Raw genomic sequence first — 62,973 nt, forward strand, 5'->3', positions numbered from 1 at the left:
TAGCTGCTGCCAGGCACATCAGATATCAAAAGGCTTGCTTTTCCAAGGAGCGGAGAAAGCTCAATTTTTCCTCCTTGCTCCAGAAGGAAAGTGGAAGAGATGGTGCTGCATTATACTCTTATCAGCTTTTCTCTCTTCTCTTCACCTCCCTGCCTCACCCATCAGAGTTCCACCCATTTGAAAGCAATCAAATGGGCTTTTTTTAGTTTAAATGTCAGTGTTCTATTGATTCAACAAAATGTCATGCAAATGAAGTATCCAAAGAGTGAGGCATTGATCATTAAACACACACATGTGCACTCACACATTTCCAGTGACAACATCCCGCAGCCAGCACTGGTGCCGCCAGCTGCCTACACTACAAGGTAACAGGAAGGTTTTAGAAAGCTATGGCAGAGACAGACGACTATGTATTTGAACCTTTTCTTTGTATTCCATTGTTATGCAGAGCATGTGTATGGATTTTTTTTCAGTAAACCCTTTTCTATTTTAAATGCTGGAAGTTGCTCTCTGCACCATATAAACCTCCACTGTTCAGCCATAATGTCTAAAATGGACACCAGGGGAAGAGAGGTAATTGGTTGTTCGACTGGTATTTCCTGAGTTATGTGCAAGTATGGTAAAAACACCCCTGTGGTGACTTGTCATTGAATAGCGGGAGACATGGACACTAGATGAAATCTTGTAATAGTAATGCAGAAAGATTTCTGGATGTCTTGGCAGGAATTTCTGCTACTGACAGACTGGTGGCAGTATACCAAAGTAGAAGTGCAAGATGACCCTTCTCTGTGTTAGGAAGTTGTCTAGACATGCAAAATAATATAGAGAAGAACTTTAAATGAATCAGTCAGTTATTTATAAGTTATCTCTTCTTGAAAATTGACAAGTTCTTTGGGATCAAATGTTTATATAGCCAGTACAGAGGAATGCTAGAATTTCATAAGTCAATATAAATCAGAAAAGTTTTCAAACAAGGCAGATTTGGGAAGAAGTGAATAATAAGTTCCACAAGTAGGTACGCAGCCAGTGAATTCCAACATATATTGGCGGGTGGGGGTGGGGGTGGTAGAATCTAATGCACCTAGTATAAGTTCTGAATAAAAATAAAATATTACTGAAATTAGTCCTACAGAGTTCTGCAGATTCATTAAATAGCCACATGATGGCAGTGCATTTCAGAAACTTGATTGCTGTAGTTAGATAAACTAGCCGAGATAACGTTTCATCAATTTAAAATAATTTTTATTCTACTCACTGGTGGATTATGCCAATAAGGGGTTTTGGTATAATGTGCCATAGTCCCAGCCAAATATTTAGATAGGTACAAAAGCAGGTAACACACTGATAAGCTTTTTCTGAAATGCAGAAATATTGTTCACAGTAGTTGTTTATTTGGGGTCTCTTTAAATGTAGTCATAGGGTGTTGCTGTCTTTTCTTCACTTTTGTTCCCATCTCTGCTCACCACACACAACCAAGCTTGCCTTCCTCCATCATTACTTCGACTGAGAATAAGCAAGAACCCAGGTGCAAAACTCAAACTTGCATTTTCACCTGGACTTTTACTTACTAATCCATTAAATTACTAATTTGGCAAAAAGGAAATCTGCTTCTCCATTTGATGCAAATATAAACTTGAAAAATGACTAGCTTTCCAGATACTTCCTTGGGCCTGTAACTGTTTTTCTCTCTTTTTCTGTCTGTCTTCTGTTTTGTGTCAATTATGCCTGGACGCAGGGCTGAACACCAACAATTCTGCTCGGTAAATTAAGGTGCTCAGGTAAATTCAGGTGCTCGGTAAATTCACGTGGATTTTTTAAATCCAGAATTTTTTAGATAAAGCTGAATAAAGCTGATACTCATCCACTTTATTTGGCTTTTTAGCAAAATTTGCACCTTTTCAGATTTTAAAAATTGAAGCCTGAAAATTTTTAGCTCTCCCCACCACTGCTTGTTTGCTCTCTGCAAGCAATCTGGCTAAAGTTCCCACCTCCCTCCCCAGTGGCAAAGCTGGCAGCTGGCTTTGCAATAATGGAGGGGGGTGCTTTTAGAGGGTGAAGAGCTCTATTCTCTGCAAGCAACCCAGATCAATTTGCCACCTCCCCCCCACCACCACAGAAAAGCCAGCAAATGGCTTTGCGATCAGGGAAGGGAGGTGGTTGCTTGCACAGAACGGAGGGAGCTACCTGAATGTCAATGTAAGTGAGCTGTGACATATCAAGGGAAAATATCTTTAATGACTGTTCGTTTTCTTCTATTCCACTTTTTTCCAAATTGACCCCCACACACCCCAAAAAAATAAAACCTTTGACTTGCTAGTTAAGATGATGGAAGGTCTGTTTACATTTTGCAACAGCATATAAAGAACTTGCAATAGCATAGTTTTCTTAATTCAACTTCCCTGAAGGAAAGAAATATTTCCCTGGATAGAAAATCGATGTGAAGCAAGCTGAGGACTGGGAACTGACTGAGAAGTAGTCTCGGAAGGGCAGGGTTCACAGAGACAGGGCAACTGAAAGAACAGTAAGAAATATAGAGCTTGAAATGCTTCCAAAATTATCCTCATATGGATTTCTCCCAGTTTTGGAATTCTGTGTTACAAAAGTTTGTTTCTAAAGTGGAGCTGATGTATCTTCCTTTGTGCCATTTTTAATTTTTGAATTTTGTACAGAGCACGGAGCTGGCACAGCTTGTGGTATATTTCAGTTCCTTCATTTCAATGGCATGAGAGAGCTAAATGACAGTTGTGAACAGCTAGGGGCTGAGTTTTATATACTGAGTTGGACTACCTAGCTAACTTATGGCTGTTAGTTTCAAGAATTATGTAATGTTTTAAAGTTCTGCCCATGAGTTATTCAGACTCACAGTTCATCAATTTTTATGAGCTTTGATATCTATTCTTCTTTTATACATAATATGATGACGATGTGGTAGTGTCTTGAATTCCACATTAATATTCACAAGGAAAAGGAACCTTTACATTTTACATTGTGTACTGACATCTAGTGCTTAGTCCTTGCTATTACAAGCCATACAGAGTTTGATAAACTGTTGTCTAATTCACAGATTTAACAAAACCCACTCCTAATTTCACAGTGAAACATTTCAATCGAATTATTCATTTCTGCTGCTTTATCTGCAGTTGCATTGTAGGGTTATGCCATTTTATCAATTCTATTTTATATATTTTAATTTTGCAAAAACTGTATGTTCATTGGTGTGGGCTCCGAGCAGTCCCATGTGGGAATGCGCTTGTACAAGCCAGTCATGGAACATTTTAGTAAGCATTTTTAAGGAGTTTAACATCATTAGTTGAGTTCTCCCCTTCCCCCAGTCACACGCCTAGGCTAACTGCTCTTCCTACCCAGGATCACATGACTAGAGGGAGGGGCACACACTCTCCCTCCAGATCTCTCTTCACCCCTGCATGGAGCTTGTGTTTTATAGAGTGTTTTACAGTGTTAGTGAGAGTTTTTCCTCAGGCCTGAAAAGTTGTTCTGGACGGCTTTTAAGCCAATTCTTTATTTTACAAATTATGTTAAGTTCCTATAGATAGTACTAGGCTTATATTATATTTTTCTTTATTTTCAGGCTTTGTGAAAGATTTTTCAGTAATTTTGTCACCTCAAAATGGTGTCTGCCAAGTCTTGCTGCTCATATGGTATTGGCCTCTCAGTCTCAGACAATTATTCTGAGAGCCTACTGTGCTTGTGAGACAGTCACATAGTGGCCTCTTGTAAGGCTTGCAGCCATTTTTCAGGCAAGGTACATAAGGATTGGGCAACTAAGCTGAAAGCTGCCTTAACTGAGAAGTTGCTTCAGCTTGAAGCTTCGGGGGAAGGCACGTCCAGTGACATAGATCTTCCCACCGCTTCTTCCAAACGTTCCCCAGGCCAAGTCTCTGTTCTGCCTAAGAAGGCTAAGTGGAAGGCAAGGCACCTTCCTGACCTACCCTCTCCTATTTCCCTCAGCAATGCTTTGTGATGAAGTTTCTTGCAGAAATTCCTGGGGGCCAGGAAATATTCCATGCTTTAGTCTGACTTTCCAACATGGCTGACAGCTGAGGGCCTGACTCAATATCGCCAATGTATGGTGCCTTCCAAAGGTAGGGCAAACACTCAGGACCAATCCTGTTTTAGCCCATCCCCTTTGAGGCCAATAGTGCCAATTGTTCCTTATGCATCAGAATCAGAGAGAGACTCTGGAAAGAACTCAGGCCCCTTCCGCACACGCAAAATAATGCATTTTCAAACCACTTTCACAACTGTTTGCAAGTGGGTTTTGCCATTCCGCACAGCTTCAAAGAGCACTGAAAGCAGTTTGAAAGTGCATTATTCTGCATGTGCGGAATGAGCCTCAGACTCTGAAGTCAGTACTGCTCCTGATGACTCCCTGGGAAGCTTGAGACAGTGTTCTGCCTCAATGGAGGCTCATATAAAAAACTATATTGGCCAACTCATCCAGATGGCAAAGGCGCTTGGTGTCCCCTATGTCCACAATGTTCTGAAAGCTATGGACCCAGGGCTGGGTCCCAAGTAAAGCTTCTAGTGGTCAACAGCTTTCTGCAGATATCCACAGACATTTGTGGAAAGCTGTCCTTGGGGTCGCAAAACGATCAAATCTTGTATAAGATCCATGACACGAACTCAGATTTTTAAAATTACTTCCTTCCCTAACTCTTTGGTGGTGAAGGCTGTGCCCACCAAATCCAAGTCCAAAACATTGCTGGCACCCTTGGACAAGGAGGGAAGGAAATGGAATGCCCTGGAGCATAGGATGTACTCAGCAGGGGCAATGGTGGCAAATTATGCAGCCATGATGGGGAGGTACTAATACTGCCTTTGGAAACAATTACTAAATAGTGCCCAAAGAGACGTCTTAGATTAATTGCACCCCCTACAGATGGAGGGTTCGAAACTGGTCAAGTCCCAGATGAACATGGCCAGGCATGTTGCTAATGGCTCCACCAAGATGGTTTCCTCCAGTATTGCTATGTGGTGACATGCATGGCTGTGGTCTTTTGCCTTACCACCAGATGTAAAGTTACAGCTGGAAGACTTGCCCTTTGATAGGAAGCAACCTTCTATGAGGGCACGGATCATGTCCTGCAGTTTTCGCAAGGAGAACTTATGGCCAAATCCATGGGGATTTTCCAAGGTGCAAAGGCAGCCAAATCCTCTTCTTATCCGAGGTACTGCTCTGGCTCTAGATATTACCCCAATGGAATCATTCATTCTGTTTCTTGCACAACTGGTTGTTGTTTGGCACTGGCACTTAGGTTTTGTCTGTTATTAAAGTTGGTTACTCGCAGGAGTTCCTTTCTCTGCCTCCTTTGTTCTCCCAGGTTCACTCTGTTTTTCCCCATTCTGATGCCTTAATGTCAGTGGTGTCTACTTTATTGACCAAAGACTCTATATAGAAAATACCCCACACATCTCTGGAGTTGAGGTTCTACTCACATTACTTTGTGATATGATAGAAGGATGGTGGACAACTCCCCATCCTAGACCTCAGAGGGTTAAATAAACATATTGCCCCTAAAAAATTCTGTATGTTATCCATGCCTAATATCATGCCTTTAACAGATAAGGGAAATTGATTTGCAATAATAGATCTGAAGGATGCATATTTTCATGAACATTTCAGTAAATACTCCAGTTTGTAATGGGTGACCTGGTCTATGACTTCTGCATCCTGCCCTTTGGCCTGTCCTCTTCCTCAAGAGTCTTCAACAAAGGTAATGGCAGTTATGGTAAAATATCTGTCCTTACAGGGTTGCATCATATTTCCTTATTGGCCCTTTGTCTCCCATTCAACAGAAGGTCTACAGAGCCAGCTGGTAATTGCCTTGCATATGTTTCAAGTCCTGGGGTTTGTTGTCAGTGATTCCAAAACAAAGTTACAGCTTACTCACAAGACTGAGTTTATTGGCACAGTGTTAGATTCAAAGGCTGGCCATGTCCTTCTCCCAGACAAATGGGTTTGTACCATTCAAAGCCCGGTGACTAGATTCCACTGGAACTGCTTCCAGAAAGCTGCCACTATTTAGCAGCTGTTAGACTCGATGGCACTGGCAACATCCACTGTGCTTTGCTAGGCTCCACATGAGGACCCTACAGATCTGGTTCATCAGGCCATTCAACATTAATGTAGACCTGCAATGGTGCAGATTGATTATTCCCAGGTATATCCTCAAATCTCTCAAATAGTGGCAGGAAGACAATAACTCTTAGAATTCATGCCCCTTGGGGGTTCTGCTCCTTTTGGTTCTAGGGATCACTGATGCCTACCTGGATGGCTGCAAGAGAGAGACAGGGAGAGAGGCTTGGTTTTGTTTTGTTTTTTGAAGTGTCTTGGGTTGATTCCGCATTGGCCAAAAACAACAGTGTGAAAACAGTGAAAATGGTGTAAAAGGGTTTAAAATGGTGTAAAAGGGTTTATACTGATTTCACACCACTGTTTTTGGCCTATGCGGAATCAGCCTTGGTTTAAATTAAGTTTTAAAAAGCTCTCCCAATCACTGGGGAGGGTTGAGGCAGAGCAAAGGAGTTGAACTGAGTCAGAAAGAGGCTGGCTTATATTAAAATCTCAGTGTAAGCATTTAGAGAAGCAGGAAGGAGCCAGCAACTTGGAACTGGGGTGAGAGGGAAAGTATGGACGGCATTGGGGAAGGGTGGAGCTAGGGGGTTGACTGTGGGCAAAGGGAAGAGATCCAGGACAAAGCTGTGCTCATTGGCACATCTGCCTGCTCTGGTAGAGAAGCAAAATTAAATCATGCTACAAGTACTCTCACTTGCCGTGGGGGAGGATAAAAAGTGAAAGCGGGGCTTGAAAAAATAGGTCCGTACAAGAAATCTTGCTGTGGCAGACATTTGCCCCCCTCATGCTGCGGACACATTGTGCGTAATTGGCCAGTCAATGCCTTTTCACAAGGTTCTATAAATACAGAACACTTAAAACAGATGAACAGACAGAACTTCATTTAGAAAATTCTCTTGGACACCTTTCCCATTGCAGTGCTAATTAAAAACAAAAAATATCTCCCCTCTCTCCCTTTAAAAGATACATCATAGTCAAACTGCTACATTACTTCACCTAGGACAAGTGGATTCAGCCCTCTAGACCAGGGGTAGGGAACCTGCGGCTCTCCAGATGTTCAGGAACTACAATTCCCATCAGCCCCTGTCAGCATGGCCAATTGGCCATGCTGGCAGGGGCTGATGGGAATTGTAGTTCCTGAACATCTGGAGAGCCGCAGGTTCCCTACCCCTGCTCTAGACTATCAGCCTTCCCAACCCTCATTATCTCTGTCTTATCTGGATTCAGCTTCAGCTAGCTCTGCCTTAGCAGCTTGATCACAGCCTTTAAGAGCCAAGACAGATGCATCTGTGGATTTGGTTAATGAAATATATATAATAAGAGCATCAGTGAGAGAATGGACGAATTCCACCCAGTTTTGGACCGCAACTGGGAGAAAAGCAGAGATAAAAAATAATACATAAAACTGAAGACAAAGATGGCAGATAAGAAGAGTTAGCGAGTGGGAAGGAGAGAATGAAACAGGGAAGTGGATATGGGGATTGCCAGTTGGGGGGGAAACAGTGTAAGGAAGGAGATACAAGAGAAAATGAACTGAAGATTCCCCACAAGTACATGTTCAGGATGTTATTACACATATACAAATATAGAAAAATACAAAATATGTCACTGGAAATTGGTTTCATCATATGTGATAAGCCTTCATAAAATACCTTACATTCAAGAGCTGTCCAACTGGAAATTTTGAGTTGTGTGATTTGGAAGAGTATCAGTGTTCTTGTTCTTACATGAGCACTCATTCCTTTAAAGTGTTGCTGGGAAAAAGTCTGAAGTAAATTTTGTCATTTGCTGGGCAAGATTCCCCATGCTATCTAGCTCCATAAATGTGATCCAACCCTGCCCTGAAGGAAAAGCTTTCAGAGTGTGAGAAACTGCTTTAAGTTCCATGTAGATCTTTCTCTCTTCCTTCTAATTCAGGCTTCCTGCCATGAATTGCATACACCCACAGTACATGTCTGCTGCAAAATCTCACGATTTTTAATTTGAAAATTCTGGGCTCAAGTATAAACCTCAGCAAGACATCTCAACTTTTTCTAGACTTCGTTACTATTTCAAGGGAATTTTATCTCCTCCTGCCATAACTTCAGGTTTCATAATTAGCTTCTTTTTTTCTACTTCAGACGTCATGTATATGGCAGATATGTTACAGTCTACATGCGCAGATGGTGATGTATTAGCTACCCATGCCACAAAAGACACAAGATCATACCCTTGTAATCACTTGGTGATCATTTCCAAAGAAACTGTAATAGCTTTGATTACCAAACCCAATACAAAAGGAAGGTAAAGTGTAGGAACTAGTAAAAAAACAAAGAAAACTGTTCCCAGCAGTTTCCCCATCTGCTGGTGCTAGGGGCAGTCACCCCCTAGATCCAACCCTATTTCCTTCCTGCATTTTTCAATAATATTTTTATGGGGTTTTTTTCCACAACTTCAACAAAACTAACATGGAGAGTGAAACACAAGTGAAACAACCACTCTATTCTTATAAAATGAAGGCAAATACTACATGTAACTAAGTTGACTTCCTGCCCATATCCTGCTGTTAATCTTATCCATATATTTAATGGTTTTTTTTACTGAACATCAAGCCCAACAAATTCAAGTTTTTTTTATTTTTTAAACATCTTTTTAAAAAAGAAAAATACTTGAATCAAAGAAATAGACATCCCTCTAACTTAGTTTTACAAATTCAAAAGTTTTTATCTCAGATTCCTCAGTGCATCACTTATCTCCCAACTCTTAACATTGTACCTGAACTTACTGTCCAAAGTATTGTTGAAGGCTTTCATGGCCAGATTCAATTGGTTGTTGTGGGTTTTGCGGGCTGGGTGACCGTGGTCTGGTAGACCTTGTTCCTAACGTTTTGCTTGCATCTGTGGCTGGCATCTTCAGAGGTGTATCACAGAGAGAAGACACAGTGTATAACAAACTTCTCTCTGTGATGCACCTCTGAAGATGCCAGCCACAGATGCAGATGAAAGTTTAGGAACAAGATCTACCAGACCATGGCCACACAGCCCAGAAAACCCACAACAACCAGTTACTGTCCGAATTTTATCTTTAATCTCTGAAAAACAAATTCACTTAACCATCTAAACAATTATGTAACTAAATATGCTTAAGTACATTTTTTTTAATTTTCTTGAAATTTTCTTTAGCACTTGCTATTGAAGTGATTATTTGCAATTGACCTTTGAAAGTGAAGAGAAGCCCTTTCCATTTAAGCCAATTGAAACTTATTTGGTTCTTTCTTAAAACATCCACCAAAAATGCATAGTCTTTCCTTTTCTGTAAGACTCCTAAAGGTATTTCATCACAATAATAGCTTTGTTTTTCAACTTTACCGGTGATTTTCTGTCAGCCTATAGAACTTGGTCTGCAATTTCTTTTTTCTACACAGAGATATTGTCACTCTTTCCACTCACCTGTTTCATGGCAGGAAAAGGCCTTGTTGTTTGTCGGCAGAGGAGGCATGGAAATGCCTGCTCAAGCTCAGTGTTCCCTCTGGGAAGAAAAAATAAGGCTCTGTGCTGCCATGAGGGTAAGTGAGCAGTGGGCTGTAATCGTCTTCTTGACCAAAGTGCAAGGCAAGAAATGAACTGGGTCAGGACTGATTCTAGCTGTTTTGATTACCAAAGCCCACTACAGAAAACAGCTGTGATACCTAAGTATGAAAAGACTAATATGGTTCTCTGTTAATAGATATAGCATAACTTCAGGGTATGTATATGTATGTATATATGTATATATGTGTATGTGTGTATATATATATGTGGGTGGGTGGGTGTATGTGTGTATATATGTGTGTATATGTATATGTGTGTATAAATGTATATATGTGTGTATAGATAGATAGATAGATAGATAGATAGATAGATAGATAGATAGATAGATAGATAGATAGATAGATAGATAGATAGATAGATAGATAGATAGATAGATAGATAGATAGATAGATAGATAGATAGATAGATAGATAGATAGATAGATAGATAGATAGATAGATAGATAGATAGATAGATAGATAGATAGATAGATAGATAGATAGATAGATAGATAGATAGATAGATAATGTATATGTATGTGTGTGTGTGTGTATATATATTTGACATTTGACAAAGTTGCTCTGATTTTGTTCTCTTTCTGAACACCCCTCTCCTCTCAGATTCTGCTGAAAGCTAGAAAAACTTGTTGAGTCTTATGTTCTATCCATGTGTTCCAGATTTTAGGCTATGAAGATCCACATGACTGGAACAGTTTTACAAGTAAAGCTTTGCTTTTTGACTTTTTTTAAAAAAAACACCCTTTCACATAGCGTGGGTTAGAATTAGTTGCTCAATGTATGTACTCTTTGTTCTCTTGAGTGTGTTTTAACTTGTCAGCAAGTGAGTAATGTTGAAATGCATTATGCAACTCCTAGCCCATCAGAATTTTAGGAGCACAGTAATTTGCCTTGATAAAACTTTTGAATAATCCCATGTGACTTCTTCTGGTAACAGAGTTGACTCATACTGAGCATGAAAAATCATGTTCTGATGCATGCATCTTACAACAGATTTTAAGTGGCATGTATAGCTCTTGAACAGAGTCAAAGCCCCTGGAAGACATACATTTTATTTTATTTTATTGCTATTTGTGGCATTCTACCTTTTTATAAATATTGCTGTCATTTCAGTATCTTTATCTCACTGTTGACAGTAGTGCTAGATACAAGAGACTTAAAACAAAAAGACTCTCAAAATATTTATCCTAGAATTTCATATTTAGTAACTCCGTTGCTTTTTTGATATTTGTTTCTGTGGCATTATATGAGGGATTTACTACATAGTTTGAATGTGAGTTGAGAGCCACTTTGAGTGTTGAAGAAAGGTTAACTATAAATATTTAAATAAAGAAATAAATGCAAAATACTGATAGGTGGCATGATAGATGAAGCGTCCTAGGAAAATTGCATTTAATTCACTTAAAAAAACTCTGTTTCTCCTTCCTCAGACCCTCCAGGTAACAAGCAGCAAAAACAATCTAAATAATAATGCAAATATCACAGAAATAGAATGTCAACAGTACTATAAACTACTATAAACAAAGTCATCAGGCAGCTTAGAATGATATGCACAAGCTGATGATCGTCCCAGTGGAATGAATACCAAGAAAATAGTGTCGAGCAGCCTAAATCAGAGGGGGTGTTGTGTTGTGGAGACACAATCTCTCAAAATAGTGGGGAATATTAGCTCAGAGCAGTCTGCTTATTAATGCTACGAAAGACTGGGTAAGGAATCTTTAGTACCAGTGTATACGAAGATCAGCTCTGAGAAGAAAATCCACAGAGAGGAATATAATGCAAATCTGACAATCTTTATTGTAGGGATTCAATTCAGCAAACATGCACACACAAAGTTCCTAAGATATAGATAGGTTGGAAAATAAATTTGAAATAGAACAAGGGTATGGAACATATGGGTAATACTGTTGTCACTTCCAGCAATCAGCAGCCGTCGCAGCATACCATAAACGAGCTGGGAATTTTCCACTGCCAATGTTATGGAAGCTTTGGGTTCGCATCTGCCCTCTTTTCTGCCAGGGTACCTGAGCTGGTGGGTTCTCCACGATATCCCAGAGGTCCTCTTTTATGAGGTAACATCTCATTTTCACGTACCATGCAGAGTAGTTCTCAATGTTTGGTCTCTCAAAAGGCAAACTTCCCATGGGGAGAGCCATAATGTTCTTCTGCCCTCCCACTCACTGATCAGACTTCTGGGCAGACACTGGCATCTGGGCCCATAACCAATATGTTGGCACCGTATGTGCAATGTAGCCAGCTACCCAAACACCTGGTATATCAGGAGGTAATATTAGGTACAAAAGAACCACACAGAAACAGCAGGTTTATCTTCAGTTTCCAAGAACAAGGCTTTATCTTCAGTTTCCAAGAACAAGGACAGTGCTATACAAAATAATTTCTCCCAGTAGAACAGTATTTACATGTAACTCACACTCCACCAAAATCACTAAGCAGAAGAAGCAGGAGTGATATGATTCTGTCCAGTGATATAGTTGTCTCCACCAATCATATTTGAGGTGATCTCATCTGCACCTTGACTGATGTAGGCTGACCTTTAAGTCTTTTTGCTGACATACACATTCCTCAACTCAGAATATGTCCCTTTGTTTTTAACATTTCCTAACAAACACAACCTGATCATGAAATGAAAAAGATCCAGGGTTCAGAGCCAAACAGCCAGCATCTGGTTCCAGGGGGGTGTAATGCACAGAGATGGAAAAATGTCAAAGGCACTGGGCAAATGGTATTTGTGTGTGTGTGTGTGGGGGGGGGGTTAAGATATTTATAGATTGAAGGACCACCTCTGGGGCTGTCAGGAATACCCTTGGGAGATGTCAGAACAACTTCTAGGAGGTGTCCGGATGGAGAAACAGTGGCGTGCACTGTAAGGTAGTCAAAATAAGTCAGTTACAGAAGGGAGTATCTGGGCTAAGATAATCAGGGGAGACAATGACATGAGCAGTCTTCTTGTGGCTCGAAATGAGTATTCATTTGGCAGGGCTACTTATCATATTGAGAACGCATTCTTCTTGGCTGTGGAGCTGAAAACATGCTGATATGGCAAACAAGCACGAAGTGTGAGAACAGACAAACAGTGCCGGGAAGCTTCTTGTAGGTAGACCTGACTATTGCCAGAGAATGGGCTCCCCATCTCTGCAATGCCAGCATCACTCTTTAGGCTGGCATGGAAGCAGGGTTACTTGTGAGGCACTACCTCCCCCCATGCTATGCCAGGGAAGTATAGTAACAAATGGGTTTCCACACTGGCACACTTTTCCCACCTTGCCAGCACATGTGGCACCCTGGAAAAGCCTGCATTCTGTAAAGCTGCTCTGATCTAAAGTTGTATGCCAGCACAATCGAGGGCAGGCTAGGGGCATTCCTGAGGGTGGGGCTGACTTTAGTTGCGTCCACAGGACTTTGGAGCTGGGAGCACAGGCCTTGGACTTATGCCACCAGAAAGGTTTAGCCCTATGGTGGGCTTTCAGATAGGCAGGGCAGGTAAGGCAGGTCTGCAGCTTGCTGCTTTAAAGTACCACCTGGAAGCAGTGTTGTACCTGGTGGTCAGAGCCCTATGGATTGGGCTGTTAATCTGGCATCTAAAACAAATAATAGAGAGTCCAATTACATCTCTTAAGGCACCACTATTAGAACAGCTCTAGTTGGTGCACATCAGGTGGCAGGTAGGTACAAATAAGGGACTTCATGGTTGTATAGACAAAATTCCCAAAGTATTTTGCTTTGAAGAGAAAATACACCTATGGTATATAGAGCACAGTGACTTCACCAGAGCACATCAGAACCCCAGGGATATCCACCTGTCGTGGTGTACCACCAATGCAACTGTGACAGGCCGATGAGGTTACAGCTTTTTGATGTCAGGCAACCCACACTCACACATGCAGAATACACCATTGGAGGGCAAAAAAAAATGCATAGCTTCTCTCTATTGGAAGAATCACTATGGGGTAACAAGCAGAAGCCCTGAAATTAATATACTTCAGTGAGCTCTGCAGAGATTGGTTTGAGTCCTGGTTGCAGTCAAGTTCCCTTTTTTCCAGGGGTTCCAGCAGGGTAGGGACTATGGCCACTCCAGCCACAGGATTGTAATTCTCTCATCACTCACTCTGCAAAGGTTACAACTAATGAATCAATCAAGATCTCCTTCACTTCCATAGGTGGAATGGAGAACAAAGATTTCTGAGGCAACTGGGAGGGTGGCGGGAACAAGTTCCCTAATTCAGTACATGCGCAATGCATGGGGGATTGCCAACCCAAATGATCTTAATGATTCAGACATTCAAGACTGCAGTCTTGAACACAGTAATATGAATTTTCAAGGCTACTTGACTTGGATAGAGTTATAAGAAAGTTGATCAGTACATTTAGCACACACATAAAAACATGCTGCTATTGTTTTCATCAAACATTAACACTCTTGTTTTAATGTATACCTACAAGTTTCCATTACATAGTTTATTTACCCTAAGAGTCAGCCTGTTGGTCCTCTGGTCTTGCAAGTAGTTGTTCAGTCTAAGATCGTTTCCACACGGTCACAATTGGGGGGTGCGTCGGAGTATACGCCGCCGACGCACCTCATCCCGGGACCGTTCACACGAACGGTCCTGGTAGGGGCGGGGAAGACGATGCAGCACTGCGCCATCGCCCAAACGCCTTACCTTCCCTCCGACCTTCCAGCATGTCGCCCAGGCCAGGGGACATGCCCCCCTGCCCTGTGCGACAGCTCTGGAGTCGCAGAGCAGGGGGCGTGTCCCCAGGCCTGGACAACGCCCCAAAACGTCGGAGGGAAGGTAAGGCGTTCGAGAAAGGGAGGGATGGCGCCTTCCAGCTGCTGCCGTTCGCACGGCAGCGGTTGGAAGCCACTGTTTCCGAAGTACAGACATTTCTGAAGTACAAATCAAAAGTACATTCAAAACACAGATAAACTGTATCTAGCATTGGACATTACTTAGAAAGTTCTGTCACTTGTAAAATAAATTTTGCTACTTTTTCCAAGAGCACGGCCTCAGTATTATTTAACAAAAGCTCCACAACAGAGTTGTCAGAGTCTCCTTTAGGTTTGTCTAAGACCAGCCCAGGAGAGAAATTCCTAATACCCACATATCTCGGACAGTCAAGTATAATGTGAGCAAGAGTCTTCACTTGGTTTTTAGTGTGGACATACCCGACCCTGGAGAGGGATAGATAGGTAACGACCCTTTGTAATGGCCGATGGAAAAGTATTGCATCTGGCCCTTGTAATAATCCATCTCTGTTGGGGTTCAGTTAATAGTTCAATATATTTGGCTATGTCCCCCTGTTCTGGCACTATTCCAACAGAAAGGGGTGAGCATGATTTATTTGCTTGCCCCAACAAGATATGGTATTCCTGTTCTAGAAGTCTGCTTTTTAAGGTTTGCAGAATCTCTCTGGGTGACAGCATACAGAGATCTTCAATTATTAAACCTAGAGAGTAGATTTTTGATTTAAGAAATTGATACCATTCGGAGGCAAATAAGTCTGGGCGCACAATATATGTTAAACTGCGCTCATCAGAGTAAAAACATAGTTTGATCCAATACTTGAATGTATTCAGCCATGCTCTTGTTTCAAGTAGGTTCTGACCAGTTTCTAAGCATAGTACAGCATATGGTACAGAGTGTGGTACCCCAAGTATTTTGTAGAGAAAGCCAGATTGTATTCTTTCAACTGGGTTGTTCCATGCAGTTATCCATAGGGGAACTCCATAGAGAAGTTGCTGAACTACCTTGGAGCTGAAAAACTTTAGAGCTACGGGGACATATCCCCTTCCCCTGGAATGAAAAAAACTTACCACCGCAGAAGCAGTGTGATAGCTTCCTTTTATAGTAGTGTCTCTGTGTCTGGCCCAAGTGGCTTTGTGATGAAAGGTTAGGCCTAAATATTTAAAGGACTTGGAGTGTTCAACCTTAATCCTATTGATAAGCCATTTGGAAGGCTTAAACACATTGGAAAAAAATGACAATTTTTAATTTTTCTGGGTTTAAGGATAGGAAGTTAGATGTACAGTACTCCATAGTTTTTCTAAAAAGCCTTTTAAGACCCACTTGAGACCTAGAGATCAGTATCACGTCATCAGCATAAAGTAGGAGTGGTATGGGTTTGTTTGAAAGAACTGGGCTATGTCAGTTAACATCTGACAATGCGTGTACCAGATCATTAATAAATAGCCTGGCATGTGAGTCTCTGTGACTCAATACCAGGCTACTCTATTCAGATGGCCTCATCTTTTCACCTCACAGTATATATACTCCACTTGCTTTCCATTCCTACCATCAGATCCTCTGAAGATATCAGCCACAGATGCATCTCGGGACTTCCTCTTTTTCTGCTGCCTTCAGCTTTTCCTAGCGTTACTATCTTTTCCAGTGAGTCTTCTCTTGTCATAATATTATCAAAGTACAATAGCCTCACCTTGGTCATTTTAGTTTCTAGGGAATGTTTAGACTTGATTGATCTAGACCACCATTCATGGTCCACAGTATCCATAAAACTTTCCTCCAACACCACATTTCAGATTAACTTTCTTCCTTTCTGCTTTCTTCATTGACCAACTTTCATATCAACACATAGTAATGGAGAACACTATAGTATGACAAATCTTGGTCACCAGCAACACACCCTCAGGGATATTTTCTAGCTCCTTTGTGTCTGCCCTTCCAGTCCCAATCCCCTTCTGATTTCTTCGTTGAAATCTCCCATTTGATTGATGATGGAGCCAAGGAATAAAAAATCATTAATAATTCCAGTCTTAATTGCCAACCTTAAATTTTTAATCAATTGCATACAGTATTTTTGTCAAAACCCATCTGGCATCCCTTACAACAGAACAAGACCGTTTGTTTTGCATTAAAGATGCAATTATTTATCATTCCCACTACTTTGACAACTTGCCCTCACATAGTGCCCATGCATGAATCTCAGACCGACAAAGCCAAGAACCAGCTGAATCAGCATATCCTGTGATGCAGCAGTCAAACAGTTGCTGAGGCTATTATTTGAACAACTGATTTGAACAACAGGAGCAGAAAGGAAAGAAGGCCTGAAAAATGAATAGGCCCAGCCCACAACCCTACTGAAGTTCCAACCATGCTTGCAACCGTACTTTCCAGCAAACATTAGACAGAATATAAGTAAATGAGCTAGTTCAGTAGTAGATCCCTTTATTTTCAAACCACTTTATTGCTAACTGTTGTACAAAATATCTCCAAAATGCAAAATTAAACAAGACGTTTACACAGTTAAGCAGTTCTTTAAAAGAATTTAGTTTGAAAGAGCAGATGGCAATTTAACTAAAAGCAGTTTCTATTGACAAGATAAAATGTACATCAGATATGATTGCATCTTGCAAAGTTTTATAAATATTTAATACAAAATTCTCAAACTTTACATATTAAAATTTAATCATAAATTATTTTCTATTATCTCTTTAAAGTTAGCAATTCAAAAGAACTGCCTGACACAGTGGTTTTAATGATGTACACTTACCAAGTGTATGCTTTAAAGATGTAAACTTACCAAAACTCTTTCTGGCCCTCTCTGCACAGCATAAATATAACGTCGAGGACATTATAAAAAGCGAAAAGTGCTCTTTCCCAATATGTTTTCATGTTGTTTTATTTTTCTCAACCTGGGTTTTTCAAAAATTGCTAAACTAGCGATCTTTTTTCTCCATGCTGGTTAAAGACATTTCATGCTTGGTCTGCGTGAACAAAGTGGGCAGGAAATATATTATTTTTCCTGCCCAACCCTCTTACTTTCATTTTCACTGCTCATGCCCACCATTTTGTGTGCTGCTGCAGAGATTCTCCATCCCACTGGCCATTTGGTAAAGGCTTCCCATGGAGGTTTCCTCTGCTAGCCCCTTGTCCATGTGCAATTTTACAGTAAAAAGTAAAGGAATACAGTTCCTTTTGCCTGGCACTCCTGTGCACATGTTGTTTTTTCTTTTTAATTTCAGGGAGGTATCTGCAAAGCTACGACATCAAGTGATTTTCATATCATGATGTCATAGCTTCGCACACAGCTCCCTAAAAAGAACAGAAAAAAATGACAAATGCTAAGGATCACCAGGCAAAATGTACTTTTTACTGTGAAACTGCATGCAGATGAACTGCTAGCAGAGGAAACCTCTGTGGGAAATCTTCACCACATGGCCAGCGTGACAGAATCTCTGCAGCAGCACACAAAACGGCAGGAACAACTGACAAGCTTCAGGCAGCTAGTGAAAGGGGAGGAGGCAGGGAAAAATCCCGCTTTCTCTGGCAACACTTTTTTTGTCTGTGCTGTGCATACAAAAAAAACAACAACCCAAAAGGGTTTTTTTTAAGAACAACTGCAAGATGTTTTATTTGTGCTGTGCAGAAAAAGCCTCTGTGTCAACTTATATGCTACAGAACCCTGGCACACTTTGCAGGGAGTTCCAGAGCATGTTCCAGTGTCACATATTTAAATGCAAGAACTCTGGACAGGCCAGTTGGGCTGCACCATGTCAGCTGCACACTGCAATAAAAGTGATGGTAGGGATGGACAAGCTAGCCTTATTCACTTTTTCACTGAGAAAGTTTCCAAGGAACCTAGAAAACAGCTTGTGAAAAGGCACCACATGTACACCATGTAATCAGAGAAGCCTAATATAATTAAATGAATATTTTGCTAAACCTATCTTTGTAATTTTAAGACTTTATACCCAAGTGCAGAACATACAATAAGGAAAAACTTTTATTAAAAAAAATATATATACACACTAAAAATCCTATCTAAGGCTGATTCCGCATGGGCCAAAAACAGAGGAGTGAAAATGGTGTGAAAACAGAGTAAACCCTTTTACACCATTTTGAACCCTTTTACACCATTTTCACACTGCTGTTTTTGGCCCATGCGGAATCAGCCTTTGTGACTAAAATACATTTGTCAAAAACATAGAGCTTCCTGCAATTCCTAGAGCTACCTGATATCACTTACATGTTTTCCCCAGAAGTAGCATTGTAGTGCATTCAGCACTGTGTTTTTTTTAATTTTAATTTTTAATTTTTTCCTACTCCCACTTGTAGCAGTTGGAAAGCTACCAGTGGAAGACCTCCCACCAGAGTGGGAGATCTGGCAGTTCTAGTGCCAATATCGTTGAAGTGATGCCTGTTTAGTACACACTGGTCTATATTGAGAGGAAGAAAAAAATGCATATGTCAAGTAGACAAACCAGTGGCTTTTATATGCCAGTCATAAGACTGCAGAAGGCAACCCTTAATATTGTCCTGAATTTAAAAGCTGTGATTTTGATGTCAACTCTGAATTCTTAAGACACAAAGAAGCATAAGGTATGAAAGACAAAGACTAAAATTAGATAAACTAGTAAAGTATCATAATTCAATGTGCACAAAGCGGTCTATACCAAAATATTTAGATTTAAGCAGATTCAGTACATGTACAGATTCAGGACATTAACAGTGCAATTCTAAGAATACTTTCCTGAGAGTAAACACCACTGAATAGACCTGAGCAGAATTCTGAGTGGATTTGCTTAAGATGGCTCTGTAACACTACTGTTATAAACAGGGTAACGCTCTTCTAAATCCATTGATTCCAACTGATTTAGAAGGGTAAATTCTGATTAGGACTGCACAGTAAGTCTGCAATCCTATGACACTTTCCTAGGATTAAGCACAATCGAATAAAACATGACTTATTTCTGAACAAATCTGCTTAGGGGTGCCCTATTACACAGAAGAGTAGTAGAGGTTGGATTTATACCCCTTCTTTCTCTCCTGTAAGGAGACTCAAAGGGGCTTACAAACTCATTTCCCTTCCTTTCCCGATGACAGACACCTTGTAAGGTAGGTCGAGCTGAGAGAACTATGATTAGCCCAAGGTCACCCAGCAGGAATGTGTAAATGTGCAGAAGCAAACCCGATAAGACTGTACTGCTTATGTGGAGGAGTGGGGAATGAAGTCTGGTCCTCTAGATTAAAGTCCACCTGCTCTTAACCAATACACCACGCTGGATCTCCCTTGACTGTGTAATAGGGAACACCAAAAAGCTACAGGCTATGTGCATCATCCCTTTTTTCATTATAATCACTTTCTATCATCACTCATGTTGGTCCTTTTCTTGCATTCCCTAACCAGTTAGGAAGGTATATTGATTAGGGTGGGGCTGCAGAACAAAACCCTGACAGCAAATTGCAAACCATAAATCACTACATATTCTCTTTTCTCACCAAAGCTCCCACTTTACCTGAGATGGAGGATGCAAACTAAGTGGTGACTGAAGCTAAATATTTTGCCCAAGTCATATCTGCAATTACTATATAATTAATATAATTTGGTAATATAACACTATATTTTCCAAACTTCTTCATATTGTGACCAAAAAATCACTGTTTTAGCTGGAATTAATTTAGGATGTAATACTGATTTTTTCTATTGTTCACAATACCATGATAATGTCATTTTTTAGTTCAATACTTAATGCTGGAATGGCTATACTGGCCAGTATATTAAACATAAATTCAGCTGTGTGTTTGTTTGTTTGTTTGTTTTAAAAAAAGTTTAGACACACTCCATCTATACATTAAGGATTTTTCCTCTCTCCCCCACAAGTCAATTTGCAAATTTAGGAATTTTTGCTCAAACATTTTAATTCCATTATTTAATTTTAAAATATAAAGGCTTTGGTTTTTCTATCTATAAATGTACAACTAGTTTAACATATAGCAAATTGTATTTATTCTCTAAAGCTAAAGGAAAACATCAGCTGACAAAAAAAGACTTCCCACCACCCAAATATCTTCAGAGAAAATATAAAAAATCTATGTTGTTTACAAAGCAGTTTGCCTATAACAGTGACTTAGTCAAAGACATTGAAAGCAAATTCCACATTAAAAGGTAAACCAAGTTTAGATAGTGTTGCAGGTAGATCAAATTAGATAGCATACTGAAGTTTAAGGTAGAGGAACAATGATACTAACAAAGATATCTTTGCAAACTGTTCCCACAAGAAATGAAAAAAGACAGAAAAATCCACTGAAATTTTACAACAGTCATCCCCATGAGAAAGACAATTATTTTTGCCGTCATCACCAAACTTATCTCTTCACACAGGTTTCTGCTAATGTCCTAAACTTGGGTTCCAGCTGATCTAAAAAGTCCAGTGCCTCCTCTTCCTGCTGATCAGTGCAGCAGCCTACAGAGCCAGCAGGTGATCCTCTTCCTTCATAGTTATATGAAAGGACATAATCTTCAGAATGCTTATGTTCTTCATCCTGTCCGCACAGATACACCTTCTGTATAGGGTGGGAAAAACACATGTTGTTTGTTTTGTTAAATGAACATACACATATGGCATAAAAATAATTTCGTTGATTTACCTTTCAATGTTTAATTTTTAATCAGAGTGTGTCCTCTAATGGGTTCCTATATATAAAAAATGCACATGATTGGTCTATATCTTTAATTCTAAGAATTTAACAAAAGTATCAAACTTCTACTGATCACATATGTAACAATAAAATGCAAATAATTTCCATCAATTTTAAAAATCAGATCATAAAGAAGATTAAAAATCATAACTCTATATTGTTATAGGCAGGTTAAGGGCCTGAGGTGCAATTCATATGACGTGCTATTTTTCAAGATGCACAACCTAAACAGTCTCTGCTAACTGTTACAGAACCTTCATTCGGAATCTGTTACAACATAGTCAGTTAGGACAAATATAAAAATCAGAAAGCACATTGATAAATGGTCATAAATTGAAATAAAATAGAAATAAAACTATTCATGACCATTCACAACCAATGGTCCTAGGCAATACTAGGAGAGTATGAGAAAAGTTAGCTAAGAGGAAGAAAATTACAAAAAATAATAATGGAACAACAAGCCTAAACAACCATGTAACTAGAAAACCCATTGTCAGATGCATTTCTTTTTTTAAAAAGTTACGATACTATAGGGTTGCCATAAATTGGAAGGATGTGATGGCATTTAACACACGCATGCACGCACACACACAGGCGACCGTGCCGTGAAAAGCAAAATTTTCTCTTTTCTCTAAATCGAAACACTAAATCAAAACACTAAACAACTTTTAAAAAATGGTAACATTGAAAGCCAATGAATTCACAGTAGATCCTAAATACATTCCCAAAATACATAATCCATGGTTGTTAGGTGATATTAACACTAATGAAGGGCATATAAGTTATTAATAACTTTAATACACACAGATCAGTATCCTTACCTCAGTTAGGCGAGGATGTGTGAAATTCTGCCATTCTGAATAGGAGTATCTATAGGCATCCATCATGGGATGTCCATATCCTCTTCCAGATTCCAACGTATGATGTCCTTTGACTGACTGTAAGGTATGAAGTCCTCCTCCTTCAAGTGAATCCATGGTCTGATGCCCTCCTCCTTTGACCATTTCAAAAGACTCCTGTCCTCCAGCTTTCATTCCAAAGCCGGCCCCTTGATCAGAAGTAACAACATTTCCTGTTTTCAGTGGAAGTATGTTTGGGTCCTTATGGAAAAAAATAACAGGGAAAAAAGACTTTAAACTGCTTGAGAAGGAGATAGAGATGGTTTGGATCAAGTTTAAAAGCTTCTTTGGATGCCATAAATATCAAGGAATCATGAGTATAACTTCTGCTTCTGTACATTCCAGTTGGCTCATACAGGTTGACTTACACAGACTTTTCAGTGGAAGCCAATCCAGTTCCTGATTTTATTCAGTTCCAAGTAACAGACCCTGGGTGACTCAACACACACACTAATTCCCTGTGTAGCACTCTTAACTTCTGCAAATACAGAGACATTTGCAGTAGCAACAAGGCATCTACACAGCAATTTTTCCTGCACTTTCCTGGCCTCAGCCCCCCAATTCCTCCCCACACTGTCACATCACTATATTTAAATGATTAGGAACTGCTACACTGCTATGGTGTTAAAATGCCATAACAATCTATTATAACGTGAACCTTTCCTCTTAACTTTGGAGCTGAAAAGCCTAGAAACTTTACTCCACAAGGGCAACACAAAGCAGCTTACATCACTCTTCTCTTTTCTATTTTATTCTCACAACAGCCCTGTGAAGTTAATTATCCAGAAAATGTGAAACCAGCATCCAGTAGGATGGTGATTCGAACTTGGATCCACCAAATCCTAACATGAAATTCTAATGACTACACAAGACTGATTTTTGTGGGACTGCTACTGTTCAGCAGCAGCAAGCAGCCACTCCTCAGTGAGTCATGCAGGTTGGGTGGTTTCACTCAGTAGCTGCTGCCAGGCTTGTCCTAATGAGCACTCCCTCACAAGCCAGGGCTCCGCAGCTGAAGATAAACTATGTATATGCAATAAATTATTGTTAAACAACATTTTAAACAATATTTTCAAATATTTTAAGCAATTTTAAAGGACAGATAGTTAAATAGACTTTAGTTCAAAATGTTGAAGACGTGCTATAAAAGTCATCCTTGATATTTTGTAATTGACTCTATCTCTTGTGGCAGCCATTTTGTGTCAGAATCCCAAAGATGCCTGCGTGCCAAAAGATCAACCTCTAGTGTAAGGCAACAAAACTGTCAGTGCAGTTACAAAAAAAGTATATAGCTTATTTTATTTATTTATGTATTTATTTCATTTATACCCTGCCCTACACTGAAGTCCCAGGGCAGCTTACATAATAGGGTTAAAAGCCCCGCTAAAACCATACAATCTTAAAAACATAAAACGCTGAAAACCACCATAAAAACATCCTTTAAAAACAATCCATTAAAAATCCCCACGCCACCCTTCAGCTGGCATCAAGATGGGAGACCCTGGAGGTCACTCATTGAAGGCCTGGGTAAAGAGGAAGGCTTGACACACACACTCATGTCCAAGACATACAGATAATTTTCAAAAGCACTGGGATGAAGCGAATTAGGAAATCCACCAATTCTACTTCCTATCACTCCATTTATTTTCTCATTCACATTTGAAGTAGATCACCTTATGTTATTAGTGGCAAATTACACCTGTGTTTTAAATATGAATGGTCCAGTGGGAGCTAAGTCAGAGTTTTCCGACCAGATTAGAGGTTGACTGCTTCAGGTACTTTGTCACTCCACTCTCCCACTATGTTCCCACAGAATCTTAATTACACCTTCTGTTTACTTACTGCCCTTTTTCTCTCTTGCTATTCTTGGTCACTGCAGTCAATTGGCCTGGACTAACTTCCCCCTCATCTGTTCTTCAGCAGTCATCGAGTGCTCACCTTTTCATTTTTTCAAACTAATTCCCTCCTCCACCTTGACTCTCCATTCCCCTCCCAATGGGTGTCCAAAACTCTTAAGCAGAACCCATTGATTAAGGTGTGTGCAATACTTAGTATTTGCAAGTGATTCAGAAATAATAAATTGTCCAAATAACCTACCATTACTTCTTCTCCAGGAGCTTCAGTGTTTGATATGATCAAGTTCTGGTTAGCTAAGTCATCACACACATGTTTGCTGCTCACAGGTGCAGCACCACAGCATCCACAAAGTGTTATCAGAATCACTGCAAGAAGGTGAAATTCAGACATGAAGCAACAAATGTGTCTAATAGTAAACTTGTTTATTTGAAAGTAAACTCCACTGGCATCAGTGGAACACACTTCTATATTCTGATTTTATATGTTGTGATCTGCCAGTACAGGCCTCTGGTAGCATATGAATGTTTTAAATAAATAAATGGCATGTGTGAGATAGAGCAAATCAAATTCCTGAGAAAAGAGAATTTGTTCTGTCACCACATAATATGCATTCATACCCTAGCTTTCATCCATGATCTTAATGTTTTAATCTAGCAATTCCCAAAGTGAATAGTACTGCCCCCCTGGGGGCTGTGGAAATGAGGGGGCATAATTTTGGGGTGGCACAGGGATTCCTAGACCAGATATCAGGATAAAGGAAAAGCAGCTGTATTCTCCTTGGTGTATAGCTCAGGGTTGGGGGAGCAAAAGCAAAGAGCCCCATCACTGCGGCTTTGCAAGGCAAGATGTTTTTTTACAACAGCACTCTCCTCACTGTGTAGCCCTGGGGTCGGTGGGGTGGGGGGAAGCAGGCAAAGAGCCCCATCACTATTGCTTTGCAAGGCAAGTTTTTTTAAAAAGCAACAGCACTCTCCTTGCTATGTAGCCCTGGGGGAAGCCAAGGCAAAGATTCCTGTCTCTGCTGCTCTGCAAGGCAAGATTTTATTAAAAGGAAAGGCAGAAGAACTCACCTCACTGAGTAGCGGGGGGGGGGGGGGGAGAAATCCAAGGCAAAAAGCCTGCAAAGGCATCTTTATTACTCTATTTCAGTGTCCCATTTTGATACTTCACTCAAAAAAGACTGTCTTGACCACTAACCTGCACAGTCAAGATGTACTTTATTGCCTTAATATCATGTTTAGTAGGCTTCAATGCATTCACCCAGTTTCTCTCCAAGAAGAAAAGGCGGCTGAAAACTACTGAATGTAGGAGTCTAAGACTTCTTTACTTTTTTTGGTTTTATATCCCACCCTACTGCAGCCAAAAGCTGTGCTCAGGATCGCTTACACACAATCAATATATAGCTCATATAACCAGTATATACTACTCACAATCAATAATCAATATATAATACAGTAAACCAATGAGATTGAATGAACTGGTAATAAAAAACTTACAAAATATACAAAAATTTAGAGCCATTTCTTTCTTTGTTCCAATACTTGTGACTTCTTAGCAAACAGGGAATAAAAATTGGTAAGTCTAACTAAATCAACTCTAGCTGAAGAAAATAGGAAAGGAAAGGAGAGTCACCTGGAAGCAAGTTGCCCAGAGGATGCTGCTGGCCCTGGCTTTGATACATCTTCTCTCAAAAGCCAAAACAGTCCTAGAGAGGGTCCTGCCCCCTCTTTCCTTTTACTGACTGACAGAAAAGCTAGTGCTTGAAAACAATACTTGTGACTCCTTAGCAAACTCTCTATGTGGCCTCTGAGAAGACATTTATTTCTTAAGACTATAGGTACTACATCTATTATTTTCTGTTTTTTAACTCAGTGCCTTTTTTTAAGAATTCAGATTTTTCTTCAGATTTTTCTGAGGAATTCAGATTTTTTTTCTCTCTCAGGTTTGTATAAAGATTTATCTTGTCTGTTCATGGCTCCAGTCTCTGCAATTAGGTATCCACAGATCAAGCCTCACTGAAAATCAGATCTATTGATGGCATGACATCTCTGATGTTAATTGCACATTTTCTACAATTACTCATTTTATTGGGGATATTTATTAGCCACCTTGCATACTCCAGGGCAATATAAATACAACAAAAATTATAAAACACACAAAAGACAGCAGCTCAAAATTTCAATTAATTCTGCCAATTAATAAAAAAAACTTAATGACAGTTGCCTGGCAAAGATTGAATGTGAAGAAGCCATGCACACCTCCCTGGTGAGGTTGTTTTTAATTGTGGGGCAGCCACTGAAAAAGACAGCTCTCCATTATCACAGTTTTCAGACTATGACACAAACCCATATTTCAGATAGGGACTGGGATCTCCATATTCCCTCAGGGTGGGAATTTCTGCTGTTAATTGTACATTGTATATCATTACTTAGCACAAAACAAAATGGATTGAGTCCATCATGTTTGCATCCACTAGCAAACATAGCTAACATTGGTTGTGGTGGGTTTTTAGGGCTGTGTGGTCGTGGTCTCGTAGCTAACATTGGTCATGGAGTAGGAAACTCACTGCATAATGGCCTCAACGCACTCACCAAGCTCTGCTTTACAATATGAGCAGAAGAGTGAAACATTCACTATAGAGATGCTGATTTCCCAAACCAACTTTTACACATGTTCTACATCAGTCTGAAAAGCTGGAACTTCAAGATGGCTGTCTACTAGTTTGTTTAAATTTGTTTAAATGCAGCTGACAATACAGACTTCATTGATGCAAACATGGCCAATTGAAAGGAAAAACTGCACTTACAGTAAAATCCCAGAGTTACCACAGTTCTAAGCTCACTGTCTTAATTCAGAGGACTTCAAAAGGTGCGACTCTGCTCAGGCTTACATTGTTAATTGTACATTTAGCTCCTCATCCAGCTAGTGATATATATATACAGACACTTGTTTTTATATGTGCAGTGTCCCTATATACTTTTAGGCTGGAATCTACACAGACCTTAAAAGAAGGCATTGTCATTTTGCTAGTGTACCTATTCAATATGTAATCACACAGAAGTTTTAACTAAACCAACTGAAGTGTTTTCAAGACTTAGGATGCCAGAAACCATCTTAACTTTACACAGTATAAACTTCAACAGCATTAACAGAACATTACATTTCATATAAAAAAAGTATAAACGTGCTTACGTAGCAGCAATAATGATCCCAAAATCATTGCGAGTATGGCCCAAAGTCCAAGGGTGACGTTAGGTGACTGATAGATCCCTGTTTCTGGTTCGATGTTTCGGTCTGGCAGAGCGCCAATGCAATCACTAGGGGTAGTACAGTCACACACTAGAACTCTTACAACAGTAATACCTTGCTTTCCACCATTGTCAGTTACCATAATAGGAATATCGTAAACCCCATAAGGTATATGGTTCACTGGTTCCAGGAATACAGATTTCTCTGCAAAATGCAAATGAAGCGGAGAAAATTATTTCGTGATCATCAATTACATATTACTGCAGCAGAAAGATTTTAAGGATGAAGTACGCACCATCATTTCCTATCAGTTTCCATTCCAAGTTTCTATCGGTTATTTCAAAAGTGAAAGGAACAGTATTAGGAGGTAGATCAGCATCCACAGCAGTAAGACAAATTGGTTTTCTGTCTCTGCACATTATTTTTTCTCGTTGAACAATTACAGGGAAATTATCATTTTCATCTTCCAGATTAACCACTATTACTCCAGTACCTGTTTTGCCACCTAGGAAGTAAAAACAATGTTAACATTAACCTTTTTGTTTCACTATGCTAATTTTTAAACTTCCTTCATCTTGCCCAAGTTATAACAAACAATCTTGTATTTTCTGTCTTTTAACAAGAATATAATTGTGTGAGTACTGCTTTGATAGAACATCTATAAAGCATAACTTATTAAACAACAGGACCTAAAGTTGGGCCAGTAGGAATACCTGTACCTACTGCCAGAGGTTATAACTCCCTAGGTCACATCAAAAACAGAAAAAACAATTACAAAAAATATAATGCACATTTTATTGCACAGTTATAATTAAAAGTAAAAACAAGTCACATTAAAGGTTAAACGAAGTATATACTCTAATATAAATACTTCCAGTGTTATACACTGTATAATACACACAGAAACAAGGGTTTTTACATAAATTCTTAAACTAGAATTTCTTATTCAAGCCAGGAGGCTTGTATATGCATCTATAATAAATAAACTGTGGAATCATTTTAATAGATGCATATATGACCCTCCTGGCCTGAATTATAGATGCATATAAAGTTTCTGGAAATTCCTAAAGCTACCCAAGGTAGCTTCTGGGTTTTCCCATGAAGTGACATCATCATTATACCTCCACCACAATCAGGTTTTTTCTTTATCTTCCTCCACTATTACTTGAAGCAGTGCCAGGCATGGAAGCGTGGGGTAGCTGGGGAAGTTTGCACAGTGCAATAGAAATTAGCAAAGCTTTGCCACTTACAGATTATTCTCCTGCTTCCCTCTCCCTTTGCTCTATTTGCTAATAAATATAATTTCTGGTATAATTCCTAAACCTGTATGTCCTTGCATAATAAAAACCTCTTGAAATAGAATAGCTTGAAAGGTACTGAGTGCCATTTCATACAAACAACATTTCTGCATGAAAGGCATTTCCATGTTAAAACTACTTCACCATGTTACAGCTTTTGAAGTTTGCACAATGTTGCAAGAGCCAAAATTGATCTTACTCCTTGCAAACCACTGTCTGTATTGTGGTGTGTCATGCTTTACAGTAGGGGTTTTTTTTGTTTGTTTCCTTTGTTTTCCAATTCTGTAATCCTAGTCCAAATGCATTAGGTCTCATGCTGACTTAATGACCTGTATTTTGGAATCTGCCTCAAGTCGCAGCATGAAAGTCTGGCTAAATAAACTTAATAATAAATAAAAGTGCAATAGCAAGCAAGGCTTGTTTCAAAACATGGTGGGAAGAAGCTGAAGACAGGCCACAACTGGTATTTGTCTCAAAAATAATATTATGTATATTATAACTATAAAAACTATAAAAGCAACAAAAATTGAAAACTGAAGATTAAAAAAAATAACATAGCATTCCAATTAGATTCAGGTGGGTAGCCATGTTGGTCTGAAGCAGCAGAAAAAAGTTGGAGTCCAATGACACCTTTAAGACCAGCAAAGTTTTATTCTTGGTGTAAGCTTTTTGTGTGCATGCATTCTTCTTCAGATATCTGAAGAAGTGTGTATGCAAATGAAAGTTTATACCAAGAATAAAACTTTGTTGGTCTTAAAAGTGACACAGCATTCCAATTCGGGCATAGAAATAAGGCCCCTTTTATATTGTTTTAACGATTACATATACATAATTTCAGAATAATCTTCTGACATTCCACACTCCCCTTTCTTCATACAAACAACTATTATCTTTGCTTTAGAAAACTTAATTTTTATGTAAGACTCTTAAAATATACTTCATGCCAGTGAAACAATCTGAGCTGATAATAGTTAAATAAGTGTAACAGTTATCGTATGGTATGTGAAATTATATTTTTAAAAAGCCCCTACCTTTAATTTACTGACAAAATAAGGGCAGTCAGTAGGTCTGAAAATCAGAGCTCAAATATTAGAGAGAGCAAATAATTTGAGGCAGTTTACTGCAGTCTACTATAAAAATAACTCTATTACTTAAGGCATTTGGTACTCACTCCGATCTGTAGCAGAAACTGTTACATTACATTGGTAATTTTGCATATTTGGGGCATCTCTGTCTAAGAGCTTAGTGGTTCTGATTTCACCTCTTTCATCCATGGTGATCCAACCACATGGATCTTGTAGTACTCCATACCTGTTAGGATTAAATGTAGGTAGCTGTTGGATATAAATAAACCACCTTAAATGTTTGCAAGCCTAGTCTTGGGAATTAGGTTGACGCAAACATCTCTAAAGCATTATGCAACAATTGCTTCTCAGAAGGATTTACAATTGCTTCTCAGAAGGATTTGCAGTACTCAGATATGGGGGAGGCATCTTCTGTTAACTCAGAACTATAGCAGTTCCTTTAAACTCAGTTGTATTCATATAAATCTCTCAAGATATGTAAGGATGTCCCATCCAACTGACTTCTTTCTCCACCCATCTTCAGAAACCAGCATTTTTTGCAGCTCTCTGACAAGGAAAGAAAGGCCATCAAATCTTCATGGAATCCATACAGAAACTCTACTAGAAACATACATATGCTACCAGGAGTGTGGGGATGAGTGCAAAGTGCCATGAAGTCACAGATGACTTATGGTGACCCCAGCAAGAGGCTTCAAGGCAAGTGAGAAGCAGAGGGGTGGTTTGCCATTGCTTTCCTCTGTAGAGTGGGTGGTCTCCCTTCCAAGCTTAGCTTCCAAGATCTGATGAGATCACACTATATCATGCCACCTTCCCTCCATGCTATGAACTAGTAAAATAATACAATAACAAGTTACTTGTGTCACACAAGCAATTAACCATATCCATAAAGTATGCTTTTTCTCTCTATATGTAGAACCTGAATTTCAACACTATGAAGCAAAGTTGGCAATAAAATAAATTACCTAATGTCTTCACTATTTCTGGTCTCTGGGTCCTTTGCTAGGTAATGGCCAACCATAGTTCCACCTGGTAAACATTCCTTAATATTTAGAATATATACACATGGGTCAAATACTGGTCCTTCATCTATATCTCGTACTTTGACAACAACAACACAAGAACCTTGAGAAACGGTTCTTGAATTTGGTGGTAGTACATAAGGCTCGTCATTAGTTACAGAAATTTCCAATCTTCTCTCCTTGGTTTTTTCATAATCCAGGCCCTGGGGGGGAAAGTATGTAAATAGGTCAAGCACTATCACCTGGAAAAAAATTAATTGCAATTCTCAAACTGATAGAAAAAACATAATAAAGCACAAAAACATAATAAAGAAATCTCATATTCCACTGACAAAGTTTATGGAAGAAGTGTCCCCTCACTTTCTTTCAGAGTGCCCCTTTACTTTCAGACTGGTCCTGCCAAGAACACAAGAATTTGTATGGGCTCTCCATCTCATGAGCCAGAAGTCCACCTCTTGCCTTTCATTCCCCTCCCCTTTTTTGTGGGGGGAGCTATCTGGTATTGCATGTTTTCACTTGCCATAAAAAAACTATTATCTATTTTACTTAGTTCATTTTTTAACAAGGTAGCCTTAAGGAAGGAAAGAGTTTGTCTATCTTTCCACACTACACAAAAGAAAAGACAGGCTCAACCATTACTGAACAGGATATGGCAGCTCAAAGAACTGCACCTGAGAATGGAAGAGAGACAACTTCACCTGAAGCCAGGCTGATTAAGTTTGCTGAAGATGATCGGCCATTTTCAGCCTTAAAGCAGTTGAAAAAGCAATTGTATATGGTGGAGATGTACAAGCAGCCATTTTGTCTCTATCTTTTGGGGGACAGTTGTAATTCTAGAGATTAATCTGGAGATTAACAACTCTTGTTCCCCTGGAGGATATGGCTGCTTTGGAGGGTGAGAGGTATACCATTGTACCCCTCTGAGTCTCTCTCATCCTCAAACCCTCCCCTCCCCAAGACCTACCCTTCAAATCTCCAAGTATTTATTACTATGGAGTTGGCAGCACTATCTCTTTCCCACCCAACGCCTCTTCAGATCTTTCCCCTTGGTACTTCTACCTAGGAAAACCATGGCCCAGTTGTGTGGTGCCAGCAGCCCACTTGCATCACAGAGAACCCACAAGGACCTGTGGGATGGCACCTCACTTCCCCCTGTATTTCATCCCCCACGATGCTTCCTCTACTCCTTCCTCTTCTTCCAGCAACCCTCTCCCCTTTCCTTGCATCATTCTCTCCTTCTCAACTATTATCAATTTATCTTTAATCTGATCCCCATCTTCAGCTATATTTAGTATTTATTTACTTCATTATTCCCCACCTTTCTCCACAGGAACCAAAGCAGCTTACATTGTTCTCATCTCTTTTTATCCATGCAATAACCCTATGAGGTAGGTTAAGCTGAAAGTATGGTCTGAAATCACCCAGTGAGCTTCCACAGCAAAATGGGGGTTCAAACCTGGGTCTCCCAGACTCTGCTCTGATTCTCTGACTGCTACACCGCTCTGGCATTCACAAGGTGGGTGCTGCTGAATAGCAGCCAGCAGCTAATTTAGTCATGGAAGTCAGGTGGTATCAAGTGACCAAAAAATTGCTTCCAGGCCTAAGGTTACCAATCCCCAAGTGGGTCCTAGAGATCTTTCAGAATTACAAGAAGAAGAGTTTGGATTTATGTCCCCCCTTTCTCTCCTGTAGGAGACTCAAAGGGGCTTACAATCTCCTTTCCCTTCCCTTCTCACAACAAACACCCTGTGAGGTGGGTGGGGCTGAGAGAGCTCCGAAAAACTGTGACTAACCCAAGGCCACCCAGCTGATGTGCGTGGGATTGCACAGGCTAATCTGAATTCCCCAGATAAGCCTCCACAGCTCAAGCGGTAGAGCGGGGAATCAAACCCGGTTCCTCCAGATTAGAATGCACCTGCTCTTAACCACTATGTCACTGCTGCTCCTCTGAACTGCAGACAACCCAGATCTGTCTCCCTGAATAAAATGCTTTGGAGAACTGGACTCTACGAGGACTCTCCCCTCCCCAAACTCTGGTCTCCTCAGATTCTACCACAACATGTCCAGGAATCAGTTCTGGCTTGAAGGTACCCTTTCTAAAAGGCCAAAATAGGTCTGGAAAGGGTTCTGTCCCATTCCCCATGTTTTACTGACAGAAACTTGGAATGCTGTGGTTGTTTAGCAACAGCCACTGAGGAAATCCTTTGGTTAAAGCTACAGGTGTTCCTTTTATCATTTTTGGCTTTTTAAAGCCCCCAGTGTATTTTTTTTAGGTTTCACATTTTTCTGAATATCTGGGACATTGTTCAAGTTTGTATAAAAATCTGTTTCACCCCTTCACAGTTCCTGTCACTGGATTTAAATATCCAAAGATTTGGCTGACTTCACTGTTAGAATATAAAACAAGCAGGGCCCTGAAACTTGTGGGGAGGGGAGGATCCCATCACCCTCCTTCACTTTCCAGCCCAGCTGCAGTTGTCTGTTTTCATTGCGGACAGGCCCAGAACAGCTCCCAGGTTCTGAGGTCACCACACCCAGGCCTGGATTGGCTCCTGGGCTCTGTCACTACAGATGTGCACCAGTTGTGCACCCTGGGCTGGGTGGTACGAGCAGGAGTTAGAAGGGCATAGACATGGCCATTCCGCAAAACTGAATCACCAAAAAAGGTGAACTGGCTTTTTGGCGGTTTTCTTTTTACTGAAAAAACTAGACTATTTGGCAGAGCGGAATAATCCTGATGTCGACAAAGCCAAATAGTATTCAACTTTTTCAGCTCTTGGAGCAGCTGCCTCCCTTGCTGTGGTTTTCCAAGTTCATGCTGACATGGGAAATAGGGGAAGGGCAAAGGAGGAAGGAGCACTATAACTGTTATTGTACACCGCCCAGAGCCCTTTGGGGGTGGGCGGTATATTAAGTAGAACAAATAAACAAATGAACTAGGACTCCAGCATTCAGTTCCAGTGCTCCTTCTCCATCCGACTTGTACTTGAGAAACACCATCAGAGAGGACCACTTGGGAAATACTGGCCAGGGGGGCGGGGGAAGAGTTCAAGTGCATCCTCCCTCACTTCTCAAGTCCTCATGGACTTGGGAAGCAGCAAGGGAAGAATAGAACTGAATTCTGAGCTCAGTGCCACCAAGCTCAGCATTCAATTGTTCCTGTCAATAAAGTTGATTGTTATTAGCTTTTCTGCTTTGCGGAAAAATTCTGGATTTTAAAAACCAAACCCAAATTTACCAATTCTCTCCACCATGGATTTTCAAGTCCACTTGGGAAAAAAACTGGTAAAGCCAAACAAAGTGGTAAAGCCAAAACTGGTAAAGCCAAACAAAGGTGATGGGTATCAGCTTTTTTTTTTTTATCAAAGCAAGAATTTACTGAACAAATACTGTGCTCACTCCTAGCAGATGCTTCATTCCCAACCAGGCCAGCAAGCGTTGGGGTAAGAGTGCCCTTTATGAATGTATTTATGTATTTATTTATTTATTTATTTATTTATTGAATTTGTAGACCGCCCCATCCCCGAGGGGCTCTGTATCTGCAGATAAGGGGTACAGTTGAGAATTATATTGCACAAAGTTTTAACTAGTGATTTCTATAGTAAAATATTCTTTGGCATGGTACAATAAAGTATGCTTTGGCATGATACAAAACTGGAACAGTAATATGCAGTTTTGTCTTCTTCCCAAATATACATACATATGTTTAAAACATAAAAGTAAAGGTCTGTGCAAGCACTAGGTGCAAGCACCCAGGGGGTGATGTCACATCACAACATTTACTAGGCAAACTTTGTTTACGGGGTGGTTAGCTATTGCTACTGCCTTCCCCAATCATCTAGATTTCATTCCCAGAAAGCTGAGGAATCATTTTATCAAGTTTGAAAAACATACAGAAAATAAAACTACCTCTGCTTTAAATGAAAGTAGACAATGACTATTCATAAAAGTTAAAATTGGGAGACATTAAGACTTATCTAATTTCCAGAGATTACTTCTGTCAGAAAGGATAAGATGTGTTAATTTTTACCAGTTAGGGCTAAAATCCATTAAAATCTAAAAGACTTCTACAAATATAACCTATTACGTTTTATAGTTCCTTGTTGTCAGTTACCTTATCAACACATAAAGTTCCAATATTTGAACGTGGATTTGTCTCAATGCTGAATGCACCATCTTCATTTCCCTTTATAATCTTGAAGGTAGCATGCCAGGCTGATGTTTCTGGCAGATCTCTGTCTACGGCACCAATCTCTATTACTTTTGCACCAACTGTGTTTTCAGGAATAAACACTTCATACTATAATAAAAAAAGACCTTCAATTAATTTAGAGTACATACTTCAAATACAAACAGAGTTTGAAGCTCTTGAAATCATAAAATAATACTAGTTCTATTTGTTGGACATCAATGAGGAAGGGCACATAACTCAAATGTCTTCATCCAGAATATTACAAATGAAGCTGAGCATGCTGACTTTGCATTTGCCTCCCTCTTCCAACTCCATCCCCACACATACTGTTTAAGCATGCTTAGTCCACATAATGTCATTTAGGTGGATGCTGTCTTTTAGATTATTTTTTTTACTGCATATCAGAAATTCAATCATTAGGTTAATATCGGAACTGCTACCACAAAAATGGTTGTCTATGCACCAGAAGGTAAAAGTAACAGTGGAGGGAAGAGTAAGAGGACTGGCACTTTTTTCATATCACAACTAACATCAGCAGGTGTATGATAGTGGTACAAAACACAATATTGTAATATATCAAGGAACAGGAAAAAGACTTTAAAGGTGTTATAATAAATTTGAATGCTATAGACATACCAAACTCTTATCACACATGGGTGCATGGTCATTTCGGTCTTGAAGCTCAATCACAGCTGTCCCAGTAGTGCACAAACCAAAGGGCTGACCTGCCATATCTCTTGCTTCTATTAATAATACATATTGTTCCACATCCTGGAAAATAATATAACGAACAGTACACAAATATGCTTAAGATATGCATTCTTAGTTTCACAGATATTCTATAGACTGTAATTTAATTATTTAATTGCATTACACTGTACGTGCTATTGCACTGGCATTATATTCAAAGATTTTGCAAGCCTTAAATTTAAAATCTGACACTTGTTCATGTAGTAGCTAGCTCTCCCTCATTATAATCTTTGTATAATACCAACCAGACCAGCATTGCTGTCCACTACTTACTTAATGACTGTGGCTCCGAAATCCATATCTCATCCACTCACACATCCAACATTCCAATGCACCAGTAGATATTACACCAATAATAATAAATATACTGGCCTTCCATTAAAAATTACCTCTCTATCCAGGCCTGGGGATGCCAAAGTGATAACACCTGAATCTGGATCGATATTAAACATTGTAGGGAATTTAGAAGACACGGGATTCTGGTTTATAATTCTGTATTTCAGTTTAGTATGCAGTGTACCAATCTCATCTCCGTCTGTTGCAGTCATTTCTCCAATTACAGTACCTGCACATACAAATTATTAAGGTTACAATTTAAATGTTGTAGTAGAGAATATTTCTCAAAGTAGGATTTAAGATCTAGCCAAAAAACTCAAAACCCTTGCACATAAAAATGTGTACTCGCGCTCACAGAAAGGAAAAAGTAAACACTGTTAACTAACAATGTTTTAATGAAAGCCATGGTCACAACTTACCAGGTATTGCTGATTTTCATTTCAGTGAGATTGGTACTGAGTTTCAAAATAAGCCCTATCTATCTATCTATCTATCTATCTATCTATCTATCTATCTATCTATCTATCTATCTATCCATCTATCCATCCATCCATCCATCCATCCATCCATCCATCCATCCATCCATCCATCCATCCATCCATCCATCCTCCATCCATCCATCCATCCATCCATCCATCCATCCATCCATCCATCCATCCATCCATCCATCCATCCATCCATCCATCCATCCATCCAATGGATTTCACAACTTAGATGTGTCAATCCTAATAAAGAAAATTGCAAAAGCTAATGAAAGGTTTTGATTTCTAATCACAGAAGCAGATAATCTAGTTTGATAATAAGACTTGTATTTTGATGTCTATGGTGACGAATACCTAGAAACTGTTTCAGAGACACTTGCCTCACTTTTGAATGTTTAAGGGAGCAAAATCTTATGATACAAAAATACACTACAGAAGAGCAATAAATATTTATTTAAAGCACATGTACCACTATTTCAGTTGTCTTGCAACAGTTGTATGTGGCACATGCCTTTTGATAATCACTGTGTAATGCTTGTCTAAATCAGGGGTAGGGAACCTTTAACACTCAAAGAGCCATTTGGAACCATTTTCCATGGGAAAAGAAAACACTTGGAGCCGCAAATAATTTTTGACATTTAAAATAAAGATAACACTATATATATATATATATAAGGTTTTTTTAACCTTTTACTTTGCTCATTCTGAGAAGCGCATGGATGCGCCCGCCCTTCTGCCTACAGGGCGGGCAAGGATGAAGTCGGCGGCTCGGCCTTGCCGGCTGCCGGGAAAGCGCCCGCCCTGCTCCAACGGGGTGGGCGAGAGGGGAAGCCCGCAGTGCGGCTCAGCCAACCGTGGGCAGTTGGTGCGCCCGCCCTGCTGCTTGCAGGGCAGGCAAGGATGGGGCCGGCGGCTTGGCTCATGGAGCCACAGTGCAAGGGCAGAAGAGCCAAATGCGGCTCTCGAGTCGCAGGTTCCCTACCCCTGGTCTAAATCAACACAAGGAGTCCTTGATTCCATAAGTATTCAAATTAATTTCTATGAGAAGCAGTAGCCCTAGACTCACCTGGGGCTGCCTTTGTGGCTGAACTGTGGGGGTGGCCAAAGGATAGGCCAGCAGGCACCCTGGTCACAGGACAGGGGTCTATCACGTGACCAGGGTGGCCTGTGGGAAGGGGGGCACCTATTTAAGGCCACGCCAAATGGACCTCCTTGTCTTTGAGAGGTGATTGGACAGTGGACCTTCCCCCTGTGTTAACTGTTATAAGCTTTGTATTAATTGTTCATACTGCTATCTTACTGGTTGTTGTTCATGTTTCTTCCTTGTCGCAGTCTGTATAGTTTTTGGGCATCAGAGCACATCCATTTGGGGGAGGCGAAGCTTGAACACCAGACCTTTACTCAGTTGGGGGCCTCCATAAGAGGTCTAGGGGTAGGGTTGGGCTCGGTATGGCAAGCCATGGAGGTTTTGCAGCCCGCTACCCCTGGCAAGAAGGGGTGCCACCTATTGGACCAGTACCCAGGTGACACCTTATAACTTGCTGTCCCATGTTTTCTCCACAATTCTGGTAAAGAGATGGTGGCCAGGTTCAGCACACTTGCTGCCCGCCTGGGGATGGTGCCGGGTTCAGCGTGCTTGCTGCCTGGCAGTCTGGATGCTTGCCCAGCTTCTTCAACTATATACAGATAAACGGGCTGCAGCCAATTTTATTCCAGTTAAAAGCATTGTATGTTTTTTCTTGGGTATCAAGGGAGCCCTTGCACACTTCAGCACACAATCAGTTTTTGCTTCATGTAGGGAGTAAAGTCCTCCTCACCATATATCATCTACCTGAAACTGGATATTTGTTTATTTTAAAAAAGTTTAACCTGAGAGGACAATGCAAATTTAGTGAAAATGTTAGTAATAACTGAGACTTTACAGACCAAAACCATTTCATCCCTCATATCAAAACAGACAATAGATTCCAAAGGGTATATTAATACATGCATATTTACAATTTGGAACACAGGTACAAAGATAAACATTAATACAAGAAGATCAATATGGAAAATATATACTGTAATTAGAAAGTTTTTGGTAAAAAAATTAATATATCCTTTCAAAGGGATATTAATGTATACATATCCACAATCTGGAATATAGGGACAGAGGTAAATATTCATACAAGAAGATCGATATGCAAAGTCTGCACTGTAATTAGAAATTTTTTGGTAAAAAATTATGTTCATCATAGTTTAATTAGAGGTATAGGTATAGAGGTATAGCCTGTCCAAAAAAGATTGAGTCCACTAACCGTTGCTGTGAAACAATGAAATTAACTTTTAAAATGGTATTAGAAGTATCCTAGATATATTTAGATATTAAATTCTGCTACTTAAAAATAAAAACATGTGAGAACTCAGTTTGTAGCTGTCCTGCACGTGTACTTGACTTCTCTGCTTTGCTGTTCATGCACAACGCAATAATGGAATGGTGGTTTCAGATTGCTAATTCCAGTTTCCTATATTGTACAAAGGCACACAGCATAACTAAAATTAGATTGTCTTTCATTGATGGCTAGTTGTATACCCTGTATTAATCCATGGTTTAAAATTCAAGTTTTCAGAGGAGAAACGAGCTCGCATGAAGCTGCACACTTGCATTCACAGATGACTAGAGCTAATTTCAAACCACCATTCCTTTATTGTGCTCCATGAAAAAAGAAAGGGGTGGTCAAAAAAAGAGTAGAAAGGCACTTGATTAAACTGGATGTTAAATACTGCTACTGTCTGCTCATCTTCCTGTTCCTGATGGGAGAAAAACTGCAGTTACAGTAAGCAACCAGTATGAGGGATTTTTACAGCTGCTGAGTTTGTCCTTGCCAGCTGCAATGCTATAAAGCAAGCAGCAACCAATCCTGCCCTTGTTAACCAATGGCACAATGAAATGAACACATTAAAATGTGAAGTGACATCCTTGGCTTCACAACACATTCGACAATTTGGCCATGATTAAATATTAGGAGATAACTAACTGGTATGACAGGTCCAACAAGCATATACTAATGAAGGAGTGATAGCTCCTTATTCTTTATGCTTATTTTAATATTTATAAGCCCACCTGATGACTCAGGATTTAATTTTCTAACTTGCTACATTTCAAGTGCAGGCAATACTTTAAAAGTCACAACAAATTCTATAAAGTTATCCTACACTGGCTTAATCATCTCAACCGATAAAGATTAATATTCTTAGTAACTGAAAAACTACCTTCTTACCAGATCTGCTGTTTTCGTAAACCTGGAAAGTACAGACAGCTGGGTTAAAAACTGGGGGGTTGTCATTGTCATCTTCTATACGTATTACATGTACAAGTGGTCTCTCGGGGGTATAGCCATCTAATGTTCTTGCATAGCAAATTATCTGTAAAAAAATAGAGTAAGTATTTTTTGTTGCTGGCTGTTCTAATTACTTTCCGTAAGGCAATGCTATTGGAACAATGAAAGTCATTGAAAGCAACATGTTTCTTAGCTCTGTTGTACTTTTATACTGTCTAGTTTACGTAGAAAGATTTATATAGGCTTGTTAAGCTAACAATTGCATTTTTATCTTTGAGCAAAAAGCCTCAGGCTTTATATTTTTCAGTATCAAAATATGCATCAGTATTATCCATTAAATAAAAGTTTTGTTCACCACATCAGAAGAATCAGTGGCTGATGTTAACAGGAAATATTTATTTATTTATTTTTATATTTATGCCCCACTTCTAGCCCTGATGCAGATAGTCCAGTTTAGTCTGATCTTTTCAGATCTCAGAAGCTAAGCAGGGTTGAAACTGGCAAGTATTACAATGGAAGACTTCCAAGAAATACTAAGGTCGTGACGTGGAGGCAGGTGTGACTTGATAGCAAAAAACACCCCACCAATATTATCCTCAAGGGGAACCTAAAAGCACTCCACAACATTGTTCTCCCATCCTCTATTTTATCCTTGCAACAGTCCAGTGAGGTAGTTTAGACTGGGAAAGAGTGACTGGACCAAGTTATCCAGTGAGCTATCATAGCAGAATGAGCATTTCACCAAGTCTCTGTTCTTCTACTATCCAAAATGAACATGAACAGCAATAAACATGACTGATTCTTTGTCTAAAACATACCCATTTCATACATAAACAGTAAACAGAAATCATAACCTTAAAGTTTTTAATTGCAATCTATAATTGTAAAAATCTGCGCAGTTGGTACCTTAAATTCTGGATACTCTTCCCGATCTATGGGGCCTGTAACAAAGAGATTTCCTGTTTCTCTCTCAATGTAAAAATAATTCAGAGGTGGCTGGTCAACACCAGGACCACTTATCGAATAGGTGATATTATAATTTTGGGCCGTATCAGAAAACAGCTATAAAAAGAAAGATAAATGAAACACAAGAAAATCACTACCAAATCAATGAAAATAGATGTCTACCCATTTTTTTGCTTCTAAAATTAGATTAAATCCTGTAGATCTCATAGAACATATTCAGGTATTTAAACTTCCTTATTAGAGACATTCTGAATATATCATTTGGTCTGTGACCACCCTTGGAAAAAAGCTCTACTAAAACAAAGAGGGCTTATGTTCATTTGGTACATTTCATTTAGCAGATACTGGTTCACCAGGATAACAGATATGTAGGGTATCCAGTCTCCTACCCAGCTCCTATTTTTCCTCAGAAGTGATGTCAGTCTTCTCTAGGAATCACCAGAAACTCGATAATTTTACCTTGGAATTTCCAGTGATTCCTAGAGCGGCTTCACATCACTTCCTAGTTTTCCCGAGAAGCAACATCAAACCATTGTCCTCCATGTCCCAGACCCTCTGGTCTCTTGCTGGTTGCTGGGCCGGGCCTAGCAACCACACAAAAAGATTATAAAATATAAACACCTCTGGCACAAAAGATTCACAATGTTTATTTGTCCAGAATTAGTAATATTTTTCCTATTTTGGAATAGAATCAAGCCAGATGAAAATGTTACGTGTTGGCATGTATATAAATTGTGTTTAAGAGATCAGATTTAGGCTGGTTATGACAGACAATATATTGCACAGAAGGCTCCTTTATTCTGCTTATTTCCAATATAAATATTGATAAGATGTTACTGTAATATGATATAATTTGTTGAATAGATATTTCTGGTATAATATTATTTAAATTTCAGTAAAAATATTACAAAATGGTAGCAGACTATTATTGCTAATCTAAGCAGGTCCACTTAGAATCCTAAAGTCTATTGGAGTTAACTCCCAGGAAAGGGGTTCTATATTTGTACTCCATATGTATTTAGAAGCAAAACACAAAGTAAAGCCACCCTCCCCAAAGGCTCAGAATTATGACTTTTAATGTATTATGTATTGCCGTATTTGTATCATTGTATTTATATTTCTGTACACTGCCCAGAGCCCTTCGGGGGTGGGCAGTTCCCAAATCAAACAAACAAATAAATAATACAAACATTATAGACTTGATCCATAAACAACTACTCAAACCACTAAACAATTACTCATACCAAAGTAACTACTATCTTTTGATAATAGCTTAGGTTTTCTCAGAGTCATACTCTACATAACATGTATGCCTGTAAGTAAAACAAGAAAGAACCCTTTTAGTAGAATCTATTCAATACAATAAACGCTACCTGCTGAATTTGCATTGGAAAAGGTCCCAGCGAGTTTTCCATTATAATGGTTGGAACAGGAGCCCATCTTCGTTTACTTCTTCTAAGAACAATCTCCCCTTTTTCAGTGGCCTAATTTTTAGAAGACAACAATATCAGTACTACAATTTAATTATGCATGTTTGTTTATAGTTCCCATTTTTTCATATCTTCTATGGAATGGACTAGTAATTCTGTCAGCTTCTTCTAGAACTTACATCCCCATCCAAACATGAGGTGGTGGGAGGCAGCACCAGTGTAGTACCACCCTGCTGCCTACAAGAGGGCTTTTCAGCAGTGTGGAGAGCTCCGAAAAGGCCCCTCAACCCCCCCCTTCACTGTAAAGCCCCAGAGGGATTACAAGATGTTCACCACCAAAAGGGTTGCATGTCTGAAGGCCGAGGTGCTGTGCTCTTGGCCCTCAACCTTGGGAGGGAGATGACTAACATCAGCTCCGCTCCCAGGAATGCCTCCCCACATTGGCATTCGAGCAGGAAGCTGGCACAGCTCCATCACAGCCCAGACTTCTGGGTTCTGCAGTGGTGGGGCTGCATGACAGGTGGTTGCTGGAATGTCTGCCTCCTCCACCAGGGTTAATGCCCTGAGGAGGACAAACATGCTGGCACAAGGCTGCGCTGCTCCCTAGAGCCCTTTTGTCCCCCCTTTGGAGGGGTTGTTTTTTCAAGTATTTTAATGTATTTTTGTATACATCTTCTGGTGATATACTTTGAGCCACAGATCTATTAAAAACCCTAATGACACAATATAGAAGCTATGTGGCTGCTGTTGAAACCAGCAAACCCAACTTGCATTTCTTCTGCTCTCCCCCATAATGGCTGATATTACAAAGCACAGAATAGTGATGCTGTATGATGTGGAGTTTCCATGCTCCCAATTCATTTCATTAGACTGTGGTTTGCAGGAGTGGACGAATGCCAAATACAATGCATTAATATTCTGTGATACATTTCACTTTCCTAAATGTTATTGTGGAGAAAGGAAATCAGAAACTGTTGTTTTCAGTAAAAGTCATGTTTCCTGAAACATCTAGTTTTACTGTACAATGAATTGCTGAAACATGGTGCACTAAACACAATGAAATTAACTTGCACCATCACAGATTAAATACTTAAATTTGTGTGGGAATCAGGAAGATAATTATAATTGTTTAAAGCAGTGCACATGACATTAACAGTTTGCAAGATAAGGAACATACTTGAACTCTACTTTGCTCAAATACATCTTAATATCAATAAACATTCCTTACCTTTTTCAGATTGGATTGCAAAATGACGGGCACTTGCTTTTGTATTTTTTTTTGTGAGTCTGTAAGCAATATTGTAAAATTTCTGCCAGCAGAAGACAATGAAATAGCATTTGTTGAAAACAAAGAACCATCTTCTAGAACTCTGAAGTCAGGATCACTTGAAGTGATTAGGTCTGAAGTCCTGAGACACAGTTTCAGATTTACTGTAAGAAAAATTGTAAAAAAAGAAAAGGGAAATAGCAAACAAACCATCTTCAACAATGACTAATAATCATTTTTAACTTTTATCACCATGAAACAAAATTAAGGCCCCTTCCACACGTGCAGAATATTGAACATTCAATCCGTTTTCACAATTGTTTGAAAGTAGATTTTGATATTCCACACAGTTTCAAAGTGGATTGAAAGTGGATTGAAAGCGCATTATTCTGCATGTGCGGAAAGGGCCTGAGAGATTATACTTAAATGTTTGAAACTAGATACCAGGCCCGGAGCAAGGGGGAACTGCGCCTGGGGAAAGCGTGCACCCTACGTCCCCGCCATGCCCCCACTCGCCTCGGAATGCCCCATCATCCCCGCACCGGTGAGAGTCCAGTGCGTAGTGCACCTCCCACCCCCACGGCGCTATGCCACTGCAGGATACACACTTGCAGTCAGAGTAAAGTTAATATAGTACTAGTCCAGCACATCCATTGTGACGTCACACTGAAGTAGTTTTATTTAATTTATTTATTTATTTCCATTTATATCCCGCCCTGCCCAGTAGGGCTTAGGGCAGAAAACAATAGATAACCATAAAACAGTATAAAATACATGAAACCCAATAGTTTTGCCACTACTTAATAATTTATTCTTTTATGCCTAATAAAGGTTTTGGATTTGGATTTAATAATTTATTTGCCACTTTTGCCTAAACTTAACAATATATGAGGTAGAAGGGTACATCAGCTTTACATTTTTAATGTTTGCTAAAAATTCAGTAGTTAGCAAACTTGCTTCAAACTGTGATTTAAATCTAGCACCTAAATTTGAAGATCTAAGTAACAAACATCTACAGCCTATCCATTGACCATTCCTTACAGTACACTGTGCTTCAATTAGCATATTTCCAATGAGTGGGGGATAAAGGATGGCTCAAATCCTGTTTGACCATCCAATATATGAATGTTGTAAACCTTATTTATTTCACAAACTTAGCCCATTAGCACCAATCTGATAGACCCATGTTTCCTACCATCAAGATAAGCAGGTTAAAAATTCAGGCGAATAGCTATATCAGATAAACAATACATTTACACATTTATAAAAATTAAACCAAAAAATCCTATAACTGAGTAATAATTTTAACCTTCTCATGTGTAAAGTTGTTGGTGGGAGTTTTATTTTTTAGAACCACTGGAGAAAAAAACTACAACTTGCTGATATCCTCTGCATTTTGCAGTGTGATCCTAAGCAACTATAAATCTAAAGCTCCACAGTTCTTTCTGAAGCCAAGTGGTTTAAAAGAATTTAAATATTTTTAAAATGGCACTGCTACAGCAAAACTTGAAAATCTCACTGTAAATGCAACAACAGAAAGAAGATACTGATTACTTTAGCATGTTCTTTAGGGTTGCCAAACAGGTCTGGAAAGAACTATCCTGTTGCTTTAATAGAGGCTTAACATGTAAAAATGGTCCGCTGAAGCTTTCTATGCCATGGAGGTAAATCACCTTTTAAAATATATTCCATTAAACTTCTATTAAAGGTACATGACATTTAGTAGTTAGTTAGCAACTCTAATATTGTTGCAGTTTCTCACCTTTGCCAATTAATGCCCCTGCTTCTAGTTTGGAAGGCAGATTAAAGGTCACTTTCCTGCAAGCTTCGCAATATAAACTTAGTACCTGCGGGGGGGGGGGGGGGGGAGGGGAGAAGAATTAAAAATTACAATTTGAATTTTTTATATGTACAATAGTATGCTTAGAGGAACAAGCAAATATCAATATAGAAGCAAGCATCAGTGTTTCACCACTGGAATGTACTTATTTAAAACATTTTCTGCTGTCTTTCCACCCAAGTTAGGGTTCTCAAACGAGATCAAAGACATTAAAAACAGATTTAAACACACACACACACACACACACACACACACACAAGTGTGTTAAGTAACATCGTAGCTTCTGACTTGGTAACCCTATGAATTAATGACCTTCAAAACAGCTCATCATAAACAGCCTTGCTCAGAACTTGCAAACTGAGAGGTGTGGCTTCCTTGATTGAGTCAATCCAACAGGTTTATGTAGCAGTAGCAAAGGTTTATTGTACTGGCCATAGGCCTTCACAATCTTCTCATACCCTAAACAATACAATATGTCAAAACGAGGAAAAACAACAACAAACGTGTCTCAATAGCTAAAATCCTACACACATGTTAACAACTAAATAGGCTAAATATACCTAAGGTAAATTTTAAGCAAAGATAAAACAGACATTCATAACAGTAAAGTGATATAACATGCAGGTCACTTAGCAATATTTAATCTAATTTTCCTTGCAGCACATGTGAATAGTGCAACTCAGAAACATATAGATCAGTATCTGACAATAAAAAAATCAAAATTTTAGCATTCACAGTATCTGCAGTGATTGGCAAGTTTCTTAGTAAATTTAGTTCTTGGTTCTTCATAAAGAGGCCACTCCAAGACATAATGGCTTCTCAGCCTTTTGGCTAAGATCATGTTCTTGTCAGAGGCTTATGTAAAACTAGCAGCAAAGCCCATTGTCGGGGAGATGCAATGGGCCCTAGCAAAGGGTCAAAGAAGAAGCATCTCATCCTGCAATGGGCTTTACTGGAGCTGTAGCAGCCCCCTCCCCATCCTTTCTTGGTGTGGCTTGGGGTAGGTAGGAAGGTGAGGCTACGGAGAGGGTTCAGAGGAGTGGCTTCAATGGGGGGAGGGCAGCAAGGTGAGGGCTGGTGTGGGTGGAGGGTTGAAAGCTGTGGCTAGGGGTGGGGGAGGACAGCAAGGTGAGTGATTGGGGAAAGTTGAAAGGTGTGGCCAGAGGTGAGGGAGTACGGCAAGGTAAGTGTTGGGATGGAGAGATTTGAAAGGTGTGGCTAGGGGTGGGCAGGAAGGTGTTTTACAGTGGGGGGAGGGTTGAAAGGTGTGGCTAAGGGCAGGGGAAGGGCAGCAAGGCGAGTTTTGGTTTTAAATATTAACATTATACCTAAAAGAATCTTTATTAGAAAACTGTAATCAAAATCTAGTTGTCCTGACCAGTCGTTTAAATCAAATCTCTCCTGTAGTATTTATTCCTTATTACTATGCATGGGTGTGGAAGCTGGACATGAAGAAAGTGGGCAAATCTAGTCTGACTAGAGATTTAAACAGTAATTGAAATCGATGTGACTTAAATCCATCCTGAAATCAACAATCATTTTACTTGTGTGAGAAATTAATGCAATAGTTTTACAATTGTTGCAGCCTATGATGTCTCCTTTTCTAGAAATTGAAGGTAAATTGAGATTTTCCAGTCTGTGAGCCATTGTTTTGTTTTCCACATTTGTTGGCATACTTTTGTTAAGATTTTGAGGATTCCATCAAATACCTCATCTACACCTGGTGATTTGTTTCTCCCAACTGCTTTCAATGCAGCTTTCACTTCACTTTTTAAAACTGACGGTTCTACAAACAAAGATTCTTCTTGGAAGAAATCTATCATCCTTTCATCTTTTCTGTATAGTTCTCAGTGCGTTATTCCCATCTTTTTAAAATTTTGTCCTGTTCAATTAATGTATTTCCAAATTGATCTTTCAGCATGCCTAACCATGCTTTAAATTACCCTTTGATGGGAACAATATAACAGTTAAAAACAATTAAACAAAGCACATAAACACATAACAGGAATGAGGGCAATAATCAAATAGAACAGGCTAAATCTTCACCCTTTGGCAGAAGACAATGATTGACAGACGAATCTCCCTGAAAAGAAATTCCATAAAGTTGCTGCATAAGAAATATTAGAGATGCTTATAATGTAACAGTATCTAAGCCAGTTTGTACAAGATTGGGTTTCAAGCAGCCTTTAAACCTTCGGTACAGTTTATACTTCAAATTTCCTTTTTTAAGCAAACCAGGTACGAGTAGTTCCCACAGTCACACAGAGTTCCCACAGTCACCCATTTTAAAAAAAGTATGAAGAAAGCATTCCAAGTAATATCCACCCAGAAATAAACCTTGGGTCATATTATGTTGTACCCCACCTTTCTATTAAGCTAATGGCAGCACTCTCTCCTGCTAGCAAAAGAGCCTCTTTCATCAGAAAAAGCCTTCTTATATTGAATTCAGGTTCCTCCATTAGCTAAGCGGAATGGTAAGAGGCAATGTGTGATGTGGATCAGGTGGTAGGACTTAGGGGAAAAAACCTGACCAGCAGTGTCAAAATACAATCACACAAAGTACAGCTATTTAATATGGAGGGGAACAGCAAATCCCACACAATGGTGGTATCTCCCCTTATGCAAATACAAATATGAACCCCTTAAATGGATCTCTACGTTATAAAAGCAACATCACAGCTATTTGCTTTGCAGTGGGGTCTCCCTATTGTTTTTTGTCCTCACCGGATTACCTTGCTGCAAAGTGCCCTGAGTAGAGCTGAGTCAATCCACCATTTTCCTGCCCACTGCTTCCTTGTTCTTTTCTCTTTTGGGGGAGGGTCTAGCATTAATTCTCTAGATTAGGGGTTCCCAGCCTGAGTGTTTTGGGGTACATGAAATAAATTATGTAACAGGTTTGCTAATATGGAGGTACAATTTTAGGGAAATGGGTTGATAAGGGAAAAGAGATTGGGAACCACTGCACTAGATCATTCAAGTTTTATGTCAGTTTCAAAGTCTATCACTCCAGCAATAGATTCCACCATGATTTTTTTAATCAGCCTTTTCTATCTCAGATGAACGGGAGAAACTGTTGCTTTGTCAATGGGTGAAAGTGGGGAGAGTGAGAAAACCCAAAGAAAGCAAAACACATTCTGATCCCCTTCATTTTCCCTGCTAAGGGGAAGTCACAGTTTCAGAGGTTTCAAAAACTGCAGGGACAATCTGATTTGAAGCATGGTGAGGTTGGGGGGGTGGGGGGTGGGACATGTGCACAACTGAAATCTGACCTCAAGGGAATGTACATTTAGTGTGGGGCAGATTACAAGCACATAAAGGCCTATGTCTTTTTGGTGATTTTCACTCCAAAAAGATTATTTTCCTGGCTCCAGACCTCATCACCTGAGGGTTACAGGAGGTTTTTAAATCACTACATTAAATTCCTACATGCTTCCCAGCAAGCTGAGTTGCCAAACTAGCTAGCCTTTAGTTCAAGTGCATCCAGAAACCCAACAAATAAAACAGGGCAACTCTCAAACATGTTCTTTGTGGAAATGATACCAAAAAAGTAAGATTTGAAGATAAATAAAACTAAACTAAACCAAGCAACAAATTCTAAGAGAATTATGCAGCCAATATCAGTAATTCATTTGGGAATGACCTGCCATAGTTCTGTGCTTCTGGATGTACAATGTTCCACAGTTTTGGGGTTTGTAGCCATAGGTAAAATCTGCCGTATAATGTCTGGGGAATGAACAATACTGCTGGTACTGTTAAGAACATAAAAGATGACCTGCTGGACCATAGTCCAGTATTTCATTTCATACACTGGACAACCAGTTGTCCCAGGAGGCCAATAAACAGGACATAGAGGCTAAGGTCTTCCAGTGATGTCCCCTTCTAGCAATTCATTTATAAGTTTACTCTGCACTCACTTGACTATTGACTGTTGATAGACTAATCTCCATAAATTCATCTAATCCTTTTTTAAGCCATTTATACTAGTGAATATTACAGTCCTGTGGTGCTCTTGGTCAGCCTCAAAGGTAGGTTTCCACATGTGGTGCTGGGAGATTACAGCTTCACCTCTTGGCTTCTGGGTCATTCAAGGTTCCATCTTGTCCTTCACGTTTTTCAGCATCTATATAAAGCCATGAAAGACATTTTCCAGAGATCTGGGCTGAGATGTCACTATTATAAGAATGACACTTAGCTCTATCTATCTTGAGTTTCCAACCTATCCCTGAGAGGCTACAGAAACTGTTAATATGCCTGGAGACAACTTTGGAATATACGAGGGCTAACAAATTAAAACAAACCTGACAAAACAGAGGTGCTTCTGATAGGGCAAATGTGGTGACTGATAGGAATTGTAGTTCATGAACATCTGGAGAGCCGCAGGTTGCAGACCCCTGCTTTAAACACTGCTTTCTACCATATGAACCTACCTACCCATTCTGGTCAACTTTGGAGGCCTTGCTTCAGGTGTCCCCTCCCCAAACCATCTGAGGACCACAACCTGAGAAAGGGCCTTCTTGGATAGGGTTCAAAAACTTTGGAACTCTCTCCCCAGGGAGATTAATATGTATCTTTCTATCATTGTGTTCCACCAGTGGGTAAATATTTCTTGCTTCATTTGGCATACTGCAAATAACTGTTATTGGTCTCCTGCCTGGTTTTGGTGTTATGTGTGTTTATTACATTATTTTATATATTATTTAAATGCTGTTTTAATGTGCAAATGTTTTAACATTTTTCCATTCGCTGCCTTGGAGACCCTATCTGGGTGGAAAATAACCGTACAAATGTTTAAAAATAAATAAGTATATCTGCTGACAGTGAATTTCATAATTTAATTTCTATTAAATGAAAAAAAAACTTTTTTTCAATCCTGAATTTATTATCCATCAAGTTCAATGGGTACCCCTAAATCCCAGTACTATAGATAGAAAGTTCTCTCTTCCCACTTTCTAGACTTCAGACATAAAGCTGCTGTCATGCTCCCATATCTTTTTCCTAAATTGAGAACTGTTTAGCCTTTCTTCAAAAGAGAGGTGCTCTAATCCCTTAATCATTTTTGTTGTTCTCTTTTGTGCTTCTTCCAGCTCCTTTTTGAGATATGATGATCAGAAATGCACACAGTACTATATTCCAAATGAGGCCTCATCATAAATCTGCACAGGGCATTATAATACTAGCCATTTTATTTTCTGCTCCATTCCAGTGTGGTGTAGTGGTTAAGAGTGATAGATTCTAATATGGAGAATGAGGTTTGATTCCTCAGTCCTCCACATGAGCAGCAGACCCTTATCTGGTGAACTGGATTTGTTTTTTGTTCCTACACATGAAGCCTGCTAGTTGACCTTGTGTTACTCACAGTTCCTTGAAACTCTCTCAGTGCCACCTACCTCACAAGGTGTTTGTTGTACGGCGAAGAAGGGAAAGGAGTTTGTAAGCCACCTTGAATCTCCTTACAGGAGAGAAAGGCGGGGCATAAATCCAAACTCTTCAACTCTTATTCTAATAATCCCCAGCATGGAGTTTGCCTTTTCCACCCCTGCTGCATACTGAGTTGACATTTTCATTGAATAATCCTCTGCAGTCCCATAAAGAAATCACTCATAGAACATTTAGTGTGTGTGTAAAATTCATCTATAACTGGTTTGTGAGCAGTAGGAATGCAAGTTGCTTCTCTATTGCCAACCATAAAAACTCAGACTGTGATCTGCTAAAGTTTTTTTTAATCTGGCCTTATTTTATTCAGAAGTTCACACAGTCTTATTCTGCGAAAATTGATAATAATTTAATACAGTCCACTGTTATATATGACCATAAGCCAGATGTAGCAGTTTTAATAAAGTCATCTGTAAATAGGAAATTGTGGACTGCAGAAGGCAGTGATACAACAATGCATTAAGTTTTACAGAATAGTCATATCATGAATACTGCCTTGAGGAACAAAATTATGTCTTTCAAGTACACTTTATGCTGTATTTTATATTTTCCCATTGGACAAGAGAATATTGACAGACCAGTTTCAGAAAAATTAAGTGTTATAAAGTTGAAAGAAAACTTGACCTTGCATCCCATAGAATGGCTGCCCTGTACCCTCCAGCTGAGTATTTAATATACCCTGGTACTCAACCACATCAGTCAGGATAGAGTAGGACAGCACAGATCACTTGATACCCAACATCTACAGTATGCCCGCATTCTGGGATTCCACAGGGCTTTCACAGCTTGAAACACAAAGTGAGTTCATTTAAACCTTCTCTGTACCAATTAAAAATATTCAAAGGAACTAGATATTACAATGACTGGTGGGGAACTGAAGCAGATTAATAGCATTCAGTCGTCAAGAAATTATAAGATTTTTTTTAAAAAATCACTGGGCTTCTAATTAATTCCTGCGGCTGATATGATTCATTTAACGATAGTTTTTAATTCAAATATACAGTAAATAACCTAAGAACATAAAAATCTGAACATGAAAGAACCCCAGTTATGCAAAGGCATAACATCTCCAAACTGAGGTGAGAAGAAGGGGTGGGTTTTGCAGTGGCCATGCAAAGGGACAGCAGACCACCTTTACACTGCTTCCCTATAGTGCAGCATCACAGGTATGGAACGGGAAGGCTATATATGGGTCAGTGGTCACTAGCCCCTCTTGACCAAAAAACTTGTATTTTTGTATAGTCCACTGAACCAGGATTATTATTGTGAAGTAGCGAAGTTTAAAACTGCAAGGATGGATACATGCATCAGGAATAGGTTTGGGATTACAGCTGTGGCAATAAATTTACCATGTGTAATTTGATGAAAATATGCCAGGCAAAGCAGCAGCCACAATTAAAACTAACCCAATTGAAACAAATACAGAGTAGTCTCATGGAAATCTATCCAACTGAATTCCAGAATAAAAGATTTCAGGCATGCACCACAGTTGCATAATTGTTCACTATTTTAAGAAAGCACTGATTGTAAGGAAGTAATAGGCCCCACGAGAATGTTGTATTACTGGTAATAATAACAGTGCTTTTTATACTCAAAGCAGTTAAGCACATATTACAACCCTTCAATACCCGTGAGTCTCTGGAGTTTAAGTGTCCCAATTCTAGTTCCCTACGTTAATCCAGAAAAAGGCAGTAACTTATAAGTGCTGTCTTTCTGAAGCCACTTCAGTGAACAACATGACAATACATAATTACAAGAATTTCTGACTGTTAGTATTTGGCCTCACTAAAAAGAAGGGGGAGGGATACGTTCACAAATCCTTTGATTTTGAATCTGAAGTATGCTTATACCCTGATTGTAACGAGTTTATCTGAAAATAAAAGACACAGATTTCAGTGAAACATATTTGTGAACTATTTCATATAAAGGTTATGAGCTTCTCTAGACCATGCTGATTATTTGAAATCATTAAGATGAATTGTGAAGTAAGGCATATAAGTGTTGAAGTTATTCACTAGCCATCATGGGGCAGGGCGGGGGCAGCACAGAAAAAAACACCTTGTTACTGTTGCATGACTACAATGCCAAACACCTCAAGTAGCAGTTAAGAAGAAAAAGACCTCAAAGTATATCTATAAAATAAAGGTATGGTTGATCATTCTGGAAACCAAATTGCTTGGTGTTTTTTGTCTTAAAAAGCAGTTGAAGGAAGCACAACTACAACTTTCTCCATAAAGCATCAGATGCTGGATCCCATAGAAAGCATGAAGACTAGGTTTCCCTAGTCTTGTTGCCAAGTAGATAAGCCTGGCTTTAATGTATCAAATAAATAAATCAGGAAAGTTCATTAAAAGTTAGAAACATCTGTCATAAAGTTACTTTTTTATGAAAATTAGTCAAAATATTACATATTTGTGTTTTAAATTAACAGCAAAAAAATATCCTGGCAGTTCAATTGGACAGAATAGTCTTCATGTCTGTAATGTAGTAAATTAAATCTACCTTTATGTCAGTAAGATTGTAGAGTTGTCAACAAAGTAACTTTTAATTAATCACTTATTTGCTTAAAATTAGAAACATTGTATAATCCTAAACAGAGTTACACCCTTCCATAGATTTAGAAGGGTGTAACTATGTTGAGGATTGCACTGTAAGAACATCAAAGACCTCAAGGCCAAATAAAACCATTTGAATAACATCACCGCTTGATGCTGTATAAACTGAACTCTGGCCCTGAGTTTGATGCAGGAATGTACCAACAAAAATAGCAGCTACAAATGTATGAAGAAACTGGCATGTTTTATTAAGGATAGCCAGTTGTTCATAATCAGCTATGAAATACAGCTTCAGCAAAATCCACCAGATCACTGTCAGGCTTCAGCCATTTCATTATCATTTTCATTATCTAGAGATCTGTTGTTATCTTGATAGGGCAGGTTAGGGATGGATAGTAGATGTAACATTCATGAACAGAAAAATTATTACTCATGTATTACACATTAAAAGCAACTAAACAACTTACTGCAGGGAAAAGAAATGTGATAAGATTTGTAAGCCTTATTTCATCTAATAATTTGAGGTTTTGAAAAATAAGATTCATTTCTTAACATAGGCCCCTTCTGCACACGCAAAATAATGCGTTTTCAAACCACTTTCACAACTGTTTGCAAGTGGATTTTGCCATTCCGCACAGCTTCAAAGAGCATTGAAAGTAGTTTGAAAGTGCATTATTCTGCATGTGCGGAATGAGCCATAGAAATGATCTGAAACCCTCTGGAAGTAAATGGGTGTATAATAGCAAGAGTGTCACTGAAAGGATTGGGAACTCAAATTTCAAGTACATTGCCCAGGTCCCATTGCCCAATTGCCCCTTTCTAAGGATCAACAAAAGAATGTAAATTGAGTAAGATATTATATTTCCATTAATATAAAATATATTTCTAAACCCCTCCTTCCTTCATTGGTACTACCTTATTACCCGATTTGATTAACATTTCCCCATTACCTTCTTTGTCTTAATAAAGAACATGGATATGAATCGCCTTTGACAAAAACAGTTTTTAAGGTACTTAAATACTTTATTTCAGGTGCCTGTCTGCTTCATACTTTATTTCAGTTGCTTGTCTGCTTCACAGTCCGATACATCACATATGAAACTCCTGTCCAATACTGCATGTATTCAAACCTTATCGCTTTACCAAACCTTCAGCTACAGGAGCCAGGCTCAAAGATCAACAACCGGACACTTTCAGGCCAAAGTAGAAGAACGTAAGAAAAACAGAGACTGCTCTTCTCTCTACAGATTCGCCTTGCGCCACCGCAAGTTTCATTTCGTCCGAGCAAACCACATTGAGGGCTGTGAATGGGAATGCAGCCACACCAGCCGACAATCTCGCCGATAGAACATGTTGCCAAGTACAAAACTACCCACTTCGATTCCAAAGCGTGCAGGGGGGCTGCCTATTGCGGCTGAAACTGATACGTCCCACATTAGAACCGCCACTTTATTTCCAACAGCATTCTCTATTTTGTCCAGCACCATAAAACCGAACACATTCCTTCTTTGGACCCGGGCAACTTTAAAGGTGCAGCCCTGAACAAGCAAGCAGAAGCGCCGGTGGGACTCACGAGTGACCAGCCCGAGGGTCGTCTGGCCATTCCACAGGCTGTCTTTTAAATACAAACAGCCATATTTTTTTTCATTGCCAGAACTGGGGCGGGGGAGAGGGGCATTAAACCAGTTATTTCTGGGGATTTGGTCCCCTTGGGGAATTTAAGCGTGTGTGGGGTGAGGATTTCTATGAACTCTTCGAACAGTCTGCCAAGGGCGACTACTTCAAAGGCACCCGCATTCTCAGCCTATGCCTCGAGTGCAGGAGTCCGAAAAGAAAACCCATCCCCGGGCTCTTTGCAGCAGCCCCGCCACGGAAGACGACGCAGAGCCCTTGTGGGCAAACGCTCGCCCCTACTTAGACCAGAACTTGCCGCACACACCAAAATTCCGTCGGCTGTGAAACACGCCTCGATTTGTCTCTCGTAGTACTGTCCCTTCTCCCCCTCGCTCGCGCGCTCCGCTCCAGAAGGCGCGCGTTCCCATTCCCACGATCCTACTCACCAGGAGACTGATAGCAAGTTGGAGGCAGGCGGCTCTAGACGAAGAACCGCCGAGCCTTGCTGCTGCTAGAGGAGCCATGTCCTGGCTGGAGAGGGCTTGGTGGTGAAAAGAATAGGGCGGACGAGGGTTAACAAGGCGCGCGCACAAAGGGGCCAGGTAAGTCAGAGGGGGTGGCGCTGGCTGGGCGGGAGGACGTGACTTTCTTTCCTCGCTCCTTCTCCCGCTGTTCAGGCGCCGGCTGCCTCCTCCCCTCCACAGGCTCACAGAAAGGGCGGGGCCACACCGAGGGAGGAGAGTCTCCTGCGGCGGCTCTTCAGAGCGGACTTTTTAATTAGAGTTCTCCTTCCCACTTTTCCCTTTCTTTCTGCTTGGCAAGGGAGTGGCCCCAACCCCGCCCTGCGCGAGGCGGATAAGAGACGCGGAGGGGATTACACGCCCTTCCCAGCTGCCTCGCCACTGACTGTACAGCGAGGGACAGAGACGTTCACACGGGCGCGGCCAAGGTGGGAGGTGACAAGCGCCAGGAAAGGCGGTCTCTACCTCCGCCTGCAATGTACCTTTGTCGTGCAGGGTAGGACAGCGCCCTGGCAACTGTGCGCCGCCCCAACAGAGCCCTCCTACCGCGTGAGCTTGGATTGATTCTTCCTCCCGCGCCCAAGAGGTTTTGTTTGGCTTTGTTCTCCTTACTAACAGGGAACAGAAGTGTAGGTGCCTGATCAGGTTTTCTTTTCTTAGAAATAATTTTTTTCACTTTTCTTCGTCTTCTCTCACGCCCCTCCCCACCCCCAAGAAAACTCTAGACCTGGCCTTCCAAAGTACCTGTTTCCTCCTTAAGTTGTCCTGTAAGTATACAGTGAACTTAAGGCTGTAGTGGTTGGCTTATTATAGTATCGTTTTTGGCATTTTGGTTTTTGGAGTGTATTGATGCATCGTGCTGATGACAATGTCCTCAAATGTGTAGATCTAAAAAAGTGCAAACTGGAAAGTATAGAAATGCACATTTTGAAAAACAAAAACAAAAACATTCAGCATATTGAAGAAAAAACAGTAGATGCCAAATCTGATTGAACTTTATGGAGTGTCTAGTTGTTTTCCAAACATGCCCCACTCCCCAATCTGTCATTATATCACATGTGAACTGCTTAACCACAGGCCACATCAAAAAGCAAAAATTCAACTCTCCATATTGCTGCTGTGGTGCCAAAAACTTGCATTGGTAAGAACTGTTTTTCATTTTTACTCCAGAGATTCACCAGCAAATCATCTCCATCACAACTATGCCCATGGACTGCAACAGGAAAAAAGACATAGTGCTCTGTGGCACCATCTTGGTGCAAAAATTTCACTTACAAATATGCAACCTCATATAATGTCTTCAGCCTTTCCTAGGACCACTTTAATGCTTAAGAAGTAGCAGAGGATCTGCTAGGCTGCAAGCATATGATAGGAAGGGACACAACATCATATGAAAGTAAAAGGAAAATCCAGACCTCTCATTTCCGCAATGGGGAGTGAATTGCCAGGACAAGTGCATGAAGACCTTAAAAGGGCTCTGGCAGGGATGTCCGGCTGTAGAAAGAGATAGGAGACAAGGGTTTCCTGTGGCAGGGGAAAATGGGAGGAAATGGGAAAGGCATGCCCAGTCTCTCTTCCAGTTCTTCCAGCAGCCTCTGGATTCCTGCTGTGAACTTGAGAACCCAAAGATTTTTGCCCTTCAAGTTTAGCCCAAAAAACAATTGGGTGGCTGTTGCTGCTACTGAGTCACAACAGCTGGAGGAGATGCAGCCAAAGCTGTAACTTTCTGCCCACTTACCTCAGGCTGATTCCGCATGGGCCAAAAACAGCAGTGTGAAAACGGTGTGAAAACAGTATAAACCCTTTTACACCGTTTCAAACCCTTTTACACCATTTTCACACCGCTTTCACACTGCTGTTTTTGGCCCATGCGGAATCAGCCTCAGTTATTTCTACAGGCAGTGCGTCCACCACAGTTTCATTGAAGAAAGCCTTGCAAGGCCTCTTCGTTGCACCATCCCAGACAGAGGGACATTGGTGGAAGGCTGTTGTGGGGTAGACCTCTGCTCTGATGGGGAGAAAGGTGCAGCCCTACCTCTCCCCTGTGCCCTACTATTCTTCTGCCTAGTCTTTCCCCAGGGCCCCAGAGTATGCTAATTCTGAATTTCTATCCCCTGGATTGCTTCAACAAAGTAAGTTACCTTTTATATGTAGTTATATTGTGCTTTGAGTCTGAGCACCAACTAATTTGCTTGTGAATCTGACTCGGTTCTTTGAGTTTTTCTGTCTACCTGTCCTAGGTTTTTTTGGAGGAGGGGAAGCCTAACCAAGGACTATTTTGTTGAGAACACTGAACTGTAAGGTGATATTTATTTTGTGTTTTTAGAAATCTCTACCCGTCATATACAGTTAATGCTAATAAAGAGCTATCAAGGTATAATTGACTTATAGCAATCCCTCAAAGGATTTTCGTGACCATCCTCTCTGTCTTCCTTGGTGTTCTCCCATCCAAATACTATCCATGACTGATCCTGCCTAGCAGCCTAGCTCTTGCAGGCTTGGGCTTGTCTGGACTATTCAGGTTTTTCACCACAGTTAGCTTGTATTAAAACCTAGCCATAAATTTTATTCAGAACCTACTGCAACAATTAAATTTTTAGTAGCTATCAAAAATACTAAAACAAATACCCCAACAAAATCACTTCCTTAAAAAAGCAACAGAAAAGTATCTTTAAAACAACTACAGGAGAACAACTGTAAAACTAGAACCAGAAGACTGCCCCCCAAAAACTTTTTAATACAGCAACAACTTTGAAAATCTTCTCCACTAAAGCACAAGCCCTTTAAAAATTAAAAATGTTTTAGTAACAGGAAAAAATGTAAAGCAGTTAAAAATCTATAACAAGGCAGAACAAACTCAACAAAAAAAGCATATGCCTTTAAAACACAGTTAAAAACATGACAAAACGAAACCAAGATGTGATGGACAGAAAGCTGTCCTGCCCCTGAAGGGAAAAACATCCACTCAGCTGAACTTATGGTAATGCTGCTCAAAAATCCAATCACCTTTCAGAGGGGAGATGAAATGCTGGAGGGAAGCACAGAGAAAAAGAAGAAGAATTGGATTTATATCCCCCTTTCTCTCCTGCAAGGAGACTCAAAGGGGCTTACAAACTCATTTACCTTCCCCCTCTCACAACAAACACCCTGTGAGGTAGTTAGAACTCAGGAGACTAGTCCAAGGTCACCCAACTGCCGTGTGTTGGAGTGCACAGGCTAATCTGAATTCCCCAGATAAGCCTCGACAGAAAGTTAGTTCAGATAAGTCTCAGGGAGAGGACAGTGGAGTCTGGCTAGGTTTAAAGGGTAGCTCTGCCGGGTATTATAATTATTTTTTAATTATACCTCTGGGAGACAATAGAATAGAGTGCCTGATCATTAGGCCTGTCTCTGGTAATGAGCATACCTACTACCATGGGCAGCCCCATCCACAGGGTCAGGCACCGGGATGTGACACTGTAGCCACACTGCCATGCCATTCCCAAGCAGGCGTTCTCGCAGCATGGGGAGGCAAAAACAACAAGTAAGAAAAAACTTGTCCATGAAGGGCAAGGTTTTCAATGGGTGGCAGAACAGTCTTTAGAGTAGCTAAGATTCTTTTATGCATGTCTGCATAGCTACAGAGATAATTCCGGGGGGGGGGGGGGGGGTGTCAAAAACTATATATTGCCAGAATTGACAGAACCAGCTGAATATGTACTTTTGGGACTGAAAAGATGCCCAGGATCAGAGCCTGCAGAGCAAATGTCCTGGAGCAACCTTCAACAAATGGCCACAGGAAGAATCCCTTCAGCTGCACCCAAAATGTCAGACACAAACGGAAGGTGAAACTGACCAGGCAGCAAAATGATCAGTCAGGAAACGTAAGACACTTCCTGAGCTCTGCATTCTGCACAGCCAGACAGTGTAGTTTTGTGGGGGGCTTAGGGGGAAAAGGTGCACTTTGAAGCTTTTTTTAAAAAAAAACCAACAGAAATAACGTGTCTTAAGGACATCTTTGAAAAAAGGCTGTGCAAAGTGCCTTTCCTGAACACTTTTTTTTTTGCATCCTCAAGACATTTTATTTCAGCTGTGTGGAACGGACCATAGTTTCTTTTGCACAAGAGTTCTTTTGCAAAGCTGATAAACTACACTTCTGCAATTAGGTGGAAGAAAAGTTATAGTCTGGGTTCCAGTCTCCACTAAGTATAGTAATCTATCCCTGTTACAATGCCTCAGTGTCCCACCACTCAGTGTCCCAACTGTTTGTGGGGTTTTTTTCTAAATATGAATACTTTCTTTGAATTGTAAGCCACCTTATGCAGGCATAGACACAGCACAGAAATCTGTTAAATAAACAAATCTGTTAAATAAATAAATAATTTTGTTGTGAATCTAATGACAAACAATGCCATTCTCCGCAGAATTATGTCCTTCTAAGCCAGTGACTTCAGTGGGTTTAAGAAGAACTCATTCTGCTTATACTGTTGCTGTAAAATAGCTTCAACACGATGAACATAACCTATCGAATAAAAAGTTCTGCAGCTCCAGTTGTGAACTTTTCAATGATTTTTATTCAAGGTATCTGATTTTTATTTAAGGTACATGAAAGTGATGCATATTTTTAGTTGCTTGTAACTACAAGGATTGCTTTGTGATTTTTGGTCCGATTTTTTTTTGTATATTACTCTTTGTACTGAAATCCTATCCTTGAGTTTCACAAGTTGGACAGTTGAGACTACATTAATATAGGATAGCTTCATAACATAGCATCACATTAAAATTGGAATAGAGTCATGTTGCAATCAGGCCTGCACCACTGTATTTGCTAGAGAGTGATGCTCTCTTTAATTATATTTGTGACTGATGCTCTGCAGCAGCATGTAGCCACTGTAATTCCGGTATCTCCCTGCTAGTGACATATATGCAAGGCTTGATTGAAGAGTATGGGGCTGAGACTTAGAATAGTCGGGTCAACACTTGGGGCCATTTGATAGACAAATTATTCTGCAGCATTTATTAATAGTTGGATATCAGTGTCAACTGTAAAGGTCTTAGGCAGTGAAATCCGGGGGGGGGGCGAATGGGCTGTTGGAGCTGGCACAGGGCTGTGCTGGCACATTTGCCCTCACCACCAGCATAAGTGGCATTTACACCGGTTGAGAGAGCAAATTCGGAAGTGGGCAGGCACCACTGACGTCGGTGGCACCTGATCCAGAAAACAGCCTGGCCCCCAGAGCTATGTCAGGGCATTACCAGGGTGTTTTGGGCATTCACTACCTCCTTATATTGCCTGCAGCTTTTTGGATGGGGCTGTTGGGGTTGTAGTGTCTCTTTGGAATGTAATGCATGAAAATAGATATTTCCAGTACTTTCCAGAGTACACATATACTGATCTTCATAAAATATTTCAAATGTATAATTCAGTAAAAGGAATTCATTTCCAAGAGGTTTTTGAACAAAAAGATATTTAATGTAACTCATGGATTACCATCCTATTATATGAAAAGCAAGGCATATTGGCCACAGCTCACTTTTTAAAGAGCTGTGCATGCATGCAAGGGGAGGAGCTAGGCCTTGTCCATTTTACATTACAGAATGTGTTCATATCAACACAGCCTACACTTGCGCTCCTCCAGCTATCCCAGCCCTATTTCTCCCCTTTTACAAATCACTCAGCGACCCCCCTCTCCTTCCCCCAGCCAATCTGGCAAATGAAGACCGGAAAGAGGAGGAGGAGGAGGATTATTTATATCCCCCTTTCTCTCCTATAGAAGACTCAAAGGGGCTTACAATCTCCTTGCCCTTCCCCCCTCACAACAAACACCCTGTGAGGTAGGTGGAGCTGAGAGAGCTCAAAAGAACTGTGACTAGCCCAAGGTCACCCAGCTGGCTTGTGTTGGAATGTACAGGCTAATCTGAATTCCCCAGATAAGCCTCCACAGATCAGGTAGCAGAGCGGGGAATCAAACCCGGTTACTCCAGATTAGAGTACACCTGCTCTTAACCACTACACCTCTGCTGCTCCTGTTTTCTAGAACTCATTGTGTTTTTTCCCAACCACAGGCTTTATTGCTTGTTTGATTTAAAAGGCAAACTTCTGTACAGTCCTAATTCAGATCAGAGTTGCATAGGAATAGCAAGAAGGATTTAATCCTTCAAACCCACATGAATTTTCTAATGAAAACTGACCTTCCACAAAGTTATTGGCACTTTAAAGAAAAAAAACTAGGTGTTTCTAAAGGAGATATCTTTTCCCCGCTTTAAAACACTATCAACAATGTAAAGATCCCAGTTTCAATTAGTCAAAGCGAGCAGGGTTTGAATGGTTAAACTGTTTCTCCCTGTTGTGTGACCCCAATTCTAAGTCAGAGTTGTGTAGGATAGCCTTTATTTTTAGATATGCATCCAATGATCATTTTGAAGAATGCATGAACAATATATAAATAAATGTGGCCTATATAAGAAATTAATAGGAGTTATATTTCATGTGTTAGTGCTCATTGTTATTCTGTCAAAGTGGATGACCCTTAGCTTGTCTTTGGTGGTTAGAATAATTGCACATAATAACATGTCCTTTAGGCCTTATTCATGGTATTGACATTATGATTGAAAAAGGCCATGGAATATGGCATAGTAATTTTACTCATTCATTTACAGCTCATTCATTTTTTCATAATGACGAATACCATAAGGAAATTTACATTCCAGTCTTATAAATAGCTATGGCTGTATACATAAGTTGAACCAACCAGTATGGGCAAGTCAGTTCTGTAGTCCCATTTTCAGTCCCATTATTAAAATACCATATAACTGTCCTTTCTATGAGAACTGAAGCTTTAGGTTTTCAAAGCACAGTGAGTGTCTTCTGATCACCACACTGTACATGTACAGAGTTCTGGAACTGTGTGAGAGCTGAATACAGTCACTTTGTATGAGAAGCTGCATTGGTGGAACTACATCTTTCTAATGCTACAGTAATTGTTGGTTATTTTAGGTTTTTTAAAGTCATATGTATACATAAGGCAGAAACATGCCACATAGTCAAAATCTACAGTTTCAAAATCTTTCAAAAACTTTCTCATCAAACCATAACCCCAATAAATATAACATAGCAGATGTTCTACCACTGACTCACAGTCCCTCCCTATTAACATACTCACCCTGCATAGTGCATGACATTCTCTGTATCATTGTGTGAACTTCTCATAGTAAAATAAGAACATGATGGTTTATTGGACTTGAAGTCACACAGTAAAGAAACTTCTGACACTCTGCGACACCCCTTCTTCATGCACACAGAGGGGCTATCCTATCACCCTCTGAATCTCACTTAGGCTTCAGGTTACAAGTAGGTCAGGCCATCATGCTCTTTTAATCTCTTTTAATATCTCTAGAGTGCCATGACTATTTCCCCTCTCAAGTCTTCTCTGTCATGCACAGAGACATCAGTAGAAGGGTATCCCAGCCCCCTTTAATAACAGGCTGTCACTCAAACTCTTCTCAGAATTATTGGGGTTTGGACCTGAAACACTGTTTTTTATGCTGCCACCATTTTTTCATATGCTAAACATGTGTGGAGTGAGATCTTCACTGGTGTTTGTATGTTTCTTTCCCCCAAGATACGTAGCCCACAAGTTTAAGCAAAACAAAAAAAATTACTTTTATTTATGGTTTGAACCAAACACTGAAGGAAGTAAGGCAGAGATTACAATGTTTGACTTACATTGAACTTTTGAACTGTTCCCCTATCTGGGATTTTG

The 62,973-nt window shown here is 39.9% G+C and overlaps 1 protein-coding gene across 2 annotated transcripts; it reads right to left on the bottom strand.

The window, feature by feature from the left end:
• Nucleotides 1-20,245: 20,245 nt before the first annotated feature.
• Nucleotides 20,246-55,472, bottom strand: LOC125439050 (desmocollin-1-like). 2 transcript variants are annotated; one of them, XM_048507919.1, is made up of 17 exons: nucleotides 55,157-55,472; nucleotides 45,031-45,115; nucleotides 43,230-43,432; nucleotides 41,945-42,055; nucleotides 40,512-40,667; nucleotides 39,546-39,690; nucleotides 35,857-36,032; nucleotides 35,354-35,488; nucleotides 34,640-34,825; nucleotides 30,469-30,728; nucleotides 29,593-29,732; nucleotides 27,419-27,628; nucleotides 27,067-27,327; nucleotides 24,115-24,239; nucleotides 21,940-22,218; nucleotides 21,068-21,113; nucleotides 20,845-20,983 (listed from the first exon to the last, which is right to left on the bottom strand). In XM_048507919.1, the coding sequence occupies exons 1-16, from the start codon at nucleotides 55,232-55,234 to the stop codon at nucleotides 21,078-21,080; spliced, it is 2,586 nt and encodes an 861-aa protein (XP_048363876.1). In that variant the 5' UTR covers nucleotides 55,235-55,472; the 3' UTR covers nucleotides 20,845-20,983; nucleotides 21,068-21,077. The 2 variants fall into 2 exon arrangements, with proteins under 2 accessions (XP_048363875.1, XP_048363876.1); XM_048507918.1 differs by lacking the exon at nucleotides 21,068-21,113 and having other exon boundaries at nucleotides 20,246-20,983; nucleotides 55,157-55,470.
• Nucleotides 55,473-62,973: the final 7,501 nt, after the last annotated feature.

The sequence above is a fragment of the Sphaerodactylus townsendi genome, linkage group LG09 (genome assembly GCF_021028975.2).
Source record: "Sphaerodactylus townsendi isolate TG3544 linkage group LG09, MPM_Stown_v2.3, whole genome shotgun sequence".
In the NCBI taxonomy this organism is placed as follows: Eukaryota; Metazoa; Chordata; class Lepidosauria; order Squamata; family Sphaerodactylidae; genus Sphaerodactylus; species Sphaerodactylus townsendi.

Coding starts and splice junctions, on each gene's coding strand:
- LOC125439050 (XM_048507918.1), bottom strand. CDS start 55,234: ATGGCTCCTCTAGCAGCAGCAAGGCTCGGCGGTTCTTCGTCTAGAGCC. Junction 29,733..30,468: donor AGAAATAGTGAAGACATTAG/GTAATTTATTTT, acceptor TAATCCTAACAG/GTATGGAGTACTACAAGATC. Junction 24,240..27,066: donor GGGATCATTATTGCTGCTAC/GTAAGCACGTTT, acceptor ACCTTCTTGCAG/TGATTCTGATAACACTTTGT.